Here is a 72,089-nt window from a genome sequence, read left to right as displayed (position 1 = left end):
TCTTATTTACCTGTAATGAGGCTGGTTTGTTTTAGCCTGTTCTGTCAGTCACTGCTTTAGAAATACAGATTACATTTATTCTGAAAAAACACATCCCATCCCTTTTACAGTGACTCTTTTTTTGGAACACAGTTTATCAGAGTAGTGTAAAATCCCCTGAATTTTCAGTAAATATTGAAGTCAATGACCTAACAAGTTATGTGATACAATCAAGTGACACGTTTCTCTTCAGTTACATACACCATTTTGTTGACTTCCCAGGGAGCTTAGCAAATGACACTAAATAAAGACTTACATCAGTGACATATATCTATGCAAGCAATGACTGAAAATGATCTGGTCACCCAATCATGAAGTCCTGAAACTAGTCCCCATAGCATAACGGCCTGAATTCCAAGTGAATGAATTTATTCATAAGACAATCCTTTAGCAAGAGAGTGCAGTGGGGCCTACTTTTCTATGATACAATATTTTCTCTTTCCAACACAGTGGCACACAGCTTAAAATAAGCAAAATGGGTCAAAACATACTTAAAATTACAGAAAATCTGCCTTTCAATTGTACTGTATGGACTGGCCTGACTTCTAAGGAGCCCACCAACTTTCTTTGTCACTTATTCCTTAGGAAACTTCTTCCCTGCAGGAAGTTTTATAATGATAAATTTTAACTCTGAAAAATTCAAATTGCATTAAAGTTTCCATTAAAGCTTTAGGAGATTGCCAGTGCCATCATTTCAGCTTGGAATGGCCACAATCAGTAGCTGTTTCTTATGGGTACCATGTAATTTATTCTCTTCTATTATAGAACTCTGTGCATTCTCATTTTTCTACTATGAGAAGACTTCAATTAAAAGTCTATCTTCTTTCCTAAATATAAAAATAAACATTTAATAGCACAGAGGAAATGCAGCCCTGAGCCTTCTTGCTCAGAGACAAGGTATATAGCTTGTATTTTCTAGAATTCTCAGCATGAATTAGCTGGAATCATTAAAGCTGTGGATTGGAGAAATACTGCTATCCGCCTAGTGCTGGGGACATTTAGCATGTAGAAATTAGAACTTGGAAGACATTCAAAATAGAAAGAGAAAAAAGAAAACCAAACAAATCCACACTTTCACATTTTAAACTCACAACCATGCACAAAAAGAAAAATGCCCACAGTCACATCACCCTGAAAATTCACATTATCTTGGTTATATTCTGTGATAGAGAGCAATTCACTCAGTTGTTCTATGCTTCCTGTGCTCGTGCTCTGTGTTTTCTCTTTCTAAGTTGTCCCTTCTGCAGCCAGAATTTCTCAGTAAGGGTCCCCCAGATCTTCCTCCACAAAACACAAGTAGCTCAAAACGAAATGCTAACCCAAATATTGGTTGAAGAATTTTGTGCTACACAGGAATTACTTGAGTTGGAAGGAAACCTTAGGGGTCATCTAGTCCAACTCCCCTGCAATGACCCTTGTCTGCCCTGCAGTAGTGATGCACAAGAAGCCAACAGCATTCCACCAGAGCAAAACAGATGTCATAGAAGAAGGCACAGTCTTAGAGCATTCCCCCTTGTTCTGCTCTTGTTGCTCATCAGCTGGTGATGACCCCTCATTTCTCTGCACCCTTCTGGAAAGCAGTATCAGTCCAAAGGCTCACCTGAGAGCACCTACTATCTGCCTTATAAGAGTTGCAGAAGTGTTGGTCATTTTGGATAGTTCTTGCTTGATCTATTGGGATGCGAGAATTAAAGTAGCTTGATTTTTGAAGGGTGCAAGAGTGCATGCTCTCACTGCTTTCTGTTTCTGAGCAGAGTAGCTGAATTCTGGTCACTTGCAGCAAAAAGTCGAGTTCTTTCCATAGTTCTTTATCTTGCTTTAAAGCCAATTGTTTGCTTCTGCCAGCTCGTAATTGCACAGAAAGGTGGATGTCTGCAAGTGCGAAGGGAGGTTTTCTATCATTATGCCTAATGGTTGTTCCGCTCTGCTGGTGATTATTCATCTGCCTGTGATGTTTCCTGCTCTTGCCAGAAGACTTGCGGCAGGTCAGATTTGCCTTATATGTCTTTCACGGAATCATTTGTTTTCTCTTCCAGGAAAACATCAACATCTTAATGCAGTTTATTCCTCTGATTAATGAGAGAAGTAAATCCACCCATTTTTTTCTGATTTACGTTCATTTTACTCAATAAGCTGCAGATGCAGGTGTTCAAGAAATCCCTGTGTGAAAAAGAAAGCATTTTTACCTGATTAGTCTCACTTTTTCCTATTACTTGCTACAGGAAACAAAGGTATTTGGAGAAGTGCACTTTTCAATAATCAAATATGCTTAGCAAAGTGATATTTAGTCTCTGTGCTTTGCTGTGACCCACCAAGAGGCATCTGGCTTTTGACTGCCACAAGCAGGAGTTCTGGCATTGTGGAATGTAAAGGATGACCACCTCTTTGTGAGCACCAAGACCATGCCCAGAAAACCACCATCTACTTCAGAGACCAAAATCCACATTCTCTAACTAGTCCATTTTGAAAGACTACTCTAGTAGTAAACCCTGTATAACTACATGATTTCTTACTAATTGTGACGCAGGCTAAAAAAAGCCATGATATTTATGGGAGCAGTGCCATGGAAATGGGTGGAGAAAGACGAATTTATAGGATATATATTTGATCCTAACCATACTGGTGAAAAGTATGAAACTGCATTTTAGCTGACTTCTTGACATCCTAAATACTTGAAGTAGACCCGTCAGCTGTACGGGGCACTCCCCTCACAGTCTCTGGTTTTAGCAGACAGTTTTACACTTAAAAGGAGTTTAATTTCTTTGAGCCTTAAAGATAAAGCCTCTTGCCTGAATTTTTAGCAGGAAGAACTCGACTGTCTCTCACTGAATAAGTAATGACCTAATACATCTTAATCAGAGCATGTGTCCTTCACAGACCGAAGGTCTTTTGAAATTTCACCCACAGCCCATTTGTAATGTCTGTTTGGCAAAGTTTAGCACTTGTTTGGTACAGTCAAAAATGCAGACTCATTTCATCATCTTCTCCCTTATGCTTTCTCTGAAGGACAGAAAGTTACTAGCCCAGATCTCGTCTGGTTTAAATACATATCAAATGTAGGATTTCTCATAGGAGATACACAAACTGCTTGCTACCTCTTTTCTTGTATGGTTCATATCCCCGTCCCTGCTTATCAAGGAGAATGCTTCTGTACTGTCTTCCTATATAACTTACATCGAGCTTGGTATCTTTGTCCCCAGTTTTGCATGACAACGGAAATACTTGTTCAAGTGCAAACCTTATTGCAAAGTTTTGAAAAGACAATTGTTGAATAACTTAATTTTCATCATTTAGTTTGTTTCGCCTAATGAACTTCATTTTTCTTTTCCAAGGACATAATCTGTTAATTAGTTCACCTGCTCATTCTCATTCAATGAAAACAATGAGTCCTCAGAAGGGATTTCTTCACAACATTCTATCAAATCCTCTCCACTGTTACATTTCACTGAGAGGGTGGTGAGGTCCTGGAGCAGGCTGCACAGAGCTCCATCTGTGGAGGTGCTCAAGGCCAAGTTGGATGGGGCCTTGGGCAGCCTGATCTGGTGAGTGGCAGCCCTGCCCATGGCAGAGTGTAGGAACTCGGTGATCTTTAAGGTCCCTTCCAACCCAAGCCATTCTGTGAGTCTATGATTGTACAGTGATGTGTTTAGCTGAAGTGTAGTATTTGGCAGAAGACATCAACATACCATCGATGTGATCACCAACAACTATGGAAAATAGACTTCTGCAGCAGGAATTGAGACCTTAGCAACAAAAAAACCCCCACCTTCTCTGAAAGAAAAAATAGTTATTTCTGTACAGCAAATGCAAAACCAGAAACTTCAGCAGGGAAGCCTAACAGATTTGCTTCTGGATAAACTTCATCATCCTGTAAAACTTTCCTCAGGATTGATTGTGTGGTTATGAGCAAGAGGCTCAACAAGATAAATATTGCCATGCAAGTGGATGATCTGTCACTCACCCTCCTCAGGTTTACTGGAGACTGGGCCTCATTCGGTTTCTGCTGGAATGAGATATAATGTTCTGGCAACATTGAGTGTTTTTTTTTTTTTAAGGATGGAAAATTTCATGCAATAATTAACCACCTCTTGCTGCTTGGCTTGCTGAAATAATAAGGGTAATTGAATAACATGCTTATGGGTGTAAGCTGACTGCCTGCAGGGCTCTGGAAGGATGTATCTTCCCTGTACACCACACAGCATAATTGGATGGGTAATATCTGTTATGGGAGCCTTCCACCTTCCTCTAGAATATCAGTGCAGAAGGCACAATGTCAAGTTAGATGAACAAATGATTTAGTCTGGTATGGCAAATCCTCTGCCCCTGCAGTGCCATAGTGAGCAACCGGCTAGACTGCAGGATGTGTGCCTGCCGTTGTGTAATGAGGTCCTGGGTAACCTGGGTCATTATTTTTAGTCTGAAATGCCAGCAAAGGCCCCAAACTTCTGAGAATGCTCATCTCTATGGCAACCCCCATGTAAAGTATTGTTCAGTTCTGAATTAATATGTATTTATGCTTAAGCGAGAACCAGGAGTGACTATTCCTGGTTTTACAAGCATACCATCTCCTGAATCCCTTTAATCTTCTCTGTGTGCTGTTGAATGTCAGGTAATGGAGAGGCACAGTGTGAGCTCAATTAGTTTAAAATCTTATCAGTGTAATTGGGCAGGATGAGCTGCATTAGCTTGCCAAATAGGACTCAACACTTTGAAGTTATTTACTCAATTTTATATTCTTCCAAAAGCAATTAATTGCATAACCATTAGCAACTAATATTAATTAATGGGGTTCCAACATAACTGTGTGTGATAGACATCACCAAATGAGTCCACTGAGATGGCTGGGAGGAAGGGGATTGCCACCATGAATACCAAATCTCAGCAGATTGACAGCAGACTCACTCAAAAACCGTGCTGAGGAATGATTAGAAAAAGGCCAGTGCTAAAGATGGCTCAGAGCACGCACTGCCCCACGCATGGCCACAGCATGGTGGTGCTAGGTGTTGTTAAATCCCGATAGCCTTGCTGAAAACAGGACTGTCAAGAGTCTCTGTCTGCAAGAGCAACCTAAATGCTTTCCTCTGCACTAAACAGCATTTCACTTGCTGCGGCAGATTTCTGCCCTTTTGAACTATATTTTCTGCAGTCAATTTTCTTCCCTATCATTTCAGGTAACTGAGGCTGAAATCATTCAGTGTAATACGCCGTTTACTGTAGGCTTACTTGCCAAGAGCCCTGCCCATGCCTGCCAGCACACCGCCACTCTGTTCCCTCCCATTCACCACTTACAGCAGCTGCTGCCCAAGGAAATGGAGCACACCAGAGATATGTTCTAGGATGCCGTGCTCACTGCCCTACTTCTCCATAACAAAGAGTGCAGAAGCCACATGCAGTGACATCATTGACTGTGCAGCACTGAACTTCAACGAGTGTCCAGGATCAAGCATTCATTTGACAATGACTTGGGCTATTGAGGTAGCCTGGCCTTCAGTGGTGTGAGTAGGTGAGCTGAGCATTACTGAGTACTAATCAAAACACTCACTCCAAGGTGCAGTAGTTAGACAGGTTACGATCCTTATGATACTCATTACAAAAACAGGTAGGGAAAGAGATGAATTGAGATGCATTATTTTCAGATAATGTTATTAGTTGGATATCCATTCTAAAGGTCCCCTGCTGTTTCTGATGCATCCTGCCTTGCTTCTGTCCCTCACTGTGGGACTGTGTTGTTATACACAATTAAACACATTTCCAATTTGTGCTCCTGAGACCGTGGCAGCTGCACTTCAATAGAGGGTGAAGGCAGACCAGATGGAGAGAAGGTGAAGTGCCGTCAGTCCGTTGAGATGGAAGATGCCATAGAAATGCAAACAGAACCTATAGTTTATAAGGGAAAATAATGTCCTGACAGCCTGATGAAAGACTAACTCAGAAACCTCCTAGTCCTTCCCAAATTAAGTTCTGGGAAGATTGATATGGGTGCACTGTCAGATACTTCATCATTTTTATCCTTCTACAGCTTTCTGTGTGTGTGTATGAGAAACTGTACCAATCTAACCTGAATGAGGAAAGTCACCTTCTTTGGTGCTCAGTTTCATTTTGCTAGAGTAATAGGAATGAAAATAAAAATCCCACTTTAAAAACATGAATAAGGAATGTTTTCTGTAAGGTAGAAAGGATTCTTCAACTCCACAGAAAACTCTTTAAACAGTCACATATATCCTTAAAAATCCAGGCTGCTTAAAACTATATGCGCCTGCTCCATATTTTTTTTCCTCAAAGACTGATAGAAACTGCAGTGCCTCAAAGATCCAATAAATGCATAGCAAGGGAACACTTGAGAAGAGAAGGAGGGAGGGGAGACAGAGCTGAAGTCAAGTTAATTTGGGAGGCACTTTAAGAGAAACACACTGGAAGCATATGAAAGCTGTTAGAACAGTTCTTCTGGGACTCACAGTTCTGCACATTAGACGGTAATGAAAGAAGGTGCTGATGTACAGATCAACATCTAAATCCATAATATTTTTGGCAAAGCATGCTATTAGCTGTATCTTCTCTCCTTATATACTGTAGCTATTTCACATGCATGTGTTCGTATTTCTTACAGAACAGATGCTGCACATCTGAAGCAGTGCTAAGTCCCAGGACATCAATGAAACTTTCAGCCTACTCTACAAATCAGGGTCTGATCCTGTTTTCATGTGTTAATCTTTACAATCATCCTTTCCTGAGCAAAGCAGCAATTTGCGGCAGGCTGTGAGCCCCCCGATCCCAGTGGTACACTGCACTTTGCTTGGTCACATCAAAACCAGTGAAGGGGGTGGATATCTGCTCCCCAGTGGGGGGGTCACAGCTCTGCCCTTTGTGCATAGATTGCAGCAAAACTTCCAGTCAACTGGCTTGACATTCTTCTAATTGACTGTGAAATTATGCAGATCAAGGGCAGTTTGCCCAGGAATGTCCAACTCAAGCGTGGCAAATATTGGCTGTAACAGTATTCTGGATTATGGGGGCTTGCCTGGATTTTCCATAAGCACCTGTAACATACTTGGTGTTTGCATTCCCAACATCCCCCCTGCTTCACAGACACAACATCCAGCTGCAGCAGCCAAAGGAGCTTTTTGCATTGGCTGCTCCGTAAACAGAGAACTGAAAATATTTCCCTTGCCAAAAACCATACATAGAAATCCAGGTTTCCACAGGTACACATTTTTTTACCATTTTTGGAGGGATAAAAGGAGCAAAGAAAATAAATCCTGTGTTTTTGAGGTCATTCTCCTGAAATCTGCAGGGACAGAGGATGAGCCAGGACAGGGGAAACCCAGTCCCACACCATGAGGTGCCCTGGGGGCAGAGAGCCCTGGCCCAGCTCTTCCCCACCAGGCACGATCAAGGCAAAGACCCTTTTGTGTGAATCATCTGTGATCCTGCCCCATCCACAGCAAAGGGTTTTCCCTGCAAAATGCGACCTGAACTCCCTGGGCTCCCTTGTCAAAATCTCCCATGTGGGAATCAATCACAGAAAGGAGGTGAGATACAGGGAAAACCACAGGGGAGGCTCATCCTTCCTTCTGTTTTGTATTGAATTACAGATGTTGTAACATGAGATATTGTGATAGAGGTACGCATTATTCCCTCACGAATATCTCAGGGGAAGAATTCGAAGAGAAGGAAATAGAGAGTTTATGTCTGCCAGTTACAAAATGAGTATTTGTGGGGCAAGTAGCTGCTCTTTGCCAAATGCAAAAGCATTATCATATATTTTAAAACACCAAGCCTATGGAAAAAGCAGACTGTTACTAGCACAAAACTTAATACTAAACATAGAATTGTCTTCAATGGATTTCTGTATTTCCTCTACATCATGTGTATTTTTTGTCAGTCAGCAAGACATAGAATACATTAAAAATATAAGAAACAGGTTTCTTGTCCTTAGAACTATAGATAGGCAGCAGACTTTGGTGCATATGCAAGCAACAGACTTTTATTAGATGCTGCAAACACAAGGATCACACCGTGAACCTTGAATATTTACAGTAGCACAAAAACATAATGTTTTCAGCAATGGTTCCAAAACTAGCTATATTTTGGTATTTTCTGTGCTACCAAAGCATATGTTTTAGCTTGAAATACTGAACAGTGGTGAATTAAAGAAGATAATTGTATGCTCTAATTTCAGCAATGCCCTAGTAAATAAGGATGATGATAATTAGAAGCACAGAAATTATCTTAGATCTGTATCGTTTTTATCCATTTCTGGTATGTTTCTTGGAAGGGTTTTTTTTTTCTTTTTAAATCTCAGTGCCACTGAAAGGCATCCTGAAATTATTGCTATTAAAGAAAGCAAAATAAGAACTATGTACACAGTTAAAATAAAGTTATTGATTTCATTTCCATAAACAGAAAAACACGAATGGCTTATCTCAGCATTTTTCAAAGCATACTCAAGTCATGTTCCCAGCCATCAAGAGAGAGTTAATCAAATTTTTTCTTCTCAGAAATAATGATTGTGGCAGATTTTGTTGAATAGTTTGCAAGGTTTTGCTGTTTCAGTGTATATCACTGCGCTTCTGTTGATCATTGGGTATTGAGATATATTTGTGTCTCACTGCCTCATCTCAACACATCGATCCTTTCTTTAGGTCACATATTTCCCACTTCTCCTTGTAAATCTTTCTCTGGTGTGCAGACCCAGTACAGGCCTATTTCTCACCTTGGGAAACTTTTAGTCCTTTGCATGAAACTTGCTACAGAATAGCACGTGCATTTTACCACTTAGGAAGGGTGGAAGACATCAAATACTGAGTATTTTCCATTTTGGTTGTGCACAGAGGTGGAAATACAAACACCCCCACAATCATTGTGGGTGAATGTACTGAGAATAGCAGTAGTTGTATTCAATTACTGACAGTAAACTGAGGTTAAGAATTCTTCCTGTCACTGTAAGACCCGAAATGTTGATCACATTTTCAAGTGAGTTGTGGTATTTGTTTTCCCACTCCAGTACTTTTTCCATTGACATTAGCCACAGTTATACTATGTATTTATGTATCTTGCCTTTCTGCAAATACAATCCTTATAGTCCTTTCCTAACCTCTGTGTTTATGTATTTTATTGAATTTTTGGAAATTAGATTCTGAAAAGTGTTTGATTTGTTGCAGTGACTTTAGGCTGGCTGCCCAACTTAAATACTGTTGCTACTCTTGGATGATAGCCTGGCTGTTAATTATTTCCTTTCGGAAACTGTTAGCACAAAACAAATTTTGTTATAATGACATTAAATAATGACCACAGAAACCTGCCCGGTGTTAGAATTTTTTTCCTTGGCAGCTGTCTTATGCTTTTTCCTCAATCATGTAAATTAAGAATGAGGTTTCATTTAATATTTTACTAGCTCATGAATAAATAGGCCTCCTATTTTTCTTGATGCAAATATAACAACATTAGTATGGGAATAATTACCAATTAACAGACATTATCTTGCAATTTTTATAAAGTAAATCTTCCAAATAAGACAACACACTTAAGCACAAAAAAGGCTGAACTACATAGGGCTAGGGCTCATGATGTCACCATCCTTATTTTACATGGTATAACTGTTATTATTTCCTCATCCAAAGGCAAGCTTTGATATTTACAAAAGGGCTTAAAATACTTCTTACTTATCTTTACAAATATGACAATATAGTCAAGAACCCTTTCCAACTAGTCAAGATTGGGATGGAGCATGTTGAGGTGGAAGGATGGAGCAAGAAAAAAATGTAATTTGGAATGAATACCCTATAGAGTCAATGTTAACATAATGGAAGGTTCAAAAGCACGTTTTAGTTGCTTATATCACAACTACACAATTATGCTAATATACGGTAATGGCATTACCCTTGAGAAATTTCCTTTCCTTTGTTAATTTAGGAAGAAAATCAGTTATGAATTCATATGATTTGGTCTGTTGGTGACGTCAGTGCTGTGTCAGAGGACAACTGAAGAATGATTAATTCTTTAACTTCCCCTGTTCAAAAGGCTGTTCCCTCAGAGCTGCTCCTTTAACTTTAAGCTATAAATATGCGTAAAATAAACCATAATTCTTTCCAGCAGAATATTTTAAAGAAGCAACTGCGGAGGTGTTGATTTAACACATGGAATGTAAACAGCTCGAGTTGGAGAAAGTCATCTATATCCTGTCCTCTGCTACATTAATCCAATTCCATTTTAGCTAAAGGCTGTCTGCTGTTCATTATTCTACAAGAAGTTAGGGCCTGCTTGCCAAATATATACTTTTGTGGTAGTTATTATGCTTCTAAATATTTATTCACAGCTTCCCACTGCACAGCCTCAGTGCATTTTTTTAATGAATTAAGATTTTTGTTTTAACTCTACTACTGATACTAAACCTCTTGCTGCAATTTAATGAGGAAATATAAAAGAAGAGGCAGGGTAATAAAGTTATGGTAAAATTTTTAACAATTTTCAATCAATTTTTTTTCTTATTTGGAGATCAGTAAACTCCATGTATTATCCTATGGAACTCAAAAAGTAGGCCTACGTTAGCTAGAGTCTCCTTACAGTAACATACAGAGTTTCCAAGCATTTTCTGGTGTGTTGTACATTTTTGTTTTAAATAGGGAGTTCATTCCCTGCTTCTGCCCACCTACAGCTTAACCTCCATCACATTTCCTCAGGAGGGCTTGGCTGTGAGTCTCAAATCCTAATTCCACCCTGTCCTGGTGGAACACCCCAGAGCAGAGACACTGTTTTGCAATAAGCTTTTGTGCAGTGCACACAACTCAGTTGCCCACGGTAAGACTTTCCAGCTACTCAGGAACACAACCTGGTGCAAAACCACAAAACCAACAGTCCCAGCCACATCCAGAGCTACACTGTGTTTAATGCTGGACTAGCAGACAGGGAAGACTGAGAGATTGCAACCTAGGCACCTGAGGAGACAATACCAAAGGGGTCAAAGTACAAGGTGTGCACAGGAGCCAGAAATGAAAGAGGGTATACAGCAGCCCTGCCAGCCAGCCCAGTGTCCTTCATTGAACTGCATTCCCTGACTGAAATCTCATGCAGAAGGTCCACATTAACTGCTTTTTGATTTCGAAAGGCAAAATATTCATGAAACCAAACCACTCAGACCTCAACCCATTCATCAAGGGGCTGCATTTGTTATAGCATTACCTGTAAGAGCTAGCTGTGCTCAGATCCTTCAGATACATAGCCCTGGGAATGAACATACACTATTGCCTATTAATGACACTGAGGTACTCTAACTATCCTGAATCATGAATGGTCCCATCTCATGTAACAAGTCCTGCTTTCTTCTTCAGTATTGCAAAGGTGAAAAACTGCTAGAAGAGGACAAAGAATACTGATGTTCTTACAAGCAGATAACCATTTTCCTTAACTGATGCTTTTCAATGACAATTTATAACAATATTTCTACCTGGTTCTTGTTACTGTCTGTACATTAGTTTGGCTTCTTGGGTGTGCTGTAAAATAAACATTATCTCTGTTAATTATTCGATGGGAGTTGCCCTTCTCTAAGTATCACAGCACTTTTATGACTAAGCTGGTAAACTATACTTGGATGTGAACAACAGAGCTGTCCTCATCCTGACATCCAAACTGCATGAGGAATCTAGTATGTGGAAACAGTAATCTCTTCAGCACTTAAATTCCTAGTTGCTTTCAACAGACAGAACTTTTAATGGATGTTACTTGTGACAGAGTGACCTTCAATGAAGAAAGCAAGGAGGTGGCAGTGAGGAAAAAAAAGTGACAAATCAGCACAAAGGGATTACAAGCCATAAGAACTCCTTGCACTTGTTGTTTAAATGATATTGACAAGCTGTTTTCATGTATTTTATCAGCTACTGTGATCTGCATACGATACAGCTCACCATCAGTTTAACAGACAAGGAAACTGAATTAACAATCCCTTGCTAGGGCTTCCTTAAATAATATGGCTTCTGTATCATTTGAACTCCTGCACTTCAAGAGATGAAGCATCAGTCTGCTTCAGCTGCCACGGAAACGAGCATTAAGGAATAGCCAACACAGCATGGTTATACCTTAGCCTTACATTCGTGTGCACCATGTTATGTAGGAACTCTAAAAAAGAAATACAGTCAGCTATGAAACTAATAACATGTCAGAGGCAAAACCACAAGTGTTGGTCATAATAGACAAGTTGCATCAAATTGAAAGGAAACATAATTTAAGCTTGGGGTTTCAACTGTGTTTCAAAAGAACTGCAAAACTTAAGCAAGTTCCAGTTTCTGCTCCTCATGGCATCCTCCTCCTCCTCTCAGACCTTGTTTTGGAAGGGCAGACAGCAGACCCTCAGAACTGGCATCGTGTAGCTCACAAGCAACAGATCAACAGATCAACATCAACATCATTGAAGTGGCTGGCCCCTATCCCATACAGAGGTCAGTCATCACCCTTCCTGTTACTTACGAAATTGAGAGCCAAATGCAAAGAACAAAATGGACTACTGGAATCACCATGATGTTATTTAATTAGTGAACTTTTCTCATCCACTTTCTAAACAGGCACTGTTAGTGCAAAGCAAAACCAAAGCCAAACAAGAAAATAAAAAATGTAAAAAAAAAACAACAAACCCACAACAAATCAGGATCAAAACCACTCATATTCAATAATTTAAACATTTTTTTCCTTTTGAAGACTACTGAAATAGAAGACAAATAAAACATATTGTATTATGCTGGGCATTCTCCATTAACAGCTCATATCCAAACAGGCAGTATTACTTCAAAGCAAAAACAAAGAAACAAACCAGAAACGAAGTCATGATCAAAAACACACATTTAGAATAACTTAAATTGCCATTTTTCTTTTGAAGATAATTAAAGTAGAAAATAAATAAAATATCATATTGCATGATGCTGGACTTTCTCCATGAACAGCTCATACCCATTTTTATATTACATATTCAGATAAACTAAATTTATCAGTTATATTACACTGGCATTGATGGGATCTTTAGAGGGACAAGTCAGTTGGCTAGGAAAAAAAAAAAAATCACTGAAGAATAAATCTATAGAAATTAGTTTCTTAATGTTTATGTATCCTTAATCCTCTGTTCTCTAGAGAATGCTTTTCCTCTCTTGATCAATCTTAGACCTATCCTGCAGCGAACTGGTTTTACTCAAGCAGGACTGTGAGCTATCAAAATATTTAAAATTAACTGCATAGGTAAAAAAAAATAAAATTAGTTGCCTGCATTTGATACTAGTTTTTTTGCTCAAGAAACTCAGATGAAAAGTCAGTTTCTGGTCTTTTGCACTAAAACCACTTTTCTACAAAATTACTAGAAAACACTTCAATAATGTACACTCTAAAACAACTGAGCCACTTTTGACTATCCTCAGCTCCATCCAAATCTGAACCATAACTCAGTCAATCTTACACCTGTTTTTCCGAGAACATCTTCCCTTCCTGTCACTAAAATATTGCCAACAGTAATTATTTTATTTCAAGTCTTGTCTTATTATCTACCCTAACACTCAGCTCCTGTAGGCAAATAGTTAAAATAGAATCTTGGTCTCCTTTCGCAGACCTTTGGGTCTCATACTTGCAGCAAAAGGCTTAAAAACATGAATCATATCAGCTTAAAGAACGCAAATGAAGAACACTCAAAGGCACTTTTTAATGAAATTCTCAGGGCTGTTATGACAGGTGTGCAATCTGATGAGGAGAGGCAGAAGTCTGATTCATGATTTCTTAACCACTTAAGGGATTCACATGTAAGGATTGCTCTTCATCTTCATTTTTTTTTTCTGCTTTTCTACTCTCCTACTTTACATGAGGAACGAAGAGGTCCAAATTTCTGGAAGAAATCATCTTCAGCACGAATCAGAGCTTCCTCATCTATGTAGACAGCCGGTCTCCTGGAAGCCAAGAAGTACTGCACCTTCCTCAGGCTCCATCCCATCACGTACTTCAGCCAGCCACTGACAGCAGCTGTAGACCTGCCAACGCCAGCATTGCAATGAACGTAGACAGTGTGTCCATTCTGAAGCAGCCCATGCAGGAGGCAGACAGCCTGTGGCAACATCTGTATTCTTCCTAAAGATAAAAACAAGGGCACGGTCACTAGCGTTTCAGAAAGTTAGGTTCACAGTAGAGATTTTGTCAGCACAGCCTGATGCACTGTAAATGCTATATATTTTTCTGTTTTCTCTCTCTTTTTTTTTTCCCCTCAAATGACCTACTCTAACCTCCATTTCTTCTTGCAGATTCAGATCATTCAAAACCTGTAAAATGCCCAAAGTCCTCTCTAAATACACCTTCTGATTAACATTGAGCTTGCAAGGCATATTCATTTTTCTGAAATAAGACAGGAAATTACATCAAGCAGCACATCTTTTATAGCATTCAAATCAGCAATCCAAAAATGTTTTTGTTTTTTTTTTTAAAGTTTTTGTTTTTTATCACCAATGGTTTGTGAATCTACCTATGCATTGCTGCTTTCCAAAACCTGGTAATGAAAACAGTAACATCAATCATAAGGGAAGGAGAGAGAACAGAATAGCATTTTCCTATACAACTTAACACTCTCATAATCAAATTGTGTACTGAGCATATGGTTAAATAGTCTGTGTATGATTAAGAGCAGTCTTTCTCACTCCCAAAGGGATGAATATACTGTATTTCTTGATACCTCTCCCTGCTACCCTGGGAATTGAAGCTGCAGACATCAAAGTGTAACTTCTCCTCACGGCATAGATAAGCACTGACGTTAAGCCCTTTCAAATCCCTGTCTTAAGGTCTCCTGTCCTTCCTGATGCCCCATTCCTGATGTGACAGCTCCCTGTTCGTGGCAGTGAACTTCACTCTGTTGAAAGCACTCTTGTTTGAGTGAGCAGCCTACCAGCCAAATACACACTTCCTACCTACGGGCTAAAAGCAAGATTTTGAAATGAGCATTCCAACCGAGGAATTAAAAATATTAATTTATGTTATGATGCAATGCACTGTGGGTATTCTAAATCAATTACAAATAATTATAGAAATGACTCCATGGAGATTCATCAGACTGGGATACTGTAGATAAAGAAAAATAATTTGCTTGGGGAACGGAGTGGCTACACTAGACATACAGCACTATCTCTCTCCATTTTTAACCAGCAAGATGGCAAGCTGTCCTGCTGTGCAAGCTTGCAGTCTTCCACCTACACAGCATATTTTCATTATACAGGCTGAATGCAAGCTGAAAGCACAAGTAGTCAAGCAGTTATCTGTGTCTGATGGCTTTAACCTCAAATGCACATATACTGCCAGACACAAAGTAGTTTAGATGGCCTCTTCACCTACCAGAAAATGTAAATAAAACAAAAATATCCTTGACCTCTAGCTGTATTTTCACACAAAATTTACACGAGAAAAAAAAAAAAAGGCAGCCACGACAGCAACAGTTTAATAACTCGAAGGTTTTATTGCTATTAATTTAGCTGCAAGACTGGTCTGAGCATTACCTTCAGTGCTCATGTCTGGAGTTGGCATCCAGACATAGGCGAGACCTTCCTCTTTGTACAGTTTCATGAGGACTTCAGGGCTCATAGGTTCTGGGTAGCGATTGCAGCCCCAGGAGTTCTGAACAATGTCCCACTCGGTCTGGAAGTTCATCACTGCTGTGACACCCAGCTCGTGCTTTAGCTTGACCGTCACATGCTCCAGCTGCCGAGGGCAACTTCCCAGCCAGATGTTTGGCAGAATTCTAGCATGGAGAAGACATTGAAGTGGGTTTGATTAAAATATCTGAATGTAAAAACTGCCAAATTAAGTGATGTTCTAGCTCAAAACCTGCTTAGCATCATCACATGAATACTCCTAAGAACAACCTTTCATTTCATGCAGTGAGAAGCTTCCTCATTCTTTACAGTTTAGTTGGTAATGGTTGATGGTGGGGATCAAGCTCCTAACCTTCTCCAAAAGTCTAAGAAAAAATTCTGAGCAGTTACTAGCACAGGTCCCCAAGGCATCCATCATTCAGTCTGCAGTGGAAACTTACCAACATCACGAATTAGAATAAGAGAACTCTTCAGATTTGTGCAATTTGCAGAGAAGAAAGAGACCAAAGGATTCACATGATCTAAATCTGAATAATAAGACAAATCACAGAACTCTTCTGGCTTTGTAGCTATCACTATGAGGACAGTAGACAGGGGGGAAAAAGAAGAAAAAAACCAAGGAAATAAAAACCAACAACCCTTAAATTTCTCTTCTGTAAGAAAACTCAAAAAGGAATTTAATTAGTAATTTTCTTCTCATTTATCTCTTCACTAGTGGAGTCTAGAGGGAACCAAGCATAGAATTATAAGCCTAGTTTCCCTCAAGGTTTGAAGAACTAGATATTTTCTCATGAAAACCTCAAGAGATGCAGTTAGAATGGATAAACATCCACATTTCCAGCAATTCTTCAAATCAAACTTCAAGACTGCTATCATTCTCCCACTAATAACTATCATTAAAATATCCTACGTCCCAATCACTTTTTACATAAACAGAATATTAAGAGCCTTGTTTTTAAATGAGAATATTTAATCTGCACATACAATTACATTTATGTTATCTAAAATTGATTATTTACATTCATAAATTATTAGTGATTTATTTTTTCTGTATGCAAAAACATCTATTTTGAATATGCAATTCACAAGCTACAGTTAAATATACTCAATAGTTGAGTGAAGTTTATTAACAGCAAAAAAAAAAAAAAAAAAAAAAAAAAGCATGCTACATCAAAAACAAGATCTGCAAAAATAAAATATCTGCCAAAAATTTCTTAAAGGATTTTTTTCTTCTTCCTCAATTTTAATCTCAGGGACAAATGGGAAAACTTATTTTTATTGAGGAACAGTTACTCATATAAACAGCCCCTAGGTCAGCTATTTCCATTTGATAAGACTATGACAGTAATAACTGTTAACTAGCACTTAATTAAGCCTTGCAATTGGCAATGATTAAATCCTACTATATTACTACCGAAACATAAAAATGCACTCTAGAAAGCACATTTTATTGTTATTGCTTCCTACATTTGACCTGCATCCAGAGAGAGGCATACAGCTATACAAACACAGCCAACAGTCCCAACAGCCCCTGTATCAGTGAGGCAAGGACCTTGACCTCAGGGTGGTATAGGACATGGTAACTGTTGAGTCATGGCCTGAACCACTTATTGAGCACCTGGGGAAAGGCAGCCCTGGAAGCACAGGTGAAGGCAACTCAGTGTGTAACTGGAAGGGGGGAGCCTGGCTGCACCTCTCTTAGGCCTCATTTACGGGCTGACTGCCCCTGGGGAGGGATCTCTGGCTGGAGATTCCTCCCTGGTGGAGCTTTCCCATGTGAACTTGGAATCTTCTGATTGGGTAACCAATCTTCTTTCCTTATAGCACCTTTCTATCATGATAATCCTTCTGTCTTTACACTTCTGGTGTAATACCTTTTCCCATTGTATTCATCTGTTCAATTGCTACAACCTGAATCTCAGCTTTCTGGCTCACAGTGAGTGAAAACCTGAGAATTTGGATGAATATGTTACACAACCAATAATTATTTTAATGTGTTGCTTGAAAGAAAAATTGAAATATTGCTAATGCTTTGTGACTATATGAGGATATTCTTTCAAGAATTTTACTATCCTTCCTTCAAAGGCTTTCCTGGAGATATAAACGTGTCATTTTCTTGATGTTTTTTGAATTATTTAATACAATAAGTTACTTGACAGGAGAGCAAAAGTATGTAGTTTTTTTTTTTTTTTTTTTTAAGCATTTGATTAAATTAGGAGTGATGAATTCCTGAGATAAATAAAATTCTTGGTAATGCTCCTGCTGACAAGTAAAGCAGTGCCTAACAATTTTCTCCCCAGTAACTATTTAGTTGGATAACATCATAGCTGCACTATCCCCAAGACCACTGAGATATGTACTGCTTATTTATCCTTTTTTTTTTCAGTTTAACAGTCTGGTTCTGTATTTAACAATAATAACCATGATAGTTTTACTAAGTTTTTAATCATGCTATTTCCCTGTAATTAACCAGAGCAGTCGTGGCTTTCAGAATGACCAGAACAACTGCAATATTCATTTATTTAATACAAATCTCTCACGTATTGGTTTTCTGAATAGATCTGAGAGTTTTGCCTTTGACAGCATCAGGACCAAGCTTTGATCTTGGCATTCAAGCCTCTTATTTATCCAGTTCCAAGGACTGTGAAGTCTTGGTTTTGCTGGACCCGGCTTAACTGTTCTTCTTCCAGGAAAACAGTCCCTGCATAGAACAGGAGGGCAGAGCTCTCCTATTGGTCAATTCATATCAAAGTCCTGGGATAATTCCACAGTACCCATATTTCCATTTGGCTTTAGCTGGTTCAAATCTTAACTTAGTCTTTTATCAGAGGGAAAGGATAGGTGCAAACAAGCATGGCAATTGATGAAGAGTTTAGCAGCTGTGTTCTGTATAGAGATTAATGACAGCCCTACTGAAAGCTTGATTCTTCTGAGGACCAAGGAAGTGTTAATTTCATTTTTACATCTTACTTTAGTAACAATGAATTTTAGTTTTTTTCCAATATGTCCTTACTTCTTTAAGCTGCCACTGTACTTCAGTAGCAGCTAACTAGATTGGAGCAGTGGAGTGCTTGGCATGAGAAAGAGACCTCTTATCTTCTCTGCTTAACTGTCATGCAAACTGCTTTGAGCTGCTCAACAGCTGCTGCTTTCCAGCTCACATGTGGTTGTTTTCCAGCAGTGGATTAAGTGATCCTTACCTACAGTTTTTTTTTTTTTAAAAAAAAAAATAAAAGATAAATACCACAACATTTAGGTGTTATGTGTGATAGGTAAACCTATGCTCTTTGCAGTCATTAGCCCTTTTCATATTCCCTAGTATCACAACAAGATAATTTAAACAAAATTTTACTTAGAATTGTTTTCACACTAAAATAGCATTTTGTCATTGTATATGTAAACTTCCTGTTACTAATGATAGTATGCTATGCCTGGTCTCAGAAGACGTGGTCAATTCAGTCACAGTTTAGCAATAGAGAAACTACCTAGAGCAACATCAAAACATTCAGTTAACCTGGCAGGCTAACATCTACAGATTTTCTAAAAGCTGTTTCTTTAAAGCTGCCTTCTGCTAAGTTACTTTCATCCTGCCTTATGCCTCAGTTCCCCATTGGGAATGTGAAGTTGATATTTACCCACCTCAAGAGGACATTGGGGGATTAAATGAATAAACAAATGTGGAAAGTTCTAATCTGTGGTAAAAACAACAAAATATGAGACAGGTATCTATTGAATTTGCTTGAGTTACAGATCCCAGACTGAAGGCTGACATCTTAAAAAATACAGCATTTTGACTTACAAACCGAGAAACCCAATAGCAATTTATCTCTACTGAGGCATAAATATGGAATGTATTTGTATGATTATTTTCCATCTGTCATCACACTTAAATTATTTTTAATGATGTAGATATACATTGCACTTGGTTGCTTCCCCCAGGACCCTGCACAGCCTAGATTAAATTGTAACTATTCACTAAGAAAGCATCTGGAACAATAAATGCATTCCCTTTAATGAATGCATTTACAAATGGTCTTCCCATCCATAAGGAGAAATTGAGTTTGAGGCTCAGACTAGAAGAAATGTACCCAAGGAATGACGTGCTGCACTTTTCAATCCCAGACCTCCACAGATGGCACAAGACCAGTCCAGCAGCTGTGGGGCTCTGGTTCACACCATGGGTGATCTGCCACAGGGGAAGATACTGAGTTACTGCATCCAGTTGCTCCTTTACATGCTGATGTCTACACTGCTTCTGAAGCTCCTGTATTATTGCCATTGTTTGTGGTTTAAAGCAAACAGATTTGAATTTTGGTTTTCTTTAAAATGCTGAGCTGTAAACTAGGATGACTCAGGTGCTGTTTCCAGATTCATTGAATATTAGTGCACTAGGAGTGGTCATCTTGTAAAGTTTTCTAAGATCAGCCAGCCCTTCTTGGGGGTCACGGCTCTTACAGAAAAGGGCATGATTCAATTCTTTGGGGAACACATTTCATTGGAACATCTGTCAGGAACAATATTCTAGATGTCCATTTAGCAGTATAGTTGCCAGATTAAATCAAGAAAGAGGACTTCATCAAACTAGAGGGTTTTTTCCGTTGGTTATTGGCAGTAGAGAGTGATACATTAGCCACTCCATTTGTTTATATTGATAACATGCTGGATCTTAATCAAAAATGTTATTTTAAATGAAAAGTGATGGATTCAGCCCTTACTGCCAGCTCAAGATGTAGCCCAGTGTTAAAGCTTGCAATTCACTTTGGTTGCCTGCACTAAAGTTTTATCTTAGATCCTGTAAAGAATCAGATGACAAGCAGGGACAAGATTTAGCAGAGGGTTGTTAGAGTTAGACTAGTATGGTTAGGATGAGGTTAGACTTGATGATCTTGAAGGTCTTTTCCAACCTGAGCAATTCTATGAGTATTGATATACACATAACAGAGCAGGGCAACTTAGCTGAAACAAGAAAAAAATGATTAAATTTCCTGTGCTGTCTCTTAAAGGCCTTGATTTTGTAAAGGTGTAGCATGCAACTATGGCTACATATAACTTGCAGCAAAACTTATTTTGCATTCCCATAGGAATAAAATATACAATTAAGCCAATTTACCCCCAGCATTTTGTGGTGCTCCTATGCAGTATGGTTTTGTACTGATGTGGTGCTGTTACCCTGATACCAGTACAAGCAAGCAGTCCAAGGGGGACCTGGCCTGAAGTACAACTCAGAGATGTATTTGCAGGTCAGTAACTACTGGAAACTGCTTCAAATTACAGTGCATCCCACTCTGAAGGCAGAATTTTTTAATAAGGTGGATTTTTCAATGGAAAATCTGTCTGAATCAAAAGACTGCACTGGAACTTTTAGTTTTAGCCAAGTTTAAACTGGCGTAATAACTAAAAGTCTGATGAGAAATAAAGGAAGAGTGAGGGATATAAGAAATTCCTACCTCTCTTTCCCTTTCTCTCACTTGACAGATGAGATATTTTCAAAAGTATTGCTTTGGGCATATTCAAAATGAGAATAGAGGAAATCTTACCAGCTGTAGCTGAGATGCTCTTTCATCTTTTTTCCTACCCTCTACCTAGTGACAAGGCACATCATATTAAACAGTAATACCAGTAGATCATGATGATCCATAACTATTATGCTGTATGTGTTCACTGTTCTGCCATTGGCATTTTTTTAATACCACATTGCAGCTTATTTTTAAATACACATGCATCTTCCCCAAAGCAACAAATTAGACACACCTCTTTCCTGGGCCTTACTTGCTCTCTTTCCTGATCGCTTGCTAGAATTCAAACAGGGTTCCTGTTGCTTAGATTCCTATCTGAAGTTCTGGAATGCATTTACAAGCAAAGAAAGGTTTTCAGGTGACCATGCTGTGTTCTCCAATGGATGACACTAACACTTTCAAATATGGCTTGATATGTAAAAATAAATTGATGACTACCCTTGACTCCAGAAATATTTTCCTAATGTCCAACATGAATAGTTCAGTCACAGTTAGAGCAAATTCTTCTTGTCTCCATAATGGATATGCAAGACAGGTTATTCCCTTCCACTCTTAAAAATTTACGTATCTGAAAATTACTAACACACATCCACACAGCTGTGCCTTCTTCATGCTAAAATAAATATCTAACCTTTCCTTGCTTGTTATATATTGAGAGTATTCAGCGATTCTTGTTTGCCTTTGGACTCTCCAGCTGATCAACATCTGTTTTAAGATGCTATTCCCAGTGCTGGAAAGAAGACCTACCAGTTCAGAGCAGAGCCAAAGATTAGTTATTTCTTGTGCCCAAAGGCTACGTGCCTATGTATAGTTCTGTCTTTTTACAGCCTGAAACCATTGATTTATGTTCAACAAGAAATTCCATTTTCAAGTTAAGATCTGTCACAAGAGATGAGGCTACTCAAGAATGGAGCAAAATCTCCCTGAAACAGAATTATTTAATACCTTATTAGTTACAACTATTAAATAAAACTAAATGAATATGCAACAAAAGAGCAGATGAGATTTATGGTTCATGGTTGCATCACAGGATACATATTGGAACAAATAATCTCAGTCACTCAATACACATCACATGGATTTAAGTTAACTATAATCAATTCCAAAAGGAAACAGTGCATCCTAGAAGTTATGCTTAGTTTAAAAGTTTCTTCAAAGTAGTAATGTTAGCCTGTACAAACAAGTGAACTGAAAATGACAGAAAGTTTATAATAACCTCAAAACAATTATCTCAGTCTATGCACTAAAAGTTTGAACCTTCTGTTAACTATTGTACTGTATCAGGAAAGACATAGAAAAACAAAAACAGTCAAAATACGGGAGATACAGTCTATTGCCAAGAAAATAATTCCATATGAAGGCAGACTAAGAATGTAGAATATTTAAGAGAGAATTTGATTATAGCTTATGGATAAAATAAATTGGAGAGGTAAATCAAGTAGCACTACCTACATAAATATGGTAAAGAATCTCAGCTTCCATACAGCTTCACCTGCACAGCAACTGCTAAGAGATAAGAAAAACAAGCAGGTGTTTTGTTTGGGTGGTTTTTTTTGCTACTTAAAATATTAGTATTTTGCTCCCCAAAATACTGACAACATATGTAGATGTCAAAGCAGCTGAATCCCTGGTTTGGTCTTGTACAACAATTCTGACTTCACTCCATCCTTTTTAAATAAAGGACACCTCTCACCAAAATGAATCCTTGCCACTGAAATATGACATAATAATGCAGATCTGAGGGGTCATGGCATTGACAATTCACATCATGCAGGGCACATAGGTAAATTATTGTGGTCTTAATCCCTTCTCCTGCTGACTTACTGATGAAGTCTCCTTGCAGAAGAAAAGCTGATGGAGGCTTTGTGATGAGAGGCTTGACTTAAGTAGGATTGGATGAACACAGTCTGATGCACTCAGAGGCCCACCATGCAGGCAAATACTATTGGCCTCAGTAGGAGAGCGAGGTTTGATGACACTAAAGTTTAACTCACAGAACATCAACATCTAATTGCCAGGCTTAATAACATCACTCTTCTCAATAAAGATGGGTTAAATGCCTGTAATATTAGCAGAATCTTCACAGAAAAGTGCTGATTAATGAAAAAACTATATCCTGCTGAAGTGACACAGCTGCACATCTTGTAATAACTTACTTATATTTTTGAACAAAAAAATCACTTTTACTTAAATGCCAAACATAGAATAAGTCATACAAGTTGCTGTGCTCTATTGCTGAAAGTGTGCAGTTTATTTTGAAGTTAAGAATTCTACCACAGGGCTTTAAATGAGGAAAATGAAAGAGACCACAGTGTATTTTCAGGGTGGTTTGGTTTGTTGTTTTTGTTTTCTTTTCTTCTACTTCTGATTTGGCACTGTGATGAAAAGTAATTAAGCTCGGGCAAGTGTTCTTCTTAGATGTAATTTGGACTACTTATCGAGCCTCTCACATGGGAGCATACTTGGCAACTAAAAAGGAACACCTGCTTTTATCACCTTAGAACAACACTTTGTCAGCTTAGCAATATGCAAAGTTTCTCAATCACTTGCTAAGCTTAATAATATTGTATTTATTCCACGCTCACAAATGCATGAATGCAGCATTAAGCTACACTACTTACTGATATGCAGAGCAAACAAGCCACTAAGAATTGAAATTAACCTGACAATGAGCTAAAATGAAAATAGCTAATAAAAATACCAGAGTGATACCTGAAATACAAGGTTACACATTCAGACACAAAGCAGTTCCAGTAGCACAGTGACTTAGAAGATTTCTGCAACACAGGGATGATGGTACACAAAAGGGCTGTAGTTGTCTTCTCTTCACCCAACAGCTTGTGATTCAGGGCCACAAAAACGAACAAAAGGCTGGAGCTCATCTCCTATAAAGACAGACTGAGAGAACTGGGCTTATTCAGCCTGGAAAAGAGAAGGCTCTGGAAGACTTCGCTGCAGCCTTCCAGTACTTAAAGAGATTTAGGGTAGATGTTAGAAGGAAATTCTTTACTCATAGGGTAGTGAGGCATTGGAATAGGTTGTCCAGATAAGCTGTGGATGCCCCATTCCTGCAAGTGTTCAAGACCAGGCTGGATGGGGCCCTGGGCAGTCCGATCTAGGGGTAGTAATCCAGACTGTGGTAGGGAGACTGAAACTGAATCATCTTTAAGGTCCCTTCCAACCCAAGCCATTCTACGATACTATGAATTACAGCTGGAGTACAATGACAACAAGACAAAGCACAACCGTGCTAATGTCTAAGCATAGCTTTCCACCTCATTCATAATCTTCCAGTGGATTCTAACTGTGGGAGAAGCCTGTAGGCCATGCCTGCTCTATGGATTGTTCTAGCTTTGAATGCCCTAGGAACACAGGATAAAGAATTATCCACCAGAGTAAAATTCAGGTCTAATACCTTCTAACAGATGCCTAAACAAAACAGCAGTTGGTACCAGAGTCACTCAGAAATGACATAAAATAGGAGCAGAACAAAGGTTTCACACAGGTAATCAGGGCCACTGATATGCTAGCATGTGTGAAACAAAAGGTCAGTGTTGTGTATGCTAAAAAGCCAGATTAGTTTGAAGTCTTCTGGCACTGCATGTGATAGGGGTATGAAGACACTCACTCCTATTCCACTGAGTTATTTTCTTAATGTACACACAGCCTTGAAGTTTCTGCTACTCTGACTCGAACATAAATGCTCTTCAGACCACAAACTGAACCTGTGCAGCTTAACATCAAAAGCATGGAAGCACAGGAAGTTAACCAATGACAAAACTTTCTCTCCACACTGTACAACTTCTCTTAGTCTCTGATACTTCAGAAAAACTCAATAGCGCTCAAGAAGCCAAATCAAATAGGCATAAAACTTTCTCATCACTTTATTCACAGAAATCGTAGCACGGGATTACCTTCCAAAAGATGTTATAAATGTAACGTGATAAATGTAATCAGTAAATACTTACAAGGGATCTTTTCAAATATTTCACCAGGAAACAACAGCAATCTGATAAAAAGTCTGAGGTACTAGCAATAATCTGAAGAAAGTTGAGAAACTTTCCACAGAAATATCAGGTACTTTGGAAGAGCAAAAAAGAAATAGAGAACAACCAACAAGAACAATGAACTGCACCAAGACAGAATGGGAGCCACCTGCTTAGCCAAAAGTCCTAACAAAAAACTAGATCTATTGTTAATGATAAACCAAAAAATACTGAGATGAGGTTTCAACCTCATCTATTACGTGATTCTGAAGAAGGATAGTGAAGAAGCATATAAGAAAATGGCCACAAAGAAGCAGGATAATAATTTGTGCCCCATGTCTGATGTGGACAGGACAAGAAATGAACTTAAATGGCAAGCTCGGGAGACTTCAGTTAACATTAGGGAAGCATTTTAATGGCAAGAATAGTGAGCTAATTGAATGAAAGAATGGGCTGTAGAATCTCATAACTGAGATGAGATCATATGCAAGACCACACCGGATAAAGCTGGAATTATTTAAATATAATTGAGACTAAGTCAGAGCAAGAAAATGGACTGGATGTTTTCTTAGGTCTCTTTGAGCCTATGATCTATGACACTACAATCCTCTTAATCTCCCTCTCTAGCATCACTACCTATATTTACTTATTAAGCTCCATCTTTAAATAATTCAGGTTCCTTGTAATCCTTACCCTATTTGAAAGGTCATGCCAGAATTCAGCTTTATGCCTTTGATGTCAGAAATATTGTCCTAGTTTACAATCTAAGTTCAGAACCAATTAATATCCATTTGATATTACATACATTTTTTCCTCCTTTGTACCAATTCCCAAATGCTTTTCACAAATAGCAATACATTCTCTCTCTTAGTTTTAATTTAACAATGCCATCTCTCTCAGATACTAGAGGTAGACAAGCTATGGAAGTACAAAGTTTTTTGCAAGCAAATTTACTACAAGTTCTGTGACGTGACTGCTACATTGCATCTGGAAGATGCCCTCATTCGTTCCAAGCTCAGGTATCTCTGCTTTCCACTGCAGTTTGTGTTGAAGGCATATCTTATGCCTGTCAGGGAATCCAAAAACAAAAATAATGTTCCATATTTAAATACATTTGCATAACCAAATCTGTGATTTCCACTGAACTCATGATACAAAGAAGATGTAAAGTTCTTCCAATCAGAAGCTTGAGTTTTTTTTTTTTTGTTTTGTTTTTTTCCTGGGGTATCTGAGGACCATGAAGTTTATCTGAAGAAGACAACAGAGATGAGGAAGTGTATCCCCATTAACAGGGGTTACATCATTACTTCAAAGGTTAATTACTGAGAGAACTGAAAAACCAGCCTGATTCAGCTGACCTCTTCCGTGGGAAGACTAGAACATGCCCCAGATTCATCACCCTTGAGAAACTGAGTGCAAAAGGAACTGTAAACTATCTTTGCTCTTCTGTCACAATAATAGATAAATGAAACTTAATTCTGCCTCGGGGATAAATGGGCATGCTCCAGTGAATTCAGTGGAATTGTTCTCATTAAGCTCACAGTACACTGCTATCTATATAGGGAAATAAACTTTTCTATCTTCTCATTCACCTTACTCCATTAAGAAGCTTGAAGCCAATGAATTTATATCTCACACATTTTTAATAATCTATTTTATCTCTGTTCTAGAAATGATCTAAAATAACTTGGTCATACAAGACTTTACACACATGACCAAAATTAAATTATGGAAGATAAAATTTTATCTTCCCTGTGTTCAAAGTGAAATATTTTGTTTCATATTTCACTGTGTTCTTCTATCATGAAGATAAGATACTGTAAAAATAAGAACATGATCTTATCTTGCACATTGATGCCTTGCAAGATGTCTAGATCTAGCCTTTCAGGATACAGTCAATACTGGTTTTCAAACATACACGTGAAGTTTCTGCTGATTCCTAGAAGCATACTGCATGCAGCAGAAGGCAGTATTTGCCTTTGCAGGGAATGACTCTTCTCATGACCTCCTTTGTATAAATACTATCTGAAGCAAATGAAGTGCCAATTGCAAAAATACAGCCTGAGAAGAGAAGCAAGTTCCAAAGCTTACAGTGAATAAACTCAGGACCTTGTTCTGGAAATGACTACTCAGTTGGCTTGTGGGGATTCATATTTAAATATTCCAGTTTTAGAATCTTGTTTCATAACTGGCTGCCAATGGTTACTTCCTACATACATCTCCATTGGGTTGCCAACATTTCCATTTGTTTTGAATTAGAACAAATACTTAGAAACGCAAGAACGACAGGCTGCTAAACTAAGCCAGACAGTAATGAGCCATGAATCCCTTGGCAAAAGGAACAAGAATTTCTAACATTAATGCTTAGTAACATGAATGATGCTTCTGCTGGCATCTGTAAATTAAGGCATCTTAACAAAGTTGACTTAAACCCCTATAGACGAACTTCACACTTGAGAGGTGTTAGTAAAATTATCTTTTACATTTTCTTCAGTGTTTTGTTATCCAAACAGTAATATGTACACACACGCAGTGTACTGGAATGTTCTCAGAGCTAGGATACAGTCAGAGGAAAAAGCACTCCCATTTCCCTTGGTGCCATCCAAACACAACAGTCCTGATGGACACTGCGCCTGTGTTCATTCCAGTTAAATTACTTATCCAGAATTTTCAAAATTTCAACAGTTCATTTACATTCATTTAAAAGAGGGAGAAGTGCATTCCAGAGTACAACAGACTGGGAAAAACCATTTTAGAAATATTGAGAAAAACTGAATCAATTCAACTTCATAATCAGTCACAAATATCTAAAAGAGTAACCTCCCCCATCCCCCCCAGAAAAGTGTAGTCAAAGGGACAATGGCTATCTGATAATATAATAAATTGCCAGCAAACTTATTTTTAGCTAAGATACCTGGATACTAGATCATAAACCTGAGATTAATAGCCCTGGTGAATGAGTTGCCAACCCATAACAGAACTCTATTATAACAACCCCTTGTTCCTTTATTTTTTCCTGGTTCTGTGTGTTTATACATGCGTTTCTGCCTAAATTGCCTTCTCCAAGTCTTAGAAAATTAACAGAAATAATAATAATAAAAAAGTTAACAGTCTGCACCCTTCACTCTGACATAAACAACATCTCCAGTACTCAAAACTCAAGCAGACAGCAGAGCATTATAATAATCTCAACACTCATGTCTGCAAGCAGAATCCGAATGATGGAGATGAAGAAGCAAACATAGGGAGGGAGCTGTAGAAAGCATCTTTGCAGAGCAAGCTTGGAGTGCTGCATGGATTAGAGAAGAGGAGCTGAGTTAGCACAGCACTGCTGCAGAGCACTTCCTGCTTCACGACTCAAGCTAACTTATCTACTGGCACAATTCATGAAAGACAAAACTAGCTCTGTATTTTCTCTCCTGGCTCCTAGAGGAGCTGAAGAAAGGGAAAAAACAACAACAACAACAACAACAAAAACAACAACAACAACAACAAAAAAAATTTGACTTGAAATTTTATAAATTAACAATTCTGCAGTTTTTATGGGAACCAAAAGATGAACAACAAATATTACAGGTTGCCTAAGTTTTTAAACTAACGCATTTTTCCAGCTTGATTTCTTGTCCTATCTGCATCATTTTTGAGATTGGAGTATTGTTACAGTATCATTGGAGAATTTAATTGCAGGCACTTGAATAAACCTATTAAAGTCAGCTACTGTTACTAAAGTTCTTGCAAATGTGTTTATGTTGTCAGCTGAAGCATAACTTTGTAAAACATTACTCAGTACTGGATAGCCTTCTACCTAGACCATCAATATTTATGAGAAGGTTTTTCCTCTTTTATTTTACCAGATTGAAGCAACTCAGTGTGAAAGAAAACCCAGCAATTCAGCCTGTGGCAGTGAAAGCAATAGCTAATGTTATGTTTAGGAATGGCCTGCACAAGGCTGACACTTCTAGCTGGCAGCCTGGCAACTGAAAGAAGAATGCTAAGGAAACTATGGAGGAAATTGTGTGTTCTCCTCATCAGGCTTCCATCTTGAGACAATGAAGGCACAGATTATAACTTCTGAAGAAGTTCTGAAGAGTTTTGAAAAGGCAACTCTGGAAAAGCTAGATAAAAACTAAACAAAAAGAAATCCACAAACTTCAATACCAGCACATCCTTTCTCTAACCTGAATGACAGAGCCACGGAGTGTCTTGGCCTCTGGCCCATCTGATCAGTGGATTTTGCACAAGAATGCTGCCATCATGCTTCTGCTGTTACTCGTCCTGGTTTCAGCTGGGACAGATGTGATTCTTCCTTCCAGCAAGGGAGGAGCTGAGGGAGCATGAGGTGCAGGGAGTGGATAGAACCAGGACAGCTGAGCCAAAGTGGTCAAAGGGATACTTCCATGCTGTATGACATCATGCCAAAAAAGGAAAAAAAAACAACCTTGAAAAATGGTGGGGAGTTGGCTGGGTGTTGGTCAGTGAATAGTGAGCAATTCCTTGTGCAACACGTGTTTTGTGTATTTGTAGGTATCTATAATTATCATTAGTGTTCTCTTTTTCCTTTTCTTTTTCTATCTTAGTAAATAATTTGTATCTCAATCCATGATTCTACTCTATGGTTTTTTTCCTCTCTTTTCATCCCCATCCCACTGGAAAGGGGGAAGAGTGAGCAAACAACTGTGTGGTGCTCAACTACCTGCTTTACTACTACCTTACTTTAAACTACAGGTAGGTAGACAGGTAAGTAGATAGGAAGGTAAATAGATACAGTAGACAAAAAATATCAACATTTGACTTCACTGATGATCTCATTTATATTCTATGTTCTTGTCTCTGTATTAAAACGGAAATGCGTATTTTCCCTTTTCCCTGTTCTTGCATGCTTAAGATCATCTTTTTTCATTAGCAGGTTTTTCACATCAAAGTGAAAGACATTTCATTTAAGCTCACAAAACACTGTATCTTTTGAGCCAAGAAAGAAGAAATCCATATTTCTTATAACTTGGTAACCTTTATGACACCTGACACAATTTTCATCTTAGTTCAGAAAAGGACACACATTAAACTCATGAGCAGTGTCATGGATTATGTACCTGACTCCCTGAAATTAAATTTCCCAAAGTAGAAGCTTAGAAGGAGAGAACAAGTGATTTTTCAGTACAGCCTCTTAATATGCTTCCTAGGAAGACAAACATAATTCATTTCTTTGGTTTTGTTTTTTTCTTGCAGAAAGTAGATTATACATAGGAAAATACACAGCAGCAATTTGATAATGTTTACTTCCTCCTGGGAAATAAAATAGTTAAGCTTTGAGACAAACTTCAAACAGACTACAACTACATACAAGTTTCCTTCCTAATAAGTAAATTTTTTACTCTTTAAGTAGAATTCCCCATGTTTTTGTATGGAGGACATTTTTTAAAAGCATCTAGAGCATTCAAGCATGAAAGCTTGTTTTTAAGTCTATCAGCACTTACAAAAGTTAAAGCCAGAGGTAGAATTTGTAATTTCATACCTTCAGACTGCTACTCTTCTGAATGAAGTATCTTTTACACTTTCCCCATTTCATTTATATTGAAAGAAGAAAGCAGTGTTGTTTTGTTTGCTTTTTTTTTTTCCAGATATTATGACTTCGAGGTTGCTGGTTTCAGAATTACAGTATATACCCAGCAAGTAAAAACCAAACAATGTAGTGGAAATAAACTAAGTAGGTAGCTCCAAAAGTAACACTTTCTATCTATTGAAACTATAAGAGATACAAAGAATAGAATACCACTATTCGATAGAGCAAATATTCAGCTAAAAAACAGCTTTTCAACATAGTCACCACCATTAGCTTTGAATTTTTGCCAGCAATAAACAAGAACCTTGTCAAAATATGCATGGCCATCCAAAATGTGGCCTGCTTTTCACATTGCTATCACAACTGCTGAAACACAGCACCCAATGCAAACCCACTGGTTTGTCTGCACCAACGTTCAGCAAGCTTCAATAATTGTCAATGGGTGCAATTTTCTCTTGAAAGGAAAACAACACCTTTGCTTCATCTGTGCTTCCATAAAAGATTCCATTCTGTCAAACAGCACATATATGTAACGGAATACAGGTGGGAGGGTTTAACCTCTACTGCCATACCACCACCATCTGCCTGTGATGTCGTGGGTGAACATAAAAAATAGGAGGAATTACTTTTGGAGCACTCCTCATATCTGGTGGTGTCACCCTTCCCATTTGGAGACTGAAAACTCCTTCAGATTCTTCTCTAACTACTCTGTAAGAGCCAGCTGAAGGCATGCTGGGCTAGATTGGTCCAGGAACTGAACCTGTGAAGACCACAGAAGGGTGATGCAGGGACAGCCTACATGGCAAATGCCAAGTGCCTGGTTTGAATGTTTTGCTGGTTGTAAATTTTGAGGGGTTTTTTTAAGTGATATTCTTTCAATAACAACAAAACATCTGAGTATCTGAATTCCCACCTTCCTGGTAAATTAAAAAAAAAAAAAAAAAAAGCAAGAAAATTGAGTATTCAATCTCACGTTTTGAAAAAAAGCTTCTGCTATCTTGAGATAAACTATATTAAGAAACACCAGTGATTACAGCGAACCTGACAAATGCATGTAAAAGATAATGAGAAATAAATATCTGCGAGACCTCTGGGACATCCTCTTTGGTGAAAGCACTGCGCTGTCTCCCTCCCTGCTCACAGCCTAACTGTGAGCTAAATGGAGCAGGATTTCACCATCTCAAGCAATTTCATTCACAGCCAGCACCACTAGCAAATTGCTTCCCAATAAAGGCAGAGCTTTACTCTCTCACTGACCACCTGAATGCTAAAGACTAAAGAAGCAAGAGAAAGGGCTGAGAAAGGGCTCAGAAGAAATACTGGCGAGGGACAGGAAGGCTCAGTAAAACAGAAAAAGAAACAAGAAGCAGCAATAGGTTTTACTCCCTAACAGTGATCCCCACATAAAATTCATGCTCACTAGACTATCAACGTTTGTCTGCTCTATCCCAGAGAGAAAAACAGAACAAATAAGTATGTTTACTCCTCAGGTTTCTTTTCCACGCAGGGTTCCTGGGTTTTGCTCCTGGGTTTTAAGCTTTTCTTACAAGAGTAGAAAATTATGTTGTGCAGCAACACAGCTATGAAAAGATCCATTTAAAAAGTGGTTTTAAGAAATTATTACCCACTACGAGACAGATGAAAAACATTCAACTTGCCAGCTACAGTCAGGCTCTGTTTGTTGCCATTTTATTAACAAAATACTCATTTTGTGAACAATCACTTCCTCCAAAGAAATAATTCTCAGTCAAGCCAGTTCCAAATATCACGTATGAACAGCAAAATGAAAAAAAAAAAAAAAAAAAAACAAACAGATAAGACTCACAAGACTATCAAAACAGCACACTAAGCTCCCCTTTGGGTCCTGCTGCCCATGTCCTGTTTGGAATTTATGCAGTTAAATTACCATAGATTATTTTTCTAAAGCACTCTGCAAGTCACAGACTCTCAGCAGGTGAAGCAAAACAGTTTACTTCTATGAAACAGTAGCTGGTCTTTGCAGCTTCCTCTGCTCCTGCCATGTCACAGCACTCAGTTCAGCTCAGCTACAGACTTCCTACCAGGTACACCTGCACCCAGCATATAGTACCTATTGTTTAATATAATCAATGTAATTCTTGATCCTGGTGATAAATGCAATTTTGGAAATTCGCCAACTTCACCTGGCTGCTTCTAAGCACGCTGAGCCATGCTCAACTTACATATATACACAGAATTTGGTTTCTGCAACTCACTCTAACAACTGCTGCCCTTCTGAGCTTTGTGCTGAAGTGGATCCTTATAATGACTCCATTTTGTTTTTGCCATTCCCAGGTAGACAATCCAGCAGTGGCACTGCACAGACCTCATAAAGTTTATGCCATCCCTCTGACAGACAAAATTATATTTATTTTTTAATATCTATTACAGGAAATAAAAAGAAGTGTGTTCACTACCTCTCCAGAGATAAATACAATCAGACAAGGACTTTAAAAATTGCTAAAGTTCTTACCAAGAGCTTACAGTATGGTTCTCTTCTTGCTCCTGCTCCTCTTCCCTCAGATAAACTCATTATATATATTCTAAATTTTCAAGAACTTGAATAGAAAACTGCTAAAAAAAATCACTTCTTACACTGATTTGAAATGATTTCTTCCATCCAGAGACTAGTAAGAGCATTTCATAGCTCTGGTTGAGGGTGATAATGAAAAACTTGAAGATATACATGGGACAAAAACCTCAAAACTATTTTTAAGCAATTTTATAAAAGATTATTCTCATTGATAAGTAAACTGTGGATCTAATTCAGACTAGTTTATAGCTAGGTATAATGAAAGCAAATTTAAACAAGTGGTCAGATGTCCTAATTTATGGGATATGCATGTCACAAAACGTGGCTTAGAATATTTTAATTTTTTAATGTACAAAAAGGCCAGATAACTTCACAATTAGAGCCTCCAGTACTGAAATCAAAGCACAAACTGCTACTATGTTAAGTATTTTTAATCAGGATTATTTTGCTAGAATACAATAGAAAACTTTTGATCTGTAGCTCATTATTTCTTACTCTTTTCTCTAATATTGTTACCACAAGTCTTCTCCAGGCACAGGGGACAGCTAGCTCTCAACTTTTAATGCTAATTGCTGTAATCTCAGTAGAGATCATCATCTCTTAGTTTATAATGTAGGCATAAAGTATCAGTGCAGCTTTCTACTACAGTAGCATAGTTCACTGCACTGTAGTTTTTTTGGGTTTTTTTTTGTTTTTGTTTTTGTTTTTTTTTAACAGCTTCCTCTTTAAACCTTCTTTTATTTTTTTTTAAATAATTCAGTAATAAAAGACTTACTTTAGAATGACACAACGTAGAAGGGTATTTCATTTTTCAAATGAGTTAAAAACAGTTATGCCAGAAGAGAAATTCTCCCCAAATTAAAAAGCAAGTAAAAGTGCTCTTTTCCAGTTGCACAATTCAAAGGTAATTCTGGCCTCAGACTGAACTGAGATGAACATTATTCATTAATGTAGGCTAGGGAAAGATGAAGCTTCCTAGACCTGAGGTGTCCTCTGCCACAGCAGTGCTCAGTGTTCATGCTCAGCCTTCCTAACATCCCAGATGTCCTGTAGCAACTGGAACATCTGTGTGGCACTCACAGATGTGACCAAAGAGCTATAAAAGATGATGTTCCTGCAATGCACCAGCTGGAGGACTGACAGTAAACTCCAGACCACCTCAAATGACACTAGATATTCAATTTAAAGCAACAAGGTACAATTAACTGCATGTTTAAAGTATAATTATAAACCATAGCATAATTAGTGTTGTTTAGAGACCATTTCAGTTCTTTGATTCTCTCCAAAGTAGACACCTAGTCTCCAGTGAGTTGAACTGCTCTAAGTAGACATCCAAAGTCACTTAGCCTCAAACTGAGTCCTACCACAGATGTCTTTAAGAATACCTTTAAATTCATAAGTCCCAACATTGTTGCAACATTCAAACAGCAGTAAATGCAACTCAACTAGTTAAATGAAGTCACATTATTCCCTTCTCTCCGGTGACTCTCAGGCAAAACATACCCAACAAGATTGTTTTCTGCCCAGACTAAAGAAGCATGTCAATCAAGCAGGTGCACATTATCTTCACAGGAGAGCTATAAAGCTTCAGTTTAGCTATACCTGACAAGATTCACTCTCTTCGTTCTTAGACTTCTCTACAACATAAAGCACAGTGTGGTAAGTAGGGATGATTTGGAAAAGTTGCATAAAATGTACACTCCTGACCTATACTAAAATCTCAGTGTAGATATGAAGTGGATAAGGAATTTTTTGCCCTGGTCAAAAAATCCTGGGCAAAATCCTGATGCTTCTTGTTTACCTTTTTGAAGCATTAAAGCAGTATTCTGATGATAATTGCTAACCATCCTTTTGTAGCAACTCTCACAGGTGGAAGGGTAGTAAATACCAAATTAAGGACATAAAATCATTCTAATAATAGAAAACTGTAACTAGAAGGCCTTTCCTCTCACTGATACACCTTCCCCTATTACCAAATTCTGTCATCAGGCATCACTGTCTCCAACATATTATTCAAGGAGTTTGATATTCCAGGTGTCACTCCTTCTCCAAACTCATACAAAGCCATTCTTCTGAGAATTGCAGAGTTTTTTTAATAAATATTAAGACATGCAACACCTTCAAATTAGGAAATTCCATCTTTCACAAAAGGTATTTAAACAGTGCTGAAATGACCCATTTTTAGAGATTTTCTGAAGCCATCTTCTCCCAGAAAAAGAGGACAATAACTCTTATTTGAAAAATGACTGTGTCCTAAATTAACTCTTCTGTCCTTATTGCATTAATACTTAACACAAAAGAGAAAGGGACTGTTATTTTTTCTGAATCAGATTTAAGTAATGCACATCATTACATTTCCAAAACAAGTGGACACTAACCTGATTGATCAGTACAAACTGAGTTTTCGAAATGTGCATTTAAATATAAGTTCACTCATTTATGGAGTGAGTACATACACATCATTAAGATAAGTATGATTCCTCAAAGCTGTCAGCCTCAGCATTGTTCAGAATGACTTCCAACAACATCTCATAATGCTACATATCATTTAAAATTTAAGCACAAGTTTTTTGAAGAAACAAGGTGGTAGTGAAGCTAAGAACAACTACTTTTAATCATTGTGATTAGACAGATGGCAAGCATTTAAGCAGCTCACATGGGAGGTCATTTTGATGGAGATAAACTTTCCTCTCCACCTGATTTGCACACAGCAATCCTATTTAGTGTAACAGATCAGTACGATGTCAAAAGTCTTCCCTGATAACAAACTTCTTTCCAGCTACCACTGCTATATAAAGATCTTACAGCTGGTGGAATTATTCAGAATTCATGCTCCTAAAGATCCCCATAATACTGATACCTAATAACATCAGAAAATATAATCTCAGAGGGAACTAAGACCAGACCATACAGCGAGCTTTCAGCTGTCAACACAAAGGGTCTCGTTCTTTGGTTTCATTTGCTTGTGTTGTTTGGTTTTTTTTCGTGTTTTCTTGATGCTAATATCCACTGTAAAAAAATAAAAGAATTTTTATCAGCTCACTTTAACTGTTCAAACAAACAAAAAAAATTAGCCAATAGCATTAGGCTGCTTTGTTAAAATGACTGGGCATGTGAATCTGTCCCCAGCTGTTAATAACTAAAAAGTCATTTAAGGCTACGTATCTTCAAAGTATTAATTATGTAATAGCCCTGTTACAAGATATGCTCACTTAATAAAGCTGAAAGATATGAGATAAGAATTACTTACTGAAGCTTTATATATAATACTGTCTTGCAATGGAGATATGTGTATGTGAGAGGCAAACTGAGGAGATACTCATTGGGAAATGACTACCTAACACAGAAAATTTACTCAAAATATTCTTTAGTGCAACCTGCAGGTTTTTGCCTCATTTTGGAAACATACAGGCATGCAGATAAGGCAGTATTAAATGGATCACTGCTGCCTCTGGGAAGGAAGATAAGTTAGCCTTTGGTGCTTATGTATGCTCCTTCTGACAGCTGTTCCTCTTTCTCATAAACTTTCTCTGCCAAGTGAAGATTATTTGGGATTGACAAGTTTCTGTTTTGGAGGAAACGAGATCATTTCTCTGACAGGACGCTGGAAATGGATGCTTAAGATACAGATAACACTCTGTCAGGAGTATTACATAGCTTGAGGGAGTCTCCAGGAAACAGTACCAAGTCACATGCATACCTGCATATGCCTAACAGTGTTCATGAATCTGTAATATTCCAAAAGATACCAAGTGGAAAAAAAAACATCTTTCCCTTGTTCACTCCAAGTCTCATGATAAAAAAATTCTGCTCCATTCTGTCAGAGTTCAAACAAAACAGCATAGGGAGGAGACAAGACAGTAAAGCTAGAGTAGCCAAAAGAGTAATCCAGAGAAATTCACAAAAAGGAATGCCAAGACTCAGTGAAAGTACAGACTTTGACTTCTTCAAACAATAGGTTACCCTTTAGGATCATTAACCCACTCAATAGCCAACATCAGCACCAAGTGCCATATCAGGGTTGCCAGCAATGCAACCACTGTTAATCAAAATCTCTTACCACATCCAGAACTGGAGACAGGGACAAAATTACAAATGATCCCCAAATCCTTGGTGCATATTGCCAGCCACCAGTATTAAGGCTGCTGCTCTAAACACAACCTCTGCTTTATGTGCAGCCCCAAAGGGTGCATACTATCTTCAGTTCAAGTATTGCTGGCTCCTAATTCAGGCCAGCAGGCTTCACTTGTGAGTCAGCAGTGAGACATGACAGATTTTTTCAGTGCATGCTTTGGAGGTCTTTGTATCTTCTCATTCTGCTTTCCCTCACAAAGCAGTGGCTCTAGCAGCACTTCTTGAACCCAGTACTTCAAAGACAAGCTATGATTATAAGAATCCAAGCTTACATTAGTCTTCTAGACTCAAAAAGCTGTGGGAATCAGTTGGACTCTACAGAACTCCAGGGAAGAACATAAATTCTAAGACATCCTTAAATTTTAGCTTTTTTTTTTTTTTTTTAAAGAAACGAGATCACACATACTATGTTTGAGATGCATACACATACCTATAAGGGCTGTCACTAATTGCCACTGCTTTCACACATAAGCAATAATATGACACCCTATGTATTTTTCCCCAAATTATGTACTTCAGCAAAATAATCCCCAACACACACATTTATTATATAGATGTATATTTACGAACACTAAATTACTAAAAAACATTTAGAGATAAACATTTTCTTATGTGACACAACTAATAGCTCCTCATAGGCTGCAGGTGTTCTTGAATACAGAATCCCCCCTTTTTATTGCAAAAACACGATATCTAATTGCAAAGAGGTGCTTAATCTTTGTTCAGATTTTCTGAGGAACTGCTGCCATTTGTTGCTTCTAATTCAAGGTTTTCTGATGTCGTGTTGATTCCCTGTTTCAATATTTGACACTAGACAAGTCTCAGACTTATCTTTTACCTTGAGTAATGGATAGCTTGATGTCCTGCAATATTAAAATAGAAGTCAGTCGTATGTTTCATCTCATCAGTATGTCCGGACACTTCAATCCAGTGTGCTATCGGGAGGCAGTAAACTCCATCAACTATGTTGCTCCGGTTGTAAACACAACTTCGATCATGATGAGGCCCATTACCTAGAACACAAGAAAGGACAATTGTAGGTGGTGTATCCAGAAAATTTTAAAAAAGATCTGCGGGAGATGCAAACTGAGCATTTAAGGCAAGAAGTAGTGTTTGCTACCTGTTTAGGCTGCATTTCTAGAACACATGATTAACACCTGAAATAAACCAGAACACAAGTATGGCCTCAAAACATTCAACATTACAATCAATTGTAGTGAATGAATTAAAGACAACATTAGAACTCTATTAAGTTCCCAAGTAATGAACTGTAGCACTCAGAAGTTCAGGAATAATTAATTTCATTTAAGTTCCTTATCTAATGTTTGATAATATTTGACCTCAGCATGTAACATTTCTGCTGTGTGATCTGTCTCTCCAGGGTTCAGCTTTCTGTGATTCAAGGTCTAGCACTGATACAGCACAGCTTCATAACCCTGCCTAGACTTCCAAGGAAATGAGCTAAGCTATGAGACAGACCTTGGAGAAAATACACAGCACAGCCATGCATGATAAGAGAGGTACAAGTGCAAAAAAGAAGGTAGGACTGTCAAGGCTGGATTGTTTCCAGACAAGGATTAGAAAGAAAAATCATTGACATAAATGGTATAAAAATCTTACAGGAAGAAAAAGTAAGCAGGTGGAAGACAGCAACTTAGAAGCACTGAAGACCACCTCTCCTCCAGGCTCTGCCTGGCCAGCAAAGACTCTGCAGCTATCCTCCTGGGGGATCACAAGCATGCTAATGCCTATCCTGGAAGCCCATTACATTCTACTTGTCTTTTATGTTTGCTAGCCAATAAATGACTGCTTTGTACTTTTCGGAGTCTTATTGTATACAGGAAAAGTTCCTCAAGGTGATCCAGAAAGAGACTGTTACACCTGTAACAAGTGAGAACTATTACCTTAAATGATCTTGAGTAAAGTAAGAAATTTTTATTACCGTTATCCACTATCACCCATTATCCCTCTAACTTATCTTACATCAAATCTGAGCTTTATTACAGGCAACCAATTTTTTATACCATGCCACAGTAAGCAATCTAAAATGAATAGGCTCATGTCAGCAATGAAAAGATTATCTAGCCTCCAGAAGTCCAGTACATGTATATTCTTCCCTCTCCATTTTTACAGATTTATTGTAATACTGACTGCCATGTAGGAATTGTTGCACTGATTAAAAATGACCTGGTCTGAGACTTGCTTTTAATGTAAACTTGCTACACTTATACATTATTAATAATGTTAGAACATTTTGGAGTGAAGTGATGCCTGCAGGAATGCCTTCAATATCATGTAAATGCTTCCAAGCATCATTCATAAGAAATTTTCTAAAGAGCATTTTAGGAGATGTAATGATTAGAGAATAAGACAAACATTTAATAATAAAGCTGAAAAAACCTCCTCATTTCCAGATACAATACAGCATTCTTTATTATATTGTAAAATACCATTACTTACCAACCAAGAAAAAAGAAAATAGTAGGCAGAAGACCATTTTCTCTTTCTGTTCTTGTATGCTATAGTGGGACAGTAACTGCAGGGTGGCAAAGTCTTTGGTTACAGAAAACGAGAATGAGCCCAAACGCTGCAGCCATGGATGCAGAAATAAAGGTAAAGAGCTGCCTACCTTTGGAAGACCTCAGGTAGGCAGGGATCTCTGGCAAGAGATGCCCTCACCTGCACTGCCAACCCTTAAACAAGGTGTGGGAAGAGGTGGATCTGACAATCAAAGCACATTCTCCCCCTCTTAATTTCTCCTCTCCCTAAGATGCTAGTAAGCCCCAGAAGACATGGAAATCTCACTCTTCAAATCTGTGGTCACAACTGCATCACTAGATACCTTACAGTTGCCCATTTCCAGTTGCTTCTGCATGAGGCTCACACACTACTGTTTGCCAGTTCCATAGTCCATCCTCCTCCTTCGGCTTCAATTCTCAGCTCTCTTCCTCCTTTCTTCTCTATCATCTACTCTCTTAAATGGCAGCAGCCTCCATGCCTTGTGATCTTTTTACCTTCACCACGATTCATTTCCTTATCTAGCCTACAATCACACACAGCAAAGCCAGGAGTAAACTGTCACTGGAGACATTTGCCTCATTTGTTCCTTACACAGATTTTGTCAATTCTCATTCTGAAAAGCTCCCTTCTTTAACTGTTATTTATCACTGTTGATTTTTCTGCACCACTCAACATCACCTTCCTGCTGTGGCCTATATTCAAACAAGAATCTCTGTATTTCTGTTTTCATTTTAATACTTGAGTATGCAATAACAACTTGCATTCATAGCACTTTTCATGAGAACTGCATAGCTCTTTACTTCTCTTAACATTACGTACTAATCTACGAATTAACACCTTTCTTACTGAAATACAGTGGCTGCAAAACAAAATGAATACAAAAACAAATACAGCAAGATGATTTCAGACAGGAAGGGAAAATAATAACCACATTTAAAAGAATATTACTATGGGGAAGGAAGAAAGAAAAAAAAGGATTGTAGTGAGTTGCTTAGAACACTAAATGCCAAATCCCTCTTCCAAGAGTTATGAAAGAATGAAATTCTTGGCACAAGCGACCAAGATCTCACTACCCTGGTAACACCCAACAGATCCTACTTCCCACACAAGTGCTTCCTGCCACCACTTGCTTCACAAGATGCAGTTTAGAAACAAGTTTTTAGAAAAGTGAACGTTGTTTTATCAGTTTACACTATGCATCTGCTAGCAGAGTTTGCAAAAGGAAAACTCTAATTTTTCTGGTTGCTGTGAAACAATGATGCAACAAACAGTTTTTTATGTACAGCCACACTGCAGATTTGGAGGCAAAATGTGAAATGATAATTTAGAGCTCCTATAGAAGGGATTGAAATCTCTTAACTTTTATCTCACGGAGTCATTTAATATAAAAATAAAAGTCAGCCAATTAAATCCAGCTTTTATTCAAGTTAACTGATCATAAACAGTTCTTCAAATAGAAAACAATTAGGACCACTTACATTTTTTTTTGTTACACGTTCTATTATACATTTGCAGAACACATTCAACTATGAAAACAGGCACAGCTTGGGGGATGAGCAGAAAACATTAACTACACAACCTTCAATCCTTCCTTCTCCAGCCCTGTTTCTATGAACTGTTTACCACGAGCATCCTCTGTTTGAAGCAAGGTGCTTCAACCTCATGGTACGCTCAGGCAAAGCATGCCTTAGTTTCAGCTTACCCTCTAATACAGCAAGCTCCTTCCATCTCATTTATGAGAAAGTCAATCAACCCTATCGCTCTCAGACTCCAAAGACCCAGCTCAAGACCTCTCAGAAGCACAGGAGGAGTGTGTGCAAAGAATAAAATGGCTACCAGAGGCAGGATAAAACTTTGGTACAGCATGTGAAACACTCTCCCCTCTCTTGCCACTACAGGCCAAAAAAATTATTTTCTGGATTTGACTAGTTGCAGCATAGGACTGTTCCAAGCTACAAGTAACAGAACTAAAAGACCACTACTTCCTCACTCTGGCCCAGTTGTTTGTTTGAACAGTGTGGTTGATTAGTAGCTTGTTGGTTTGGAAGGAAATAAACTATGATGAAGGCAACGGTATCAAGCTTAGCAGAATTTGAATCTGAGTGCACTGAGAATGTGTCGCTGCCCTTTTTAACTTCTTTCCTCCTGCCTAAGCACCAGAGAGAAAAGTGGCCAGGGCAGAAAGAAGTGCCATGAGACTACTCACGCACAGAGTCTAGACATGAGCTCATGACTGAAGCTGTTCATATCCACATCAACTTCCTATTCTACTTAACCCCTCCATCCCAGCTCACATTAGATCTTCTAAGTGACTTCACTAAGTCAGTCAGCAGCATTCCAAACAGAAACGGTACATGCAGCACAAAGTATTACTTACTCATTTCTCAAAGCATTTCATAAAATCAATTAGCTACACCAAAGGCCTACTGCTGAAATTTAGTCTTTGTATCTGAAGCTCAGACATACAATACAAGCTGGGAAAGCTATCTGATCACTCTGAGCAACCTTGCCTGTCAGAGTGTGCCTGGGCCTTCATTCCTTCTGTGGCCTAGCACAAACAAAGGAGACCCTGGGTTTAATTTACTACAATCCAATACACTTCCAGGACTGCAAGTGCAAATCACATCTTCACAAGCAATAAATCCTGCACCACTGGCCAGTCCCATGTAGAGATCGAGCAAATGTAGGACTATGGCTCCCAATTACAAGCTGGTACTCTAGACTTCATTCTGCTAGTAGGAAAACACTTTGAAGCATGCTGGTGCTGAGCATAACTGCATAATGCAAAATCCTTAGGTAGGATACAAGGCAAATTCTCATCAAAAGGAACCCTTTGTCCATGTAAATGCAACTGTTCCCTCACACTGGCTGTTATCTCCAAGCTTACCCAGAACTTGTATGAAAACTTCAAGCTACTTTGAATAAACTCCCCATGACTCCAGCAGTCTCCAAGAGTGAGAAATCATCACAGCTCTCACTTAATCTGCTCAAGCAGAGTAGGTGTATGCCCCCACAACAGCATTTGCAAGAGAACAAGAAAATGGGTCTCAGAACTAAATGCCACTTTCTCACAGGTTGCTCACAGAACCTGCACCAGATCGCTAGGCAGGTTTTCAGGTACTTTTTACAGAAAGCAATTATTTGAGTGGAATTTTAATTTGTAAAGTCAGTAAAATATTGTGCATCCTCAATGATTTGGGAGGATTTAAATAACGTTTAAACTTCCTTTTTCATAGATAAAATACAAACAAAATAAAATCCACTTTCCACTGTTCATCTTTAGAGAAAAGAAGGCAAATACAAATGTACTTTGAGAAAGGACAATACACAATAGGAAGGACACGTTTTTACAGCCAAACTATATATGAAAAATCATAATGATTTTTCTTCCTCAAGTGGCAAAACACTGATTCCATTATTTATTTTTGGGAGGCAAAAAAAAAACAATTTGAAAAACGTATAATTTACCTATGAAAAAGGGTGAGCTAATCACCTAAACAGTACAGAACCTCTTGTTATTCAATCATTTGGGCATTCCTAATTAAAGAACAAGAGAAACTCAGAGATACAGGACCTAGTTTAAATGATAGGGTAGCGTAGCACTCTTTTTCTTTCAGTGAAGTCTAGAATGATTTTGTTTGAATTCCAGTTTTGTGACTCTTCATGGCTAAAGTGCTTATCAAAAAGAGAAATGAAAAACAAGTTTCTAAGGGCTAAGTTATAAAGTCCCACTGGTTTTGTAACCTACTTGTTGCTCTTTCTACTGCTCACAGTTGCTCAGTGGAATCTGCTAATCTAGGGAATTACTAAAGAACAAAGGAATCAGCCATGCTTACAGTTTGAGCTTCAGAGTGCTCTTCTGAACAAATCTGCACAACTGCACATATGGCTTCTGGTTTAACGCATATGAAGGATGATCAAAGTGCTATACGAAAGAAGCTGGCTGTACAAACAAACAAACATTTATTATTATCATTTTAATTTTTAAAAAGTCCCCCTTGTAGCTGAAAAACGGCACTGGCGAGAGACTGAAACAAGAATAAAACAAAGGAAAAACAAAAGAAGATATAAGAATAAGATGTCCAAAGATCAAGGATCAGAAGTAGATCAGTAGGAACCAGAAGAAAATTTTCTGAGATTGAAACTAACAGCAAGCAGTAACAGAACACAAGGAAAAATTTGCAGTTTTTATCGTATTACAGCTGTGCTGCAGGTATGAAAAAAACATAATGCAACAAAATGGCAACAGTATATTCATCTTCATAAAATTGCACACAGACTATATCATGATTTGGAAGAGTCACAACGGTAAAATTATCAGCTTGATCTTAAAAGATAATGAGCAAAATCTAAGATGACAAAATTTCTCAACACCATTAAGTGTCCTGAAGAAAAACACATGAATGAACAAAGAAAATGTAAGATTAACTCTTCCACTGTCTCTGCAGACAGTGGCTTTACAGCAAAGCTGTTTCATGTATTGTCTAGCCACAGTCCTGCCAGCTACCAGCTTGTTGTGCTGCTACTTGGTAGCCGTTTTAATTTTTATGCTTTATGATGTGAAGGAAGTGGGTATGTAGAAACTACAAGGCACAGAATGGCTATAGAAGTGCTGTGTATCTTATTCTTGCCTTAGACAGATCCTAAACCACATGAATTCCTTTTCCAAACTTCCAAAGTCCAAAAAGGCCGGCGTACTACTCAGTTCACCACCAGCTTTGAAAAACCACAGGGCTATTTAAATGACTTGGATACACACATTAGCTTCAATGGCAATGAACAAATCCAAAAAGAAAGTAGTCACAGATCACAGAATCACAGAATCACCCGGGTTGGAAGGGACCTCAAGGATCATGTAGTTCCAACCCCCCTGCCTAGCAGGGCCACCAAACACACACATTCAGATCAGGTTGCCCAGGACCCCGTCCAACCTGGCCTTAAACACATCCAAGGACGGGGCATCCACAACCTCCCTGGGCAGCCCGTTCCAGGGCCTAACCACTCTCCTTGTAAAGAACTTCCCCCTAACATCCAACCTAAATCTTCCCTCCTTCAACTTGGATCCATAGTCAGGTAATTTTCAGATCACTTACTTTCAAATCAGTGAGAGCAAAAACTTTCTTCTAATGTTTGTCGTAACTTTTGCATGACTCAAATTTTAACTATACTTAAATACTACAAATAACCTGAAATATTAAACTAACTCTTCTTTAACAAGGTAAAGGAATACCTCAAGTTCATGCTTAGAAATTCCACTGGAAGAGTTTAATAACATTGTAAGCATTCAAGGCCAGGCTGGATGTGGCTCTGGGCAGCCTGCTCTCGTGGTTGGCAACTCTGCACATAGCAAGAGGGTTGAAACCAGGTGATCATTGTGGTCCTTTTCAATCCAGGCCATTCTATGATATGACGTGATATAAATATTCTTGATGTAGGGAAATGGAGAGGTATTAAGGAACAGAAGTTTGGGTGGTTTTTGTTGTTGTTGTTGTTGTTATTTTTTGGCTTTATTGGAACAATAAAGCAATGGGAACTAAAGGAAACACTTAAAAACTTCTGAAATGAAGGATTTAAAAGCCTAAGTATTTGCTACGTTCCTTACCTTTCATATCTATATGACAGTGGAGAAAATCGTCAAGTTCTCTTATGCTGCTGTACAATGTCATTATCAGACATTACTGTAACTGGACTTCCACCACTACACTTGCAATATTCAGATTTACTTATCCTTTACATCAGATTCTGCCACAGAAGTCCCTCTACTGTCCATCAGAAAGACATTCAACCTCCCACATCTGGAAATATGACCTGTCTCAATCCCACCAAGTCTGAATTGCTATTGATTGCTAAAAAACAGAGATATGAGAAGCTGAATTTCCCTGGAATTTACCCAGACAGGTTTACCCAGTCTGAGTCTGTCACAGACCCTTAGACAGAAGTCCCATCTTTCAAGAATCCAAGCAAAGCCCCTGCATGGCTGGCCTTTATTTTCATATCTCAGACAAATACTGCCAAGAACACATTTGAATTCTGTATTTCACATACTAATCCTTACTTGCATGCTTAATAAAGGTACACCCACTCTGCTTTTTAATACCTTTTCTGTTGTCACTAATCTGTCCTCCCTTTAGATTCAGAAAACAGTAGGTATATTTCTTGTACTGCTTAAATATATAATGGTGCTCAAAAGAAAATTGTTAATTTGCCACACTAGCTCACTAACTCCTTGTTCATGCCTGGTTGGGTTTTCAGAAATGTTTCCTTGCATGTGCTAATCCCCTAAAAGTATCCAAAAATCAGAAGACCATTTCATGGTGAGTTTATTTTTTGTGAGACTAAAATCAAGATGATTCAATTTCTCATTTTGTGGACTGATACACGTAACCAACAAAATAAGTTTAAAATCTTATTAAAATCCAGATTTAAATCAAGATTTCTTTAGTCTGTTAGCCTACCCCAGAAACATTCTTTTATAGATTTTAATTATCACAAAATTACAAATAGATGGTATACAAGAAAGCCCTCTTCAGCACTTAATGCTGTTTATCAACAAGATTTTTTTTTTTAATGAGAAAATAAAAACTTTCTGAGGCAAATTTCAAAAACATCTGTTTCATTTCTCTAAGACTGCTTAAGGTGTTTCACAGTGAGAGCTGCTGCTATACTAAGGACATTTAGTCAAATGTCCAATCTGATGATATAGATTAAGCCACAGAACAGCAACTCGAAGGGAATTTCAGTCATGAAATAAACACACTTCTCAGATGGTGGAAATAAGAATTAAATAAATGCAATGATAGAATAATGGATGGTAATAACAAAATACATAATGTAGAAGACTTTAACTGCCCTGAAATTCCCTATTATATTGTACTGTATATTACTGTTTGCTATTTAATAACAAACCAGAATAGATCACGAAATTATAGGCAGGAAACAAGCTACATCAACACTGTAACCATGGCAAAATCTTAAGCAAGAGATTATCCCATTTGCCTTTCTTTCTACTGATCAATGCTTTTCAACACTGAAAATAAATTCTTGACCCACACTGAATGCTGCTGTCCCTTAGAAGTGAAGACAAGGAGTGAAGTGAGGGACAGCAATAATGGTAAGTGAGGCATTTGCACAAACAATACATTTATTTTAATTTTATCATTACAATCACAAATGTTTAATAGCCTTTCACAGCAGTCAGAGCTGTCCTGCAGTTATCACTGTGGGTAGGAAACAACACATACCTGTCCAAGTCATGTGTATGGATTTGGCAAATACCATTGCACATACTTATTTTCACTCTTCTAATTTTGCAGTTTCTTGGGCAACTCTCCATTGCTTTATACATCTCCAGTGGACTGCTCAGCTTAAGTTGCTTAACGCTGACATACAGACAGAAAGGAAGAAAAAACTTATTACTCATCATGTCATTATGTGTGTTGAGAGAGCTGAAGAATAAAAGACCAGCAGCTACCGTACTTTGTAAACAAAAGCTTCTCTCCATTCACCATGCTGTATTCAGAAGCAGATTTCAAAATTATTCAGTTTTACTCATAACAAAGTTTCCTCACATCTGAAAGGTGCCCGAGCATGTAGCATGGTGCAGGAAGCAACAGACTCACATGAATGAAACACACGCTCTACACAATTATTCAGCAACCAACATCCTACTGCGCTTTTTGTTCCTTCCTGGACACTATTTTCATAACAACAAGACTGGAGAATGGAGGAAGGAAATAAAACCCTGCATTATTTTCAAAAGTGGAACAGATGATGCTCAAGTAAATGATGATGAGATTTGCGAGCAGTTGCGAGAAGCAGTCCCTGGCTGTATGCAGCTATACACAGGTAAAATGGCGACACCCAGTGGGAGCAGAGCCGCACAAAACAGCTCCATTAAGAGGGCTGAAAAAACGTTAACCGAGAAGTAAGACAGCTTCATGTTTGCGCTCTAAAAAATGAATTAGTACTTACTTAAAAATAACTTGCTTATTTTTGTGAGCAGCTGGACTAAGCTGTAAGAACAGCTGCTGTGAAGAGTTCTGCCACTGGCAGGGAAGTCCCAACAGACCCTGAATTCTGCTCTGCACTGCTCAGGGGCAGCACCGCAGGCTTTGCCCCCAGACAGCTAACATAGCTCCTGCAGCACCAAGCTGAGCAGGCAGATCCAGCAAACTAAGAAGGCATCTAAGAAATCAGTAGCAGAAAGAGCAAAAAAGTGTAAAAATATATATATATATAAATAGATAAAAAAAATAAGGTGAGGTATGATGTGTCTAAAGAGAGAGAAGTTTGTAACATGGTAGGCTCTAACAGAAACATGTATCAAAGTACATTTCCTTAAGCCTTAAGTAACCTTAGTTACTTAATTCTTAGAATAAAATAGCTTACCCAACAAATTGGTTTTTCCACTTTTTCTAGAAAATGAGTAGCCAAAGTCAAAATAAAGAGAAGCTACAAAGTCACTGAGCCACAGTTCCCTGGAGAGGACCATACCAGGGTCAACATACTGAGCCAGAGACTTCTAAATTGAACTCTGGGCCTCTAAGAAATCACAGAGAACCATCTACCCCAAAAAATAATGTGGTTTTGGCTTTTTTTTTTTTTTTTGTACAGAATAATGCCCTGTTCAGGTACACAAATTGCTAGAAACCAGGTTTATTGTGCTCCTTCACCTTAACCGGTATTACTGTACCATTTGTCAAGCTTCAAGCAAGTACTCACTACATCAAACTAATGGTTATGTGGACACGGATCAAAATCTTATTTTCCCCTTTTCAAAAGCCAAGGTGCCAAGAGACCACATTACAGCATCTCAGAACAGTTTGGGGCATACCCTTAGTATCTCCTCTGTTGATTTATGGAACATTTATCCTGCATAGTACCTACAGTTTATTTGGACCACAGAAAAAGGAGACTGTTAGTGTTCAAGCATTAACTCATATGAATAAGCAAATAAATGCAACCATAAGCTCCATCTTGTATTTGTTTGGTTTTGACATTAGGCATAATGTTCTTCTACTTTCCAGACCGAAAGAGATGCGTAAATCCAACTCTGAAGAATCTACACCAAAAACAGAGTACAGAAATAAAGAAAGGATATAGCTGAAAAGAAGATAGTATGGACATCCCTTTACCTTTCTAATGAGTAAAACTCTTCCAGATTCTGAAGCTCAACATCATCAACTGGTTTTCTATAAATACTATGCTATAAATACGCTTAATCTTCCTGAAGATCAGGAAGAACTTTTGGCTGAACTCACTGCAAGTAAGCAAACTATCGTTCCCAAAGAAACATTACTGGGACCACAGCACATGCAGAAATCACAACTTGAGCTAGAAGAGCCCAATGACTTTAAGGCACAGGCCTCAGGTGAACACCAGAGTGAATGTCATCACCCTGGGACACTGTAAGCATCTGACCCTTTGGGGAAACAAACAGCCTCCTCTCCTACCTCATAATCCTATCAAGCCATCTGTCAAAACCCAAAAGCCACAGAACACTGGCCCACAGCTCTGACTCTTCTAGTTCCACAAATACCCTCATTTGCTGTTCCCATTTTCCCATTACACTCAATGCTGTGAAGATGAACTAAATTTATACTCAAACTGTATGGTGCTGTAGTATTATTTAAGAAAAAAAAAAAAAAGAAAAAAGTATTTTTCTTAAATACAGCAATTTTTCATGACTTGTGTTATTTCACATCCCTAGCTGGACAGGAGTTTCTGCAGTTACATATGAAAGCCTCAGCATATAGATTCGAAGAATTTAGAGCAAATGTAGTTCTGTGCATTCCTCTCTCTCACAACTATGTCTTCAAAACTGCAGATGTTCTATTTAAAACAAAACAAAACAAAACCACCTTTCCAAACTGTGATTTTTGCAATAAAAACCAGACGAGATCCAAACCTGTCTTTCCATCTACAACTCGATAAAATCATTAAAACATATGGCATGAGCATCATCTTGCTGTCTCTTTTTTTATTGGATAGAATAACATTAAGCTCCCTTCATCTATTATATGAAAAACAATACATTTCAGGGATTTAAGCAAATGAGTTTTTTGTTCATTTGTTTGTTGTTGTTTTTGTTTTCTTTTGTAACTAACAACTTTGGAAAAAAAATAATTGATACGAATGAGAGAAATTAAAACAAAACAAAAAACCTCTCTGAGTTTGGGTGATATTCCATTTTATTTTCTAGCATTCCAGCTAAGCAGTTAACTCAAACTGCTGATCATTTACAATGACAAGAGCAAAATTCCACACAGTTTAATTCTAAGACTGTGTTAACAGCACTAGCGCAAACAGAACCTACCATGCTTAATAAATGTACTCCCAGGTATAGACAACCACCTTGAGGTAACAATAGTTCTGAACTCAACAGTAACCATCACTTTACAATTACAGATTCTCAACAGTCTGCAACACTTTTAAAAAATACATACTGTTTTTATATTCTGTGTGGTGAAGACCTCTTCATATACCAATAGAACTTGGCACCTCCAAAAAAAAAAAAAAAAAACAACAAAAAACCCAATTCTGTTTCATGGGACAGATGCTGAGATTTTTATTTCTTAAATTCACTTTTCTGCATGTCTGCAAAAGAAAGACACGATTAAAATGCTTTTTAAGGCGCAATATACTGTTTATTGTAACTACTGAATAAAACTATTACTAGTACACAACATAAATAGTGGTTGAAGATGTAAATTTTACGTTCCCAGAACAAACTCAATAGTTGAGATGATATTCAGGTTTCAGTCTCTGACAGAATCATAGTATCATTTGAGCTGGAAATGATCCTTAAAGGCTATTTGGTCCAAGTGCCCCACAGTGAACACGGACACCTACAGCTTGATCAGGTTGCTCAGAGCCCCGTCCAGCCTGACCTTGACTGTTTCTAAGGACTGGGCTCCCACCACCTCTCTGGGCAACCTGAGAATGGCTGCTTAACTGGGTGACCCGCACCCCTGAAAAGGATGAGAAGTAACTGCTCTGTAACACGCTATTCTCTACGTGGACTACAAAACCAGCTAAAAACGTAGTGAATTCTTTAATCGTTTGCCTTCTATTCACCAAGTCTGATCCTATCCTCAGCGACAAGAGGTGAACTTACAGCTTAATACCCTTGCATCTACAAGAACAGCTCATGGAAACTGAGTTCCCGCTGCCCAGCCCGACCCACTACAACAGCTGCCACCCCCACCCCGCGCTGCCCGCTCCGGCGGGGCGGAGCGGCGGGCCCCGCCCTTACCTTCCCAGAGCAGCTGGCCGCCTTCCCGCCGCAGGAACTTGTACCAGAAAGGGCTGGCGGTGTCCTCGTCCGACAGCAGCACCTCCCCCAGCCACAGAACCGGCTCCTGGGCCGCCAGCGCCGCGGCCGGCCGGGCCGGCTGCATGGGCACGGCGCGCTGCGGGTCCCACTCGCCCATCTCTGGTCGCGAGCCGGCCACCAGCAACGCGCCACCGCCCTCCGCTATGCGGGCCGGCAGCACTACGCCGAAGCGGAACAGCATGGCGGGCCGTGCCCGGGCCGAGGACAGCGGGCAACGGGGTGGGGGAGTGAAGCTGTGCCGCCGCCAGGGGCCGCCCCGCACCCTCACTTCCGGCGGGGGGACCGGGGCGGGCGGGGCGCTCCGGCTGGGACTTGGTGGGGACGTCTGGGAGTTGCCCGCGCGTTAGGGGTTTGTTTCACTCTCAGAGTTTAGGTATAGACTGACCAGGCACTCGAGCAGGGTCTTAGCGAGGTGGTTGGTCAGTGCTCAAGAGACCTTAGGATAATTACCTCATTAATAGGCTTTAACATTTGGTTAGTCCTAAAGCGGTCAGGCAGAAAAGTAGTCAGGCAGAAAATCTGAACTGCTGAACTGCTGTGCCCTACCCTACCCAACTCAACCTATCCCACCCTCTGACCGAACGGCATGGAGCTGTGTCAGGGGACAGGCAGCTGGGGGTTAGGGAAAGATTCTGTGCCAGAGGGCGGTGGGCATGGAAGTGGCTGCCCAGGACAGTGAGCACGGCCCCGAGTTCAAGGAGTTGTTTTATGTTGCTCTCATAGAGTCTGATTTTGGGAGGGGTTCTGTGGAGCCAGGGGTTGGACTCGGTGATTCTTGTGGGCCCCTTCTAACTCGGGGTATTCAATGCATCTGTAACTCTTATCTCAGCAGGTAAATAATGCACTGAGGTTGCAAAAGGTTGCACGTTACATATATTGACTTTAGCAAGTGTTACTGCTTTGTTAAATGAAACTGCTGCAATTACTCTGGAGAGACTTAATTTAGTACAGCAAACACCTCATTAAATCACTGCTATACCTGCAGCGCTACAAACAGTCTCAAGGTTTGGTCCCAAGTAACGTGCTTAGCAGTCAGGATAGTTATACCTTCTCTGTGGGCAGGCAGACACCAGCCATAGTGAGACCAGAAATGTGAGGGATTGGGGGTGGGCAGCAGGTGGTAGACAGCTCTTTAAAAATTCTGCAGCTCTGTCTTGCCTGCATTCTGGCTTGCCCTTCTGGCTGTAATTTGGCAACTCCTACATGTAGCAATATTCAGGGCTTGCAAAGACTGAGGGAAAGGATGTGATCCAACCATTTATACGACAGTCCTTGTCTGAATACATCCATTTCAGAAGCATTTAAAGACAGAAACAGAGAAGTAATAACTTTATTTAGGTCAAGTTCTGGGAACAGGATGAAGGCCTTTCAGTGAATCAAAAGAAATCCTGCCTCAAAAGGTGGCTGCTTGTTTCCTGTGTTCAGTGGTGATGACATACTGAAGAGTATGTACTGCCAAATTTATTTTTAAGAATGCTTGAGCTCATTTTCACTGATCCTGATTCAACTTTTGTAAGTGATATGCCACCACTGTTCCAGACATAACCAAAGTGAAGGGGATTCTGGCAGTCCTCCATGCATTTCTGTTAGCACCAGCCCTTCTCCTAGCCCTGTTGCTTTCTTCCACAAAATCCTTGTTTCTGCTCAACCTTGCAGTCAAGCTACCCGTAATCTATCTCATAACTGTCTTTCAAATATCTACCCTTGTAGCATACACTTTCATGTTAGTATTATGGGCAATACAGAGAGTAATAATAAACTTAGATTTTCTACCCCAAGTGTGACAGTAGCCCTAAAAGCAGCTTCTGTCTACATAAAATCCCATAGAGGTGCTGGAGTCACCATCCCTGGAGGTGTTCAAGAAGAGGGTGGATGTGGCAGTGAAGGATGTGAGTTAGTGGTACGGTGGTAGTGGGTTGATGGCTGGACTGAATGATTTAGAGGTCTTCTCCCACCATAATAATTCTGTGATATGCAGCTGTTCATTCCAGGCACCATTTGAGCTAAGAAGCTGCATGATCCAGCAATGCATCTGATAATTTAATTCCTGACTGTTAATGTAAAAAGACCAGCAACATATATGTACCTTTAAGAAAGCTTAACTTCTTTATGTACCAAACCCTCATCATAGACCTGCAAGTGAAGCAATAAAAAATATATTTTTATTCTTGTGCAAAATACTAGCTGTAAAAATAATTCAGTCCATTTCTTCTCCATATTTCACCATAATTCATTTTGTACTCACCAACATTAGCTGTTGGATTAAGTTTAAAAATAGCATGCTTGAGTTCCTGCACTTTCCTCAAAAACCCACTCAAGATAAGCGTTGGGGCTGAGAGGGGTAGATTACTGTTTATTAGTTGTGGGTCACCAGACTATACCTAAAAAATGAGGGGCAGTTTTGGCAAACTGGTGAGGACTGAATGTCTTGGATTTTCAACAAACTGGATTGTTTCTCAGGTGGCTATAGGTTTTCTGACTGTGATTATTATACTGTAATATAGATATAGGGCTAACATTGAGAGATAAAACAAGAAAGACTGAAAAGTGATTTATTTCTGGTTCCTGCAAGATTGAGATAAGAGCTAGAAGTGGAGATTGGCTGTGACTCTGGAGTTCTATGGGTCAGGAACAGCAGGGATAGAAAAACAAGTTTTTATTGATGGATACTACCAAAACGTGAGATGTAGACAGAGTGAGGTTTGTAGACAGGATGATATGGGTCATCATTAGATCTGAGACATAGGATGATATGGGTCATCATTAGATCTAAGACTATGTAAGTAAGACTGTGTAAGTACCATAAGGTTTGGCTTCAAGCTCAGAAGTAAATGGTTCACTGCCAGTTTTGAGTGGTCTGTGGATTTCTCATCTCTAAACTGGTGTTTTATCAAAGAGTCAAAGGCTGAAGGGCAATAGAGAGCATACATGTGCTACTGTAGTTGGATATTGTAGGAATTGAAAAAATACTTTCACTTTTGGGCCATTGCTATCAGCCTAAATTTAGTTTTACGCATGACCCTAAGCTTCCAAAGGAAGTAATGATAAACAAATTTCCTTTGCCAAAATACCTTATCCTTATACCACATGACCAGCACTCTTTCCCTGCAGTCTTTAACACTGTTCTCAAACCTAAAAGTCTTTCCTGTAAGCCGGTGATCTTCAACAGCCACAAATGTCAACAGGACCATTCCCTGGTTTTGCTATATTAAGTCCCCCATTCCAACTTAGCATGGTTCCGTCAAAAAGCCCATCTGATTCTGGTAATTGATACTGTGCCTTTGTGTCCTTGATGGCTCTGTAGGCTGCAGCATTAAACTCAGAGCTGCAGCTCTGTGTGCCTAGGCCTTCCACAAATCTAATAGTAAATGGCAATGCAGTGATGTTTGTGTTTTTCTTATGCTACAGAAATCCTTATGATTTCTTATACTGTCTCTTCCTGACATCAATTGTTTCATGAACTCAGAGTTCTGAAACTTATTACGTTCATGAAACTTGGAAAGTTAATTCCTTACTTACAGAGGGAGAATTGCTAGCTGAAATTATGATAAGGACACTAACCAAGAAGTTTGACAGTCCACAATTCAGCTTTCTAAGTTGAATCTTCACCACAGTCTTCTTATTTGAAAAGTGTCTACTAAATATAGGAACAGAACATGGCAATGGACGCTTTTGAAGTGGCAGATGAACTTGAATAATTCCGTGGTAAGGCAGCCTCTGTCTGTAGCATGTATGTTCCTTAGTGATTGTAAACTTTTACACCCTGGGCCTGTTTGCTGCCTGGCACAGCTTTATCTGCTGTTGCTGAACAGTGATCTCAAACAATAATATTTCCAAGTAGGGAAATCTGTAGCGAAGGCAGAGATTGAAAAACAAAACCAAAACACAGATATCAAAAGGATCTGGTTGGAGAAGGGATGACATTTAGATGTGTTTTTCTTTTTTCCCCAATTGCACATTTTGGCTGATGTTTAGATTAGCTGTGCTCCTTCCTAGACTGGACTTTACTCCCTTTTTTGGTCATTTTCTTTCTTGTACAGATATTGAGAAAGAGTTATTGCGATTTGTAAATGTTTTCTCTAATTATAGAAAAGAGGCAGCACACTGTAAAAAGAAATCCATGTATGTTATGTGGTAAAATCTGAAGACAGAAAGAATTTTAAATACTTTAACATCCTATTACCAGATAAACACTGCTATTCCAACTTTTTCATTTTAGTTGCTGCTTCAGAGGAGTGATAACTCCATTTACTGTTTTAGCTGCTTAATGCTAATAGCAACCTTTTATGCAGGCTAAGCTAAGAAGTTGTAGCATGACTAACCATTTCAGGAATTGTGTTGGAAAATAATATTGAAATGATAGATGGGACACTGCAGGAGATTTTTATCATGTTTGCAGTTTTGTGTAGCTTATTTCCTTACAATAATAATAATAATTTCTTCTTTTTAACAGTAACTGGGCAGCATAAATATGCAATAACATTACAGTAACACAGAAATAACTGTTCTAGTGGGTTTGTTTTTCAAAATCCAGTAAAAATGACAAGCCATCTCTGCATCCTTCCCAGCCTGAAATGTTTGAGGAGCACTAGAAAGTCCCAATATATTTCACCAGAGGGCCCTTTCAGTATGCTGTATCAGTTTAATCAATGCTCAAGATACCAACAAACGTTGCAGACAAACCCAGAATGCAGCTCAGTTCCTGCTTCAAGCAAAGTGATTCACATAGCTCTTGGAGGGATGCTCTAGGCCAGCCTTATTTATTTCTCGTGGGACATCCGCACCAGGGAATCACAGAATTGCAGAACCATAGATTGTCCCGAGTTTGAAGGGACCCATAAAAATCGAGTCTGACTCCTGACTCCACACAGCACCACCCAAAATTCAAAGTCTGAGAGCATTGTCCAAGTGCTCCTTGAACTCCAGCAGCTTGGGGCTGTGACCAGTGCCCTGGGGACCTGTTCCATGCCCACCACACTCTGGTGAAGAACCTCTTCCCAACCCCCACCTGACCCTCCCCTGACGCAGCTCCATGCAGTCCCCTCAGATCCTCTCTCTGTCACCAGAGATAAGTACCTGCCCATCCTAACCCTCCCACCCACATCCTTACCACTCACTCTGGCCCAGCACTCCCCAGGCTGCCTCTGTGCATGTGGGCAGTGGTTCTGTTCACACCCTGGAGTGCTGCCAGCTCCCAATGGGGCTCTGCCTCCCCTAGGGTGTCCCTGGCTCAGGGACCCTCTGGGCCCCACCGTCCCTACACAACGCATCCGTGCTGGAGCCATGGCCTCAGCAAGTGAGGTGCATCCCAAGCCCATCTGGAGCTCTGGCAGCGCTCACATCAGTGTGGCCCTTCTGCCTGGCACAAACAGGCAGAAGACAGGCCAGGGATTTACTCAGAGGGCTTGAGTAAATGCTTAGTGGATAGTAAAGATTTAATGACTGCTAAGTACCTTGATGTTCTCAAGTGCAAATTAGTATGTAACAGTGAATGGTTACAACACTAAACTCATTATAAGGTACCCTGTTTGAAACTGGCCTTTTACAACCACTCCTGAGTAGCAGATCAAGCAATCATCTTTAAAACACAGGTAAAGCCATAGGAGGAATTAAAAAAAAATTCCAGAAATCACCCTGCAGACCCAGTTGTCCTACCACACACAAGAAGAACCAACTGCACCACCAGCCAAAGCTAGCAAAGAACTAGATTTAACACTTTGGTAGCCAACAGTGTACAGGGATCTTGAATATCTTTGTTCCATGTATTAATATGGTATTATACCCACTGTATCCCATACATTTAGCTTTCATCTTCTTGGTTTCTTGTATTTACCAATTTTTCAACTACAGAGTTCTTGTTCTCTTTTTAAGAAACTTTATTTCAGCTAGTCTGGCAAGCCTTATTGGATTCACTAACCTGACACAGAAATAATTCTTGCTGAGGAACAAACACTGTTTTCACCCAGCTGTAAAACAACAACAACAAAAAAAAACAGGAACAAAAAAACAAACAAAAATCAAACCAAAAAAAAAAACAACCAAAAAACCACTAACTTGAAAATACGAAGTGCAGTCAAGAATGAGTGTATAAGCAGACTGAAGCATAGCAACTTTCCACAGGTCATGGCAACAGTTTGCAGCCAAGAGCCAGAAGATGTGTATGGCATAGTTTGGAGAGTAGGTCATTGACAGGGGACTCCTACTACTTAATTTGGCTTGTGTATGTTGCTGTGTATCATAGTGACCTGTTTCCACCGAAGCTCAACCTCTCCCACAGCTGCCTTTCCATTAGCACAGCCAGTCCCCTCAACGCAGTTTCAGCAACAGAAGCCAGAGGTGGCTGCTCAGGAGCAGTACCTTGACTCTAAGTCACCAGCTGACCATTTCTCATTGATTTCTTCCACTCCACACCTGTTTTGAAGGAATAACAGTTTGGAGATGAACCTGAAAATGAATCCGTCGTATTAATGAACAATGTTAGCCTCTGAAGGACAGGAAAGTGTACTTCATTGTAAGAAGATTCTCCTTGAAAAGTTACACTTGTGTATTACACATATGTATTCCACTGTCTTAAACAACAGTTATAAGCACAAATATTTTTGAAGAACGAAAATATCAGTATTTACTTTTTGATTCTTATTGCATGAAAATATACTTGTACAAGCTGTCTGAAATTTGTTATACCTCCCTCCATCTTCCCCAGTGCTTTGAAATTTATGGAAAAAAGCACACAGAGTTAACTAGATTCCTTCTTGGTTTGCATTATCTTCTGTTATCTGCATACTTACATAGGCACAATATTCCCAAGCTAAGATTGTTATGGAAGACTTGGTCCTACAAAAATATTTTTGCCAAAAGCCTCTCCTGTTCTGAGATAAACACGATCAGAAACGTTTATGGTTTCACAGACCAACTTTGAATAGTCCTTGAACATGTCACATGACCCCAATCATGTTATTATTTCAATCACATGCTTTTACACCTTACTGATTTCTTGCACTGAAACATTTAAGTGAAATTGATTTCTCAAGTTAACAGAATTAGCTCATGCTTGATAGCAAATTCCTTCTCTTGGAAATTTCTAGAATAAATCCTGCTCTGTTCTTTTACTTTCCAAGGTTATGCTCATAAAAGAATGAAATGGAGTTTTTACAGGTATTTATATATAGATCATTTTAACTATCTAGTGCAACCTTGGACCACTTGAGTTGCTGTCAGCCAATGCTTCTCTGTAGAGTGTGTGGTAGAATTTTGTGTTCTAAGTTCTCAAGAACTTGATCTTGTTTTTTTTTTTTTAAAAAAAAAAAAAAAAAAAGTTAGTTACACTGTATACATTTATCAGAATGTTTAATTTGTTACTAATTTGTTATCCTAGTGGTTAAAATATTTTTTAAGGAAGAAAAGGAAAGGGGAATAAAGTTATCATGCTACCGCAATAGCCAGTCTGAACTGGCAGCTGCAGCACAACAGAGCACCTGACGATGAGCTAGATTTGACTTAACTAGATTTCCTTTATAAGCATCCACAGTTCTATTGACTTAAACTGAAAGCAACAATCAAGCCTGTGTTTTCAATTACAGTGTAGGTTTGAATATGTATATATATGTGTATATTTAGTATTGCAAACATTCACTGATGTGATCACGTTATATGGCACAGAATATGAATGAAATCCCTCAGCATTTTTAAAGGATTTAGATGTGGAAACTGTATCTGTTGCTTCCATAATCAGAATTTCAGCGTCAGTTCCAACCAAGTGAATGTTACAGTGCTACTGAATAGTTCATTCTCAGTCAGAAACAGCAATAAATTAAATGAGGTACTTACAGACTGTGTATTCTAACTATAACAGACCACTTAATATTACCTTTGTTTTCAGCCACTTCATTTGTTTCCTTCAAGTTACATAGACTTTATCAATACACAGGAAGATTTAAACATGCTAAAATAATTGTTTTCAACTGTGTTTCCAAAAAGTGACTATGCTCATGAGAGGCATCTTTAATATTTGCATGTTGATATGCATGTTTCCTTAGCAACCATATACAGATACTTGTTGGTATTTATCTACCAGTTGGCTGTGGGGTGCAACTAAAAAGTTTGGCAATGTTACCAATCTCAGTACTTGGAAAAAAAATCAAGTGTGTTGCACTGTGTGGCCAGTTGAATAATCCATGCTACAGAAGGCACCATGGATGAGGTGGCAATCGCAGACTTAACCACACTCATACACACCAAACTCTGTAGGGAACGTCGGTATTTTTTTTATTCCAAAAAATATCTCTACTAGATACTTGTACAAGCTTGAACCTTACGTCTTTTCAGGCTTGATACTGCAAAAGCTGAACCTAGTGGTGTTTGCCTGGCAAAATAGCTGAGTGAAGGTCGGGTTTTCTGTTGTAATGGCTGAATTAAAATGATCTTCTAATGCTCCTAATTTTTGTATTCTTTAAAGAGAGAGCACAGATCAGAATCATCCTGGTCTTCACCATCTCTGTAGGAAAATTTAAACCAATTTGTCTTACCACATGAGGTTCTCTGACACGTTTAAAACACTAAGCCTTAGAAGGTGGGTGTTTCTTTCCTCTTATTTAAAACATGTAAAATGCAAAACACTGGCTGCCAGTGCCTTCACCTACCAGTAGAAAGACTGAAAGTGACTCTAGGAAAAGCATTCAGCTTTAGAACGCTAAAGGTAGACTTCAATTATTGGTGACAACAGATAGAACAGTACCCTCTATTGATTTTATCAGCACGTAAGGGATTGAGTCTTTAGAAGGATACCTTTTATTTTCTATTTTCTGTATGAAAATATAACTAATTGCTATTTAAAAAGCTATTAAGAAATAGTGTTTTACATATGCAATTCGGGCTAATATGGCTTCAAACAGGGAGTCTCACTGGGGACAGAGTGGGTATTTTTTAGAACAGTGCAAGGAAATGGACAAAAATAAAGGGAACAACAAAAAGAAATGGTTAATTTTTCTGGACTATGTAGACCTGTAGAGGTGGTAGAGCTCTACTGAGCTCTTTGCAGAGTAATATGGTTTTCATACAAGTCAATGTATAATCAACTAAAAACTTCAAGTGGTTAATGAAATTTCGGCTACTAATTTGGGTATTAAATCCATCTACTTGAACACTGCAAATCTCTGCTTTTCACAAACATTTGCAAGTACAACAGCTTCTTATTTAGGGACACGTCATCAAGCAGAGAAGTATAAAAGAAAGCTACTGCACTGTTACTTGGCAGCTTACTAGAGTGATGGATGAATTGCATATTATCACCTACAAGAGCTCATTTCAGACTTAGAGTACTAACTGCTTTGTGCTAGTACTGACACACATTTAAAGCAACAGCCAGACTGACCTGGTTTAGAACACTTCGAAAACTGCATGGAAATCAATGGAATCCACTCATTTCTCCAGGAACACCTATTTTCTGTAAATCTACTAATAGCATCACCATATGCCAGATCATGAAAATGTACAGCACAAGTATTCCCATTGCTAACAATCTAAAGCCTGTTCTTCTGAGACCAAAATACTAAAAAAATCTGTTGGAAGTTTTGTTTACATAACAAATCCAGCTGGCATCATTTTTCACTCAAGTACTTCAAAGTCAAACAAACAAGTTGCTGCCATTCTTTCCCAAGTAAACAAGTTCTATTTAGATTTCTGTCCATGCTGCTGGGGAACAATTATTTTTGTCTTACATTTAATGTTCTGTATTTATTAATACGTGCTTTGCTGTAGCATATCTTTGTTCAAACATGACCACCTGCATAAATTCAAGGAAATAGAAACTGACAAACATCTGATATATTGATCAAACTAAGTGTAGAATGAGCTCACACAAATGTCATACCTTTAGAATTTCACTTCATTTTAATGTGATTACATCCATGTGGTCTGCAGGAAGCAATAAATAATGAAGTTCTTTGTCCCCAATCCAAAGTTGTACTGTGGATGAATTCGCCAGAACATCCACTTATAACAGCAACTTTATAGATCATTTTAATACTGGCTTTGAAAAAATAATAATGACTTCTATTGTTAATCTCACACTTATGTAAAAATCATCATAAACAACAACAGAACAGCATTTAATGCCACAGAGAGAATGAGAAATGTCAAAACTGTTGGGGGAGTGCACTTGGCTACGATGGGATAACTGATGTCATGGGCTAGATTTTGGCTCCTAGCACATCCTGCTGCAATTCCTCAATTCCTCACATTATTGTGGAGTAATGTGTCATTAGCTGAGTTGTATGTGGTCACACAGGTCTGTTATCATGGGTGATTCCTCAGGTAGCAGCATACAACTGGTAATGTTCTCTATATTTTCTCCAGTCTTTCCCCAGGTTCATTTTGGCTTGATCACAACTCCAAATCATTACCTACAAAGATGCAGTCGCTCTAATCTGATGTGCTGCATCAAACTTTGAAGAAAAAAAATGCTCGTGTAATCTTAATGTAACCACTGGGTATGTAAGTAGCACAACATACTTCAGGCGGCCATTTGTTAGCTTTTCCCTGATTTCTGCTAGGTCACGGTCTACTCCAACCCTTTGTGTGTTGATCTCAGTAACTACCGTAATTAACACTATGTTCATCCAGCTATGTCTGGATGACACTTAAGGCAGAAGTGCCTTAACATTCAAAGAGGATATCCACAAGGCAGGCTGTGGCTTAAGTCCCTCAGAATTCAGAAATACATTTTTAATGAGAGCATACCTGTAGTCACAGCAATTTAACATTTATCTTGACTAACTGACAAAGAATAATATTTCATGTAATTTGAAGATGGAGGTGGTCAGCCCCTTCCTCCTCACATGTAGCAGGGGTAGCACTCATCTGTCTCCTGAGTCATGAGACATTGTAGTCTCATATATGACAAACAAACAACAGTAAACCTTGCTTCTCATCTTCCCAAGCCCTTCTATGTCCCTTCCGAATCCAAGTGGAAATAGCATGATGTCTACAAGGCTGCTTCTTGCATTTTTTCTTTGCTTCTCTTTCCCTCAGCTGCCACACAGGGCAACTTCTTTAGCCTTTTCTAAATGTGTTTTCACAAAAGAACTACCAGCTTTGCTGCTGGGCTGAGCTTTGGCCAGCAGCAGGTGAGTTGCAGAGCCTGCTGGGACCAATTATCTGGCATGGAGCAGCCACATCTCAGCCACCACTGCTGCCTCCTCACTACCAAACGTTTGCCACAATCACAATACAGTTCTGTTCAACGTAAAACATGCCTTACACCCTAAAGATGGAAAGCCTCAATCTCGGATACACATCTCAGGGTGAGTTAGGCAGAAATCTCCTGATTTCAGTTGCAGTATAACAGAATCCCAGGGAGAAACATTTACTTTGGAAAGACAGGGTACCATGCAAAAAAAAAGGATCAACAATAAAGGCTGAATTTTCTAAAATCACAGCCTTCAAAAAGACTGTTAGCTTCAACAGAGGGAAGCAGACAGCCTTTGACTCAAAAAAAAAAAAAAACTAAAAAAACCAACAACACAAAAAAACCTCCCAGTGATGAGATCAGATCAGATCAAACTGGTGATAAGAAACATCCTACTCATCTGCATCAAAAACCATGTGCACAGTGAGATCCCATATGAAATTCTTCTCACTGTAGAACTAAAGCCAACTTGCATAGACAGAGGTACCCACTCATCCCTTCCCTCACACTTGAAACACACAATGAAGTGTCCACTGACAGCTGAGGCACATAAACAGCTGCCACTGTACATAACAGCCGTGTTTTTACCTTAGCCAAGGTTCAAATCCCATTGACGCATTACTTCTCATCTGCTGCCAAGGCCTCCAGAATTATATATTGAGCACAACAATGTAATCACAGTACAAAAAACGTACACAATATTCAAACGATTACACAGTACATAACTGTCAAACTCTAACACTTCCGAGCAAAGTCCAACGTATATTAACATCAGGTCCTTGACTGCACCTTTGCTAACTGGTCATGTAATCAATTGGCTTTTTTCTGCTGCCTACTCCTTTGCTGTGATGCTCATGTGAAAGTACTAATAAATCTCAACTTTCATGTTGCCAGTAGAATTTTCTCCATTTAACTACAATAAACTTGAAAACAGCCCCTTTTTTACATGCTTGAAAATGTAATTTAGAGGGGAAAAAAGCAAATATTAAAAAGTATTACAATCTTGTTTTTGTGTTCCATTATTTTAACATTGTAAAATACTCAGTTCAATACTACTTCACAACACTGTCAAACTGAAATAATGTTCTATCATATACATTTTATATTCATTTTATGATTTTAAAGAAATGTCATCATAGTTTTGGATAAAACTAAACACCAGAATAACTAAAATATCAATAAGACAGAAATCACATTCTTCTGATTGATTCTACCAATCTAGCTTTAATGTGAAACATACCTCAAGGAATGCTAGTTGTTTTGTTTACTTTTTTTTTTTTTTTTTTTTTTTGTGGTGTGTGTGCGTGTGTGCATGTTTTTCTCCTGTATTTTGCAATTAAAGTCACACATACCCATTTTACAGACATTTTTCTACCACCTAGGTTTGTTATTAGTCTGCGTATCTACATGTTGCTGAATTTGGTTTGTCAAAATAACAGAGGCGTGGACTTCTGCTGTCACATACTGTAATGCATCTGACAAAAGATGTTTGCTAGACTGTCACTCTACTAGCAAGTTATTAGCAAGTGACAGCTATCAGACTCTTTATTTTGCTCCTTCCATACCCTAACACATCTTCGTGCCCCTTTTCTGTGAAAGGCTGATGAAAGCATGCATCAAATTCTCCATATCAGAAGGATCTTATTGTCTTACTACTCTTAGGAATTACTGCCTCTGACACCATCAGCAGGTAGAACCTACACCAAATAAATATCTGTATTCAGTAGAGAGAACAGCATTCAACATAGCCAATACTTACTTGGGGAATACAGGTAGTACTTGAAAACAGCTTATAACTAAAGTGTAGTATAGAGCTAAAGTAGCAGCATGGTAACTCCTGTTATAATAGAAAGACTGATAAGTCATTAGCAGAAGGTGCAGCAGAATGTACAAGCCTGAAACTCCGCACTCTCAGAAACAGTCAGAAGAGGAATCTTCTATGCTGGAAATGGATGCCTTTTACTATGTTGACCCCATTTCTCCACTCAGTTTTCTTCTCCAGTTTGGATTTCGACAATATTCACCACATGCACAAACAGCTATGCTAAGAAAACTACCAACTATCTCAAATTACATGCCATGACTTATTTATAAACACTAGCTGAATGTGGTATTCTCTCCATGCTCTTAACAACCACTGCAGTTTGTTCCTCAGATGATCAAAGATGCCTGAATAGCCCTTTTGACTGTAAACATTTGAGTCTCCTTTCTGTTACCACAGCAAGCATCAAAGTTTCCATTTAATTTAAATCTTGGTTTGGTAAAGTGAGTTTACCATGTAAGACCCTATGAAGACAGTTTTAATAAGGATATTTGAAAACTAGCAAAGAGAAAATGTTCTGGAATACTTGAGACATCGAGGAAAGTAAAGCAAGACAAAAATGATTTCCTTACACAGCAGTATGCCCAAAAACACGTATGGAGAGGAAAATACAAAAGGCTAAACACGGCACCTTGGGTACACTTGTACAAAAAATAAAATTGCCCCAAATGTGTACTGGTGGTTGAAAAAACTGTGAGCCACAGCACATTACTGAGCACAGCTCAGATTCATTTATTAGTTACCAGAGTTATGTAGTATAGGTACATTTTGATTTTTTGATTGTCAGTTTATTCATGCTAGCAAACTGCAAGGTCAACAATCAGTTCCTGGACAGAGTCTTCCAATCCCATCCTACTGATTCTATAACTTCACTGAGGTTTTGTTTTGTGTTGTGCCATTCCACAAACAATCAGAACCACAACTATTCTCTAAAAGCCACTCTAGATTTTTTGCTCCTGGACTACTTCAAGTAAGAGCTTTCTACAGAAGAAGTCTAAATGAAACAATGCACTGAAAATGTTCTTTGCAAAGAAGTATCGTAAAATTCTATAATCTTCATCAGGTAATCTTTCTGACTTACTATTCGGAAAAAAGCCTGCAGGTACAGCAAGAGTCTATATAGTTGAATCTTTAATTGCAGAAGAAAATCTAATAGACGAAAGCAATAGTAACAGGCCTATAGTCTAAAAAGAAATGACTGATCTTTAGCGTGAAGTGGATGTATATTAATTCCTTGCACATCATGCTGTGTTTAAATATTTGTAAATAGATTCCTTACTGTAATTTTTTTTTTCAAGTATGCAGTGAAATCCTACAGGCAGACACTGAACGCTGAAACGCTGGTGGAAAGCTTTCAAATACAAGAGTCATACTAAAAGAGAAACTCCAAAAGTTTTATTAGGATTTTAACAGACATTGCAAAAAAAAATATTGCATAATGATTGAAAACATATTTTAAACAAAGTAGCAACGTGGTATCAAGTAAAAGAAAGACTGGAACAGCTGTCTATGTATGCTGTAAGGAAGATGTAAAAGGAAAGGGGATACGGCGTTTTTAAAATTCAGGGGCAAATGTGAACAAGCCACATTTTGATAGACTGACTATACACCATAGATGTTTTATGAACTGCATAGCAGTGTTAAAAAAAAATGTTTTATCCTAGCTATATTGTATTCCTGCATTTGCAGCAGTTTACAAGGCAGAGATTTTGTTTACAACATCAATAATTTTAATAGCTCTGGATTCTCGTAAAAAATAAAACTAATTTAACAACAACAAAAAAAAGCCTGTATCTACATTTGAAAACAAAAGTGCATGAATTGAGAAATAGTGTTATTTCTTAAGAAGAACACCGAGTACTTAAAAAGTTCATTTTAATAAATCAACAACAGATAGTTTAGATGTAGATCTGCACTGTGCTACAAGTGAGATTCTACCAACACCAGCTCCTACAACTGGATACCCTCTTTTCCTAAGGAACGAAGATACACGCCCGCCTACCACCGCTTATCAGGGTTTTGGGTAGTTCTGAAGAAGGTCAAGTACCAAAACCATCATGCTGCTGACCAAGACAGATGCTTTAAAGTAGATTTTGCCATAAATTTGACCATAATCTCCTCAGCAGTCAGGACCCTTCCAGTCACAACTACTTTTAAACATTAGAGAGCAGAAGCAAGGAGCCATTAGAGCTAAAAGATAAGAACTGATTAAAGTCTCTCTCCTGCCTCGTACTGAAGAATTTGTGGGTAAAAAAGCACTTCAACAACCCTGTTCTCTTAGGGCACTGTTTTTATTTTGTATTGTTACTTATTTATTTATATGTAATTCCTACCTAAAACTCAGTTGGTCAGATCTGTACATAAGATTCTCCTTTTCCTTTTCTGATTCTCCTTTCCACGTAACTGTGATAACAGTTAAGAATTACTGCAAATACTGTTGACTCCTCTGGTAGGTTTACTCAATTCCTCCCTTCAACGAAAAAAAAAAGTGTGGAAAGAGAACATGTTGCTTCAGGATCCAGGCAGAGTTTCTGTTTGAGCTCTTGTAATTCAAACTCATGGCACTAAAAGAATAGATTCGATTTTTTTTTTTTTTTTCTTCCTGGGCACCCCTAGCATTCTGGATAGAAAAAGGCAGAAGGCAGTGAATGTTTAGCTGGACCAGATCCAGAATAGGAAATGCACAGATACCAAAGTTGTGAACTGCAGCCAATCTAGCCATAAACAACTGTCCAGTACAGAATTTACAAGTAATAAATTTAGCCATTTTTGTAAACATCTCCTCCTTACTAATCTCTTTTTTTTCCTATAATGGAAATACGTACTGTATTTCTTTGTTCTAAACTCTAGTCTGTTTCTGTTTTAGCTTTGTGGCAGAGTTGCTAAGTGCAACAAGCTAGAGACACCAACATTAATACAAACAAATTGGAAAGTCAGTTCAAGTAATTACTGTTTTGCTATACCAGGGCATTTTTCATAGCGTGTATTCCCTATTCACAAATGCCTTGCAAGATCTTTTATTATGGAAGACTGGATACAAACTGAAGTCGTTCATTTAACAGATGTGGTTGAATAGACATTTCTGATATGCTTTATGCAATTAACAAATCATGTCTCATCTTATGAAGATGATACATTTGATATACATACCAGTAATTTAAAATGCTCCTCAAAAAAAAAAGCAGCATTTTTCTAGACAAATTAACAGAAAAGGAGACAATACATCTCACAATACCATAAAACAAGAAAAGCCCTTTCATTAGCTGCATTATAAGTTCATAAATGTTCATCACATACTTTGAATTTCTGACTGCTCAAGCAATTTAACCCTCAGCCAATTGCAGGACAAGGAGGAACATTTTATATCAGGTGTCATTGCAAGTGCGAGCATAAAAACTAGGATTCCACGTTTTTAGCTCCAAAAGTTTTGCTCCCATGAGTGATGTAGCTGTTAATAGCTCAGCAGAAAAGTAATCATTTTTGACATGTCAAAATAAAGTTGTACTAAAAATTAAGCTTCTGTAAATCTGAGCTCATTTAAATCATTTCTTAAAAAAAAATTTAAAAAGCTTATCCTAGGTCACCTGTTAATTAGGAACAGCAGTAGAACACTGATTTCATAACTAAAGATGTGCTTCAATGCTGAGTGTTTGAGATATCTACCATGACGTTTTGAATTCTTCCTCATCTTTCAAATATTCGGATTATAATTTGTTAAGAAAAATAGACCAAATGCAGAAAGTGCACTTGGTCAGGATTTTGTCCCAGTACTATTCAGTGTTTCCCATCTAAACGTGCATACCATTTAGAGGCCATTTTTGAAATGTCATCAGTCAACAGCAACATGGGCACCAATGAATTCAAAAAAACACACCTTAGGATTCCTTTTTTAAATTACATAAGTTAGATAAAACTACCCTGTCCAGCAAGTTCCAAATTTTTCAAACGTTAAGGCAACTTTCATTACTTTCCAGCTAAACAGTATTATAAAAAATAAATGTCACTTCAAACCTTATATACACAGTGACAGAGTAGATTTAGCTAGAAAGTATCTTTAGTACATTAATAAAGTGTCACGTAATATTACCGAGGTTATATCAGGTGCTTGAGTGTATGTGCAATTGGAGTGGCTGCAATATTTAAAGTACAGGTTTCAAAACAGAGCGCAGTGAACGTCCTTCTTTAGTGAGTTCTCGTGTTACACACATACATGGCAGTGGAACAGCCTCCTCTCTTCTTTCTACAGCATTATAGCTACATTTCTTCAGGTGATCAGCCATGCTTACGATGTCAGCAAACTTCCACTCGTTCACAGTACAGAAGGCTGTACTAAACCGCCAAACCTGGAAAACAAGGTTCAAAATGTTTTAAGATATCTGAACTCAGGAGATTAAGTGTCTGTGCTATATTTTCAAGACATGTTTTGGATCTATAAAAATCAATATGACAAAACCACACAAGTCCAAATTTTGGATAGACAGTCTGAGATTACACCAGTTAGCTCTGAGCAGTGGAAAGAAAGACAAGCAATAGCTTTTTAGTTTTCAGCTGTGGGGTGACCTAACTGCAGCCTTTCAGTACCTAAAGGGAGCCTACAAAGAGGAGGGCAATCAACTCTTTGAAAGGGTAGATAACTGCAGGACAAGGGGAAATGGTTTTAAGTTGAGGGAAGGAAGATTTAGGTTGGATGTCAGGGGGAAGTTCTTTATAGAGAGAGTGGTGAGGTGCTGGAACAGGCTGCCAATGCCCCATCCTTAGAGGTGTTCAAGGCCAGATTGGATGGTGCCCTGGGCAGCCTGGTCTAGTATTAAGTGGGGAGGTTGGTGGTCCTGCATGTGTTAGGGGGGTTGGAGATTCACAATCCTTGAGCCCTTTCCAAGCTGGACCATTCTATGATTCTATGATAGTGTGTGCCCACAAAATAGGTGCTATCAGAAGTTAAATGATAAAGTGCTGCATAATCATCTGTAATGGTCATGACTGGTAACTTTGTTAGAAAATTATGTTAGAAAATTTGTAAAATGATCAGCTTCCACAATTCCAAATGATTGCTGTGGATACTCTGCACTTTGGAGGCTAGGAAGAATTGAGAAACAATTTACAAAGGTCACTCGAAGGTTTTAAAAATAATTTACATACTTAAGGCACTCTATCATAACAACAAATAAGACCTGAACAGTTGAAGAAAAAGCAAAATTACTTAAAACAGAATAAATGCAAGAGATGCAAACTCTATAGGGAACTTTCCCACTTTTATGGAATATTTAAATACTAAAGAAAATAATGAGCTAAAAGCTAAAACCGAGAGTTTTCCCAAGATTTTAAAATGTTTATTTACACCAAATAAAAATGGGCAGACATTACTTTTACTTCTTGAAGTATGTGGAAAATTGAACCAGCCTGCTAGCCATTTTTTGCTAATTATTCTGTATGATAATCTATTTCTTGAAGGTATGTTATATCAAAAAAAAAAAAACCAGTAGTAACGTTAGATCAGGAAAAACAGTAATAGAAAAGCAGAGATGACCAAATTAATACTTTCCATTTTACCACCAAAAATAACTTACCTTTTCTTTTATTTGCCAAGAAGAACTTCCATCTGGGTACTTTCTCTTCTCCCAAAGCAGTATCACCATTCCACGTGCTTGAAGCAAGCTTCCACACACATCTCTCATTAAACGTGACACTCTTGAAAGCTGACATAAACTAAAGCCATCTAGAAAACTAGCAATGTGTTGCAAAACCTCAAAAGGTAGACTACTCAAATGGTCATTGTGTAGTCCAATTAAGCAGCTTTTTGCTGGTTCTACTAATACTGTAGATATACTAGGCTGAACACCAAATGACCGTAAGTGGCGGTCATGAATAATTTTTGCCCCTTGCGTTGAAGGACAAAACCTTCGTTGAGAATATGTACACCCATAATATGCCAAGGGACACCTCTGCTCCATCCAGCCATTAAGGCCAGCATGAATGTCACCATGCACATTCTTAAAATGAGAAGAAAATTCATTCCTCCTAAATAACTGTCCACAAACAAATGTAAACATTGAACGCTGTTTTGTTTGGTATCTAGCCACATATTCCAATACCAAATCCAGTCCAAGGGTCTGGAATGGACTTGGATTTGAGAGCTGTGGGTTGGCATGATCACACGCAGATGCTGAAGCTATTTCCCCCACCATTGTATTTGTGGCCAATATAGCTGATGGGAGAGAAAACGTTTGGGTCCCAAAGTCAACACGATACACATCGACAGTGCGACTTTCTGATATTCCCCTACCTCCAGGAGAGTCTCCTAGGCAAAACAACAGGGCTGCAGTGATTAGATCAATTCCCTGAAGACCCATAGGATCTTCTGTTATCTCCAAATCTGATGTATCAACAGCTTTGTCTTCTTTTGGTGCTGACCAAAGGAATTTGTACGATCGATGCCGCATAATTGAAAACACATCTACATTTCTCAGTCTTTCCTGCTCCACTTGCCTCTCTAAAATTTCCTCTTCATTAGCATTATGGGGAAGCAGCATATGATTAACACTGCCATTAACTAAGTGATCAGATGGTATTACTTCTTTAAGTTGTGATGTTACAGGGAAGGAGCTACAAGACTGTAAAGCTTCATCATCATGAGATGCAGTACATTCACCATTTGCTACACTGGATGATTTTGAATTAGATACACTAAGATCTTCATTCTGGTCCAACACCTTTGAACACTCATTTTCTACATGAAAACCATTACACAAGAGTGAGGAGTTATTAAGGTTTAGATTTAAGTCACGATTTTGTATTGCATCATAACAAATATCACTAGAGCCATTTTGTTTCATTTGTGAATTTTGATGCAGGCTATCAAAGTTAATTCCCCCAACTGCTCCACTGTTTTCTTCATCTGGATATTCATGGTCAGGCTTACTATCCTGAATAATGCCATTAGAAGCTTGTTCCTTAATCTCAGTATCTTCTTTCATCTCCTGTGGTGAAGTGCAGAGCCTTGAGTTTAACATACTAATGTCCCTAGTAGCAGTGTTCAGGATATCCAGAGCAGCAGCTAAACTCCTTGTTGTTTCTACAGTAGCTTGATAAAGTGCTCCATAGGACTCTTCATCTACAGGTACCAAACCATTGGAGCATACTGTATCTGGAGCAGTTGTTTTGACAGATGTTTGTTCTCTGGATTCTGACATTTGATCAGCTGCTTTTGACATCATAGTTGCTACCTTAAGTGATTCTAGTAACATGCGCTGGTCTTGAAGGGCCAAAGCCATATCGAGCTGCTCCACTTCATCAACATCTTTACTCAGATTTTCGTAAGATTTTCGGTCTGCATAACTGACAGGCCATCTGTTCCACTCCATGGTGCAACATACCACACTTGCAGGACAAACTTCCAGATGATCAGCAATTTTATTCCGGGCCACTATGAAGGGACATCCGAAGCCACTATTCAAACAAGGCACTCTTTCAAGTGGACATAAAATGCGATGTTCCTCAGCTTTACAGGAGTGAAAAACTGCTCCACAAACCAGTGGACAGCCTATCAAATCGCATGAAATGCCAGGTTCTGGTCTGGTCATACAACGACGGCTGACACAGTTCACACAGTGCAAATGTTGCTGATGCTCCTCCATGACTGTAAATCCAATTCTGAAAGAAGAGAAGGGAAACAAAAAAACACAGAATATTAATTCAATATTGTTAATATTTACCAACAGTTATCTGCATTTTTGCATTCTCCATAAGTATGAAGAAATGTATATTAAAGCAACACAAACTGATCAGTAGTCAAGTAGGAGAAATTTTACCTCAAACAAAAAAGTTCACCCAAAAATTAAATATACA

General features: G+C 38.5%; 2 protein-coding genes across 9 annotated transcripts in view; both read right to left on the bottom strand.

Moving 5' to 3' along the window:
* Positions 1-12,541: 12,541 nt before the first annotated feature.
* Positions 12,542-51,428, bottom strand: EPM2A (EPM2A glucan phosphatase, laforin). 2 transcript variants are annotated; one of them, XM_042825741.1, is made up of 5 exons: positions 51,157-51,243; positions 47,144-47,281; positions 38,221-38,395; positions 15,540-15,781; positions 12,542-14,130 (listed from the first exon to the last, which is right to left on the bottom strand). In XM_042825741.1, the coding sequence occupies exons 2-5, from the start codon at positions 47,178-47,180 to the stop codon at positions 13,850-13,852; spliced, it is 735 nt and encodes a 244-aa protein (XP_042681675.1). In that variant the 5' UTR covers positions 47,181-47,281; positions 51,157-51,243; the 3' UTR covers positions 12,542-13,849. The 2 variants fall into 2 exon arrangements, with proteins under 2 accessions (XP_042681675.1, XP_042681666.1); XM_042825732.1 differs by lacking the exon at positions 47,144-47,281 and having other exon boundaries at positions 51,157-51,428.
* A 14,189-nt stretch (positions 51,429-65,617) lies between these two features.
* Positions 65,618-72,089, bottom strand: part of FBXO30 (F-box protein 30) — a 17,395-nt gene continuing 10,923 nt past the window's right edge. For all 7 annotated transcript variants that reach the window (XM_042819370.1, XM_042819399.1, XM_042819380.1 and 4 more), the window contains 2 exons: positions 69,812-71,894; positions 65,618-68,587 (listed from right to left, as the gene is read on the bottom strand). In XM_042819370.1, coding sequence (XP_042675304.1) covers positions 68,384-68,587; positions 69,812-71,878 — 2,271 coding nt within the window. In that variant the 5' untranslated portion in view covers positions 71,879-71,894 and the 3' untranslated portion in view covers positions 65,618-68,383. The remainder of the gene's footprint in view (positions 68,588-69,811; positions 71,895-72,089) is intronic.

The sequence above is a fragment of the Centrocercus urophasianus genome, unplaced genomic scaffold (assembly GCF_019232065.1).
Source record: "Centrocercus urophasianus isolate 14NV4802_14NV808 unplaced genomic scaffold, USGS_Curo_1.0 seq_10, whole genome shotgun sequence".
NCBI lineage: Eukaryota > Metazoa > Chordata > Aves > Galliformes > Phasianidae > Centrocercus > Centrocercus urophasianus.
The sequence above is the reverse complement of the archived record's forward strand: the minus strand, read 5'-3'. Positions and strand labels throughout refer to the sequence as shown.

Coding starts and splice junctions, on each gene's coding strand:
- EPM2A (XM_042825732.1), bottom strand. CDS start 51,418: ATGCTGTTCCGCTTCGGCGTAGTGCTGCCGGCCCGCATAGCGGAGGGC. Junction 15,782..38,220: donor CAAGCTATCCATTACTCAAG/GTAAAAGATAAG, acceptor TCTCCATGCTAG/AATTCTGCCAAACATCTGGC. Junction 14,131..15,539: donor TCCAGACATGAGCACTGAAG/GTAATGCTCAGA, acceptor TTTTATCTTTAG/GAAGAATACAGATGTTGCCA.